This window comes from Juglans microcarpa x Juglans regia, chromosome 4D (assembly GCF_004785595.1).
Source record: "Juglans microcarpa x Juglans regia isolate MS1-56 chromosome 4D, Jm3101_v1.0, whole genome shotgun sequence".
Classification (NCBI taxonomy): domain Eukaryota; kingdom Viridiplantae; phylum Streptophyta; class Magnoliopsida; order Fagales; family Juglandaceae; genus Juglans; species Juglans microcarpa x Juglans regia.
The window spans coordinates 3,107,782-3,178,259 of NC_054600.1; the positions used below are offsets into that span (position 1 = coordinate 3,107,782).

The 70,478-nt window shown below is 36.0% G+C and overlaps 7 protein-coding genes across 9 annotated transcripts; 4 read left to right on the forward strand and 3 right to left on the reverse strand.

The window, feature by feature from the left end:
- The first annotated feature begins 8,951 nt into the window (after window positions 1-8,951).
- LOC121260330 (pre-mRNA-splicing factor 38) lies at window positions 8,952-14,438 on the forward strand. The gene is made up of 6 exons (XM_041162158.1): window positions 8,952-9,371; window positions 10,367-10,488; window positions 10,575-10,665; window positions 10,826-10,952; window positions 11,280-11,350; window positions 13,788-14,438. The coding sequence occupies exons 1-6, from the start codon at window positions 9,082-9,084 to the stop codon at window positions 14,269-14,271; spliced, it is 1,185 nt and encodes a 394-aa protein (XP_041018092.1). The 5' UTR covers window positions 8,952-9,081; the 3' UTR covers window positions 14,272-14,438.
- Window positions 14,439-15,577: 1,139 nt separating this feature from the next.
- Window positions 15,578-24,783, forward strand: LOC121259802 (eukaryotic translation initiation factor 3 subunit A-like). Its single transcript, XM_041161561.1, has 14 exons — window positions 15,578-15,715; window positions 17,057-17,132; window positions 17,581-18,062; window positions 19,074-19,289; window positions 19,454-19,822; window positions 19,909-19,938; window positions 20,965-21,192; window positions 21,277-21,438; window positions 22,152-22,373; window positions 22,467-22,673; window positions 22,749-22,951; window positions 23,388-23,472; window positions 23,668-23,869; window positions 24,080-24,783. Exons 2-14 carry the CDS (start codon window positions 17,087-17,089, stop codon window positions 24,568-24,570), a joined length of 2,943 nt encoding a protein of 980 aa, XP_041017495.1. The 5' UTR covers window positions 15,578-15,715; window positions 17,057-17,086; the 3' UTR covers window positions 24,571-24,783.
- A 3,766-nt stretch (window positions 24,784-28,549) lies between these two features.
- Window positions 28,550-30,308, reverse strand: LOC121259082. Of its 2 annotated transcripts, XM_041160573.1 has the most exons (3): window positions 29,583-30,308; window positions 29,008-29,492; window positions 28,550-28,655 (listed from the first exon to the last, which is right to left on the reverse strand). In XM_041160573.1, exons 1-2 carry the CDS (start codon window positions 29,967-29,969, stop codon window positions 29,022-29,024), a joined length of 858 nt encoding a protein of 285 aa, XP_041016507.1. In that variant the 5' UTR covers window positions 29,970-30,308; the 3' UTR covers window positions 28,550-28,655; window positions 29,008-29,021. The 2 variants fall into 2 exon arrangements, with proteins under 2 accessions (XP_041016507.1, XP_041016506.1); XM_041160572.1 differs by having other exon boundaries at window positions 28,581-29,492.
- Window positions 30,309-33,472: 3,164 nt separating this feature from the next.
- On the forward strand, window positions 33,473-36,480 carry LOC121261700 (single-stranded DNA-binding protein, mitochondrial). The gene is made up of 6 exons (XM_041164186.1): window positions 33,473-33,665; window positions 34,200-34,384; window positions 35,054-35,262; window positions 35,337-35,437; window positions 35,923-35,982; window positions 36,182-36,480. The coding sequence occupies exons 1-6, from the start codon at window positions 33,593-33,595 to the stop codon at window positions 36,196-36,198; spliced, it is 645 nt and encodes a 214-aa protein (XP_041020120.1). The 5' UTR covers window positions 33,473-33,592; the 3' UTR covers window positions 36,199-36,480.
- A 4,273-nt stretch (window positions 36,481-40,753) lies between these two features.
- Window positions 40,754-41,667, forward strand: LOC121260648 (wall-associated receptor kinase-like 20). Its single transcript, XM_041162596.1, has one exon. The coding sequence runs from the start codon at window positions 40,815-40,817 to the stop codon at window positions 41,445-41,447; it is 633 nt and encodes a 210-aa protein (XP_041018530.1). The 5' UTR covers window positions 40,754-40,814; the 3' UTR covers window positions 41,448-41,667.
- Window positions 41,668-53,164: 11,497 nt separating this feature from the next.
- LOC121259915 (probable protein phosphatase 2C 5) lies at window positions 53,165-57,013 on the reverse strand. 2 transcript variants are annotated; one of them, XM_041161722.1, is made up of 9 exons: window positions 56,742-57,012; window positions 56,209-56,228; window positions 55,607-55,859; window positions 55,207-55,378; window positions 54,888-55,105; window positions 54,671-54,778; window positions 54,456-54,581; window positions 54,136-54,365; window positions 53,165-53,692 (listed from the first exon to the last, which is right to left on the reverse strand). In XM_041161722.1, the coding sequence occupies exons 3-9, from the start codon at window positions 55,814-55,816 to the stop codon at window positions 53,473-53,475; spliced, it is 1,284 nt and encodes a 427-aa protein (XP_041017656.1). In that variant the 5' UTR covers window positions 55,817-55,859; window positions 56,209-56,228; window positions 56,742-57,012; the 3' UTR covers window positions 53,165-53,472. The 2 variants fall into 2 exon arrangements, with proteins under 2 accessions (XP_041017656.1, XP_041017657.1); XM_041161723.1 differs by lacking the exon at window positions 56,209-56,228 and having other exon boundaries at window positions 56,742-57,013.
- Window positions 57,014-60,818: 3,805 nt separating this feature from the next.
- LOC121259914 (kinesin-like protein KIN-14I) lies at window positions 60,819-68,410 on the reverse strand. Its single transcript, XM_041161721.1, has 19 exons — window positions 67,970-68,410; window positions 67,163-67,329; window positions 66,929-67,072; window positions 66,404-66,667; window positions 66,253-66,324; window positions 65,871-65,939; window positions 65,555-65,632; window positions 65,326-65,457; window positions 65,161-65,242; window positions 64,993-65,088; window positions 64,722-64,898; window positions 64,516-64,622; window positions 64,204-64,382; window positions 63,954-64,115; window positions 63,500-63,753; window positions 63,238-63,401; window positions 62,793-62,984; window positions 61,421-61,899; window positions 60,819-61,264 (listed from the first exon to the last, which is right to left on the reverse strand). The coding sequence occupies exons 1-19, from the start codon at window positions 68,085-68,087 to the stop codon at window positions 61,132-61,134; spliced, it is 3,069 nt and encodes a 1,022-aa protein (XP_041017655.1). The 5' UTR covers window positions 68,088-68,410; the 3' UTR covers window positions 60,819-61,131.
- Between the last annotated feature and the right edge of the window lie 2,068 nt (window positions 68,411-70,478).

Consider the following 70,478-nt stretch of genomic DNA (forward strand, 5'->3'; position numbering starts at 1 on the left):
ATATTCTTGCTCCTTTATGCGAAGATTAGCATACTTTCTCATCCTCTTTGTGCCTTGTGCAAGTTATGGCATAGGATTTGTAGAATTTGCTCCTTGGTTCGAAGGATCACTTCAATAGCTTCTAGATGGGTAGTTCCAACGACATAGCTGATGAGCCTCGGTGGGGATACTCATAAAGAGCTTCAAATGGGGCAAGCTTGGTTGATTGTTGTATATTTGTATTTTGCCACCATCTTGCTAGAGAAACCCACATAGACCAGTCCTTAGACATATCTCCTATGAAACACCTTAGGTAGCTCTCGAGTGCTTTGTTGACAGATTCAGTTTGGCCATTTGTTTGGGGGCGATAGGCAATGCTCATGTCCATCTACACCCGCCTATAGATTAAAGATGTCTTGCCATAATTTACTTGTAAATGTACTGTATATATCTGATACGATTTAGTTGGGTAGGCCATGATGCCTGAAAATATACTTTAGGAACAAATCTGCTATTGTCTTGACAGTATAGGGATGAGTTAGGTAAAGTGACTATATTTAGTAAGTTTGTCAACAACCACCCACAGACAGTTAAACCTTTTTGAATGGGGAATCCCATCAATGAAGTTTGTGGTAAAGTGTGTCCATGGCTGGAGAGGTATAGCGAGGGGCTGTAACAACTCGCTGGGCAGGGTATTGTCTACCTTGACTCTTTGGCACAAGTCACATGCCCTTACAAATTGCTTAACATCTCTTTGAGGCCTGACCAATATAATTCCCTTCTAATCTTGTGGATACTTTTCTCATAGCCTGAGTGTCACCCCCAATGGCTGCAGTGCATCAGCTCAACTCAACTAGCCTGATCTTGAATGTCTCATGTGAAGGAATATAGAGCCTATTTTTTTAAAGCAATAGATCTCCCCTCATAGTGTATAAGGAAAACAAATTATTTGCTTTGTGTTGGGTGACGAGTTCCTGAATTTGTTCATCATTAGCATAGGCCAATTTTAATTCATCTATCCAATCCATGGTGGGGAAGGAGATAAGTGACAATGAACTTCCTTCCTCCCCATCCTTCCTATACAAGGTATTGGTCACATTGGTTTTAGCCACTTTCTTATACTCTACAATGAAGTCATAACCTAGAAGTTTAGTGATCCATTTCTGTTGGACTGGTGTGCTAACCTTTCGATCCAACAAATACTTCAAACTTTTTTTATATGTCTTGATGATAAAAGGCTACTCCAATAAGTATGGCCGCCACTTTAGGACTGTAGAAATTAAGGCAAACAACTCATCTTCTTATGTAGACATCTCATTGGCTCTCCCATTCAGTGTTTGGCTATAAAAAGCCTCAGGCCTTGCCTTTTGCATGAGCATTGTTCCTATAGCAGTTCTAGAAAAGTCACGTTCAATGGTAAAGGGGCTAAAAAAATCTGGGAAGGCTATAACTGGGGATTGGATCATGGTTTCCTTTAATTTCTGAAATGCAGATCTTGACTCCTCTGTCCACATGATTTTTTTTTTCTTGAGCACATATGTTAGTGGAGAAGCTATACCCTCATACCCTTTTATAAATCTTTTATAGTAATCAATTAGCCTTAAAAACCCTCTTAAGGCCTTCAATGTCTTGGGCAAAGGCCACTCCTACATGACTTTTAGCTTCTCAGGGTCAGCTCTTACCCCTTGGGCTAATATTAAGCGGCCCAAATATGCTACTTCACGACACCCAAACTTGCATTTGGTCTTTTGGCATATATCTAGTGTTATTTTAGTATCTCCAAAGTCATCCTTAAGTGATCCATGTGCTTCAGTTCAGTTTTACCATACACTAATATATCATTAAAAAAAAAGAAAACAAAAATGAACTTCCTTAATTATGGCTTCAAGACCTCATTTATGAGATTTTGAAATGTAGGAAGGGCTTTGGTTAGCCCATAGGATATTACCAAGAATTTGTAGTGCACTTTATGTGTTCTAAAAGCTGTTTCTGGGACATCTTCTGGTTTGACCAAAATCTGGTGGTAACCAGATCTTAAATCGAGCTTAGAAAACATCACTGCCCAATAACATTCATCCATCAACTCCTCAACCACGTGAATGAGAAATTTGTCTTTTATAGTGACATTGTTAAACCCCCTATAGTCCACACGAAGCCTCTAAGTCTCATTCACCTTGCTTACTAATAAAACTAGAGATGAATAGAGGCTATTGCTAGGCTGGATAACTCCTGAACTTAAGAGTTCTTTAACTATTTTCTTGTAACACCCACTTCTCATGGGTTGGAGATGTCACGTATTTTTATAAAAATAACTCGGCAATATATCTCATTTTTAATAAAATAAATATTTATTTCACTTAAGAATTATTTAATAAAAATATGTCTCCAAATAAAATTAAATGAAACACCTGAATAAAATTTATGTCATAAATATAATTATTCTAATAAGTCTGGAATTTAGGTCTCGTTTATTTTCACAATTATTCTCATCTCATCTAATCATTACAACTTTTCTAAATTTTCACACAAAATAAAATAAATAATTCAATTTTTTCAAATTTCAAAATAAAAATAATATTAAAAAAATATTCTAATAATATTTTATTCAGTTTTTAACTTTTATTTCAACTCATCTCATCTCATCTGCAAAAACAAACAAGGCTTAATCAACTGCTCCATCTAAGCCTAGCCCGTCTGCTCGTACTCATCACCATGCTTACTTGGGGTCCTGGGGTGGTTTAAAAACATAAAATATAGGGTTAATTACACTTTGCCTATTGAACTTTCACTCAATTCACAATATACCTCTGAAACTAATAATTGTATCAAAGTGGACAGTCTAACTTTCAAAACTTCTCAATCCCCCATTCTCCATCTACCAACAACGTTAAATCTAACGAAAATTCATTATAAGTACTGCTCATGTGCATAACATTCACTGTAAAGATATAATTTTTATCTAATTTATTATCATTGATCATATAAAATATAAAATAATATATACTATCAATTAATAATAAATCATTAATTATTAACTATATATAAAATTATTTTATACCTAAATTACAAGCAAATATGAATAATTTATGTACACAATGAAATTATTTGATATTTATTAACCATATATAAATTAATAAAAAAATTATTTAATGATTTATTATTAATTGATAGCATATAATATTTTATATTTTATATGATTAATGATAATAAATTAGATAAAAATTATATCTTTACAGTGAATTTTCGTTAGATTTAACACTGCTGGTAGACAGAATGGGAGATTGAAAAGTTTTAAAAGTCCAAGAGTCCACTTTGATGCAATTATTAGTTTCGGAGACACATTGTAAATTGAGTGAAAGTTCGATGGGGTAAATTGTAATTAACCCTAAAATAAACTAAAATGAGTAGGAGACTCAGTAAGAAATCCATCATAACGTAAATATACTTAACATAACGTTTTTCACAAAATATTTCATGCTAAGAACTTAAATTCATGATCATTCATATGTATCTTATATAATGTAAGATTTATCTTAAATTATCTTACTTATCATACTTATCTTACCAGCTCACACACTTAACTATATGTGCAAGGCTGTGCACAAGCCCCATATCCCACAAGGGGAGCTGCTAATAGTATTATAATACACTATGGTAGACTACACTTAGCTCCGTGACTTGCACATCTACGCATAACTCGCATTGGTACCATGCATCTGAATGATTATCTGATTAACTTTTCTGGACTTATCTTACACTTGATCTTGTGAAAGTTTATATGTCTTATGCAGCGTGAGATACATAATATATACAAAACTATAATATGCAAAATGAAACATAAAAAATGATGTGCTTGCAAGTATTATGACATGCGTGGTACATAAACATTGGTTTTAATAATAATATATATAACTAACCAACATATGCTAATCCTAAGTTATGATCAAACTACTTATCTTATAGTGCCGCTTTCGACTTTTTACTTCGTGACTCGTCACCTATATGCAATATCGTACATCACTAGATTTTCTAGAATAGCTTATCCTAAATTTTAATTAATTAAATTCATATTGCATAGAGCAATTTAATAATTATTCCGCCATATACTAAATCTAATAATTAGTAATTTTACTTAAAACTTATAATATATTTTATCTTGAAAAATACTCGATTCCTAAATAAACTTAATAATACTTAAAACTCTTGTAAACTACTAATATAATCTAATTTTTATTTTTTTATTTAATACTTGATAATATAAATTTTAACTTTCATAAAATATGTGTCATTTGTATAAAAATAAAGTTCAAATTGAACAAGTTCACGTAAAATCAAACTTCACTTAAAAGAACTCACATGTTCCCATGATTTAAAAGGAAGGGCAATAACATAATGACAACAATTTTTAAGTGACCTACACCTGCTTCACATAAAGTTAAAAAATTTACTTTATTAGAACTCGGTCAATAGATTTGGATTCAAAACTTAGTAAAAATCTAAATAGATAATTTAACTACATTTATTTCCAAACTCAAAATATTTTATACCCTAATTTGAGGATCCAAATGTTACATTTATCAATCTCATCCTTTTGGAAGTATGCGTATCAGTAGGTTAGGGCCTTATAGAAATGGGCTTAGTTCCAGGAACACGGTTGATTGCATGATCCTTAGACCTAGATGGGGGTAAGCCTTTACGCTATTGAAATACATTAGTATATAATGGCTTGAACTGCAATTGAGTTTTCCCCTTCCACCTTCTATTCAGTGCCATTCTCTTCCTCTAACATCTGGAGCATTATTAATTTTTTCTCAAATTTATTACACTGGTTCAGGTACCTTTCTTCGATGAGTTGGATTGTTGCTAGCCTTTTTAATTCCACTGGTCTCCCTTGATAATAAAACTTTATGGTCAACTCTTCCAAGTTTCACAAAACAGTTCTTAATTTTCTGAGCCACTCTATACCCAGGACTATGTCGCAACCAGCCAACAATAACACATGTACATTTAGGAGAAACATGTATTTTGTATTCTGACCCTCACTCCTTCACTCTTTCTTTCACTGGGAAGCAGCTCCCCATTAGCCACACCCACCTTCACCTTTCCTCCACAAGGTAAATTATTTATTTTAACTAGGATTGGGTCTAAGAAGTTATGTGTGAAACTTGTGTCAATTAGGACTGTAATCCATGTGGACCCTATGGTTTCCTTCACCCTAATAATTCTCAGGTTATGGGAGCTAGTCAAATCATGTAATGAAATTTATGGCCTTTCCTTGACACTGTTCAATTCCATTAACCCCATTTCTACTTCCTTCTCAGTGGTCACAAATTCTTGCTCATTTTCAATCATCTTCCCAGTTAACACTTCTTCTATAAGGAATAGCTTAGGGTTTTGCCTTTTGTGTCCAAGACTCCATTTTGCGTCACAATAATAGCATAATCCATTCTCCCTTATTTCCTTCATCTGGTTTTGATTTATTCCTTGGACATGTATAGTTGGTTTTGATTAGCTGGAATTTTTCAGTATTCTAGGTTCAGAGGGTAGGGTAATCTTGGAAACACACAAGGGCTTGCCCCTCCATGTCGAAGGAAGCCAATCTAATAATTTGATATGGTTGTGTATTGTAAAAAGTAAATAAATCGTGTACCTTATATAGCTAACATGTCGAGTCCCACCTTGGAACACTAGAAAATCTAATCTAGTAGATCTGGTATGGCATTCTCCTTGTGGATTGTTTCCCTCCTCATGATGTTTTACCCTAGAAGACGAGTCTCCTAAAGTCTCACCACTAATTTTCTTTTATAGCTCTAGGGCCAAGGCGGCAAACTGTTGCATAACAACATTATTTTGCCTTTTAAGGGCAAGCATTTATGTCTCAAGGTTTTGGTATTGAGTATTAGTGTTTCTTTTCAGAGCAATCAAGCCATCTTGGAGATGATTCAGGTGTGTTCCTTCTACCATGGTGATGGGTTATTTTCAGTACATTGAGACCCATGTATCTTTGATACCAAATGTAACAGATTTGATGGAAATGTAAAAGTGATAGTGAAATATCCCAATTCGAGTGTGAGAAAACCTCAAAAACAAAAAAAAAAAAGGGAAAATTGAAAGAAAAGTTCAATTACATTCTGGATAAAGAATATAGAGTGGCACTATTTAGTACAAATAGCTGACAATACCTAATGGTAATGCCCTTCCCGAACATGGGTTTGGTTGCACAACAACTCGCAAATTAACTAGTCTAATAACCTAGGCTCAACCCATTACAAACACTCATTCACTAAGAAACTAAAGTAAGACAGTAAGTTTATTTCACCCAACATGGGCCCATGAGCCCATTAGTCTGTAGTCAGAGGCTTCTCTTCTCAATGTACTTCGATACCTCAGTTTGAACACTTGCCTTAGTCCTCTGTCAATTTTGTTCTCTAGGGTTGTCATAGGGGACAAAATGAACATCCTTTGTGTTCTTTTTTTCTAAGTGGAGATAGCGATTTGGTAAAACAGTTTTGCTGCGCGTAGACTGATGTGTAAATACATAATTTGCTATGCAATCCATCATTGTTTTTTTTTTAAATAAAAATATTAGTATGCTTTGTAGCATAAGCTGGTAAATATAAAGTTAACTAGCATTGAGTTTGTAATTGAAAAAATACAAAGGAATGACAGAGACATCTACGAAAAATTTCTATAGATAATATTAATTTTTTGGGATTAACTACAAATCGGACGCGGTGAATAAGGGGCTTTTGCACCCTCCAATAAAATTTTGACATATATGCATTCCAATAGAGAAATAATGGGACCACACATGAGACTAGTAAATCTCATTTCCTCCGCACTCAAGATATTTTCGAGTGAACAACAACATATATCTAAAAAAAATCCATATTTTCTACAATATCATAAACGCTTCATTTAGAGAAAAGGGAAATGACCCATATTGTAAAAATTAAAGAAAATTCATGAGACTTTAAATCCAACTTGTCACACAACCAAATTTGTTGTGCTGCTGCTATTCTATTCAATGCATAAGTATATATAGATATACATTTCAATTTCTACATTCCAACAACATTTTTAAGTTCAAAAACTTCTAATAAGAGAGTTTCGAGGCTTCGATGGCTTGCGGGGAGAGAGGCTGAGGAGAGAGAGAGAGCACGACTAAGCAGATAGAGCGGGGGAGAAGGAGAGAGGGAGACAAGAGGGTGTGTGTTTGTATGGAATTTGTTAGTTGGTGTGTGGTTCCATTATTTCCCTCAGTCCTTCTATAGACAACCGCCCAGGGGAACCCCCGCGACATCGTGTCCAATGTGGCATATCAACGTCGTCGTTTGCATTTTGCTCGAAGACAAAAGGAGTCAGTTGGTCTCCTTTCCCATTTTGCCCATCCCCACGAAAACTGCTCTTTTCACCGTCTTCAAATCTTTCCCGTGCATCCCACAAGTCCAACGAAAATAAGTTTCAAGGTAGCACCACCACTCCTCCGTAGACCAGCAGTCTCGCCATTGCCCAGCTCATGCAGCACCTTGCACCAGACCACGTAAACAACCATGCAAGCACCACAACAATTCCACACTGCACATCCTCCACACGTACAACCTCCACCACCTTGCCGAAGCCAAGCCAAGCCTCACGTAAAACACGCAAACCGTAGGCCCACGTCCGCAGCATGCATGCTGCACCTCCACGTCGTCACCATTGGCAAGCTTCAAGCCGCAGCCCATGGAACCCCATGCACGGCAGCTCAGCCAGTCCCACCTCCAGGCTGCGTCCTCACCGCTGCATACGAACCCAGCAAATCGTGAACCAAGCACCTCCACGCCGTCACTCCTGCACCATCAACACACACATACGGCCTCCACCTCACGGCACAACAGCCAAGCAACGTGAAGAAACTTCCCTCACACGACAGAAGCCACCAATGCCACCCTCTGAAACTTCCCTCCCAAACTCATCACGGTGAGCCCCTGTTTCAGCCCCCAAAAAACAGAAGATTTTCGTGAGCCACAGCCAGCCAGCCACGGCGCCAGCTCTCTCTCTCCGTGTAGTCGTTACCTACCCAGAAAATGCCGGCCGTCGCACCCACTCCCTCAAGTTAGCTGCTGCCGTCGCACCCTACCTCCTCTCCCTCTATGTTACTCTCGGATTTTCTAGATTTTTATTCCTCTTTATTTCTTCCATTTGCTAATTTCTTCTCTAATTTTTGGGTATGAGCTATTCTCTGCTTTGTGGGTTCTGGAAAACAAAAGAACTCAAAAATGATTGGAAGAAATGGGGGGAATCGCAAAACTGTGACTTCGCAAAACCGTAGCACCGTGGCTTTGCGGAGAAGACGAATATAGTGACTTCACAGAACCATGGGTTCGTGGGTGGAGACCACTAAGATTGATTGTGGAGAAGACGAAGACTGGGCTGCGGAGGGCTTCAGCTTCATGGGGCGGCGACTTCGTGGAGGACGATGGGGCTTCGTGGATGTAGAAGAGAAAGATATGAAGACAGTGAAAAGCAGTTTTCGGACCTTCGCGAGGATGGGCAAAATGTGAAAGGAGGCCAATCGATCCCTTTTGTTTTCGAGGGAAATGCAAACGACGACGTTGCACATATGCCACATTGGACACGATGCCGCAGAGATTCCCCAAGGGCGGTTGTGAGTAGCACTTTTCTATTTCCCTCTCAAATACAATGGTTTTGAAATTTTTTTGAAGTGGGTAAAAGCATCTCTCGACAATTTTTTTTTATTAGTCCTTGTTTGGTTATAGATGAGATAAGATGATATAAGATGATATGAATGTTGAAAATTAAATAAAATATTATTAAAATATATTTTTTATTTTTTATTTTAAAATTTAAAAAGTTGAATTATTTATTATTAAAATAATTACAATAATTAAATAAAATGAATTAGAATAATTTGTTACCCAAACCAGCCCTACTCATTCTTCAGCGAAACGCAATGATTTAAACCACCGCGTTTTTGAAGTCGTATATCCTTAAAACTCGCCGTCTTCGTCACTTGCAGTCTCTCTCCCTCAGGGTTAGGGTTAGTGCGAGGGTTTGGGTCTGAGAATTCTTGTTCCTTTTTGGGTTTGAGATATCAAAATGGCGAATCGTACGGACCCAGCGGCGAAGAGCATAAGGGGGACAAACCCGCAGAACCTCGTGGAGAAGATTCTGCGGTCAAAGATCTACCAGAACACGTACTGGAAGGAGCAGTGCTTCGGTCTCACCGCAGAGACCTTGGTCGACAAGGCCATGGAGCTCGACCACCTCGGTGGGACCTTCGGCGGGAACCGTAAACCCACGCCCTTCATGTGCCTTGTCATGAAGATGCTCCAGATCCAGCCCGAGAAGGAGATCGTCATTGAGTTCATCAAGAACGACGATTACAAGTAACTCTCTTTCTCTTTCTAGTAGATATCTATTTTTATATTCTATGTGTTTTACGGAGTTTCTGGGGAAGAAGAGGGGATTGAGAATCTTTGGAGGCTCATAATTTTTTCTTTTGGAAAAACTTGACGAGGAACTGATGAATTGAGCTAAAATTAAGAGTTTAACGAAACATTTCTATTGTGTTGACGGAGGATGAAGATTAAGATGAAATTCAGTTGTATCCCACTTGGATTGTGTTTGGTTGTTCACAGAGTAGAGGACAGGACAGAAAGGGAAAATCTGTTGGCTTGTGGGAATTTTCATTGACTTCATCAACAGCGAGAATTTCCTATTTGCTTATTTTATTTTTAACTTTGCTGTCGTTGCTGAGGGAAGGTAGATAGACGGTTCGTACGGATGCTGAGATTTTATCCAATTCCATGGTTCCGAGCAGGGTATCAAAGAAAAGAAAAGAAAATCTTGTTATTGCTTATGGTTGCTTAGAGAGTAATGCTGACAGAAGGTGATGTCAATTAGAGCAATTTGTTTTGCCAGGCCTAAGTTTGATGTGGAGTTTATAAGAGTGTTTGTATGCTGAAATAGAGAGGAAAAAGTAAAACAATTTTTTTATTAGAACTTTTACTAGCTTTTGTTATGTATTATGGGCAGGATAGTTACTAACTTGTAATTTGATTTTTTTGGTCTTAAAAATGTGTTTTTATGTTTGGTTGAATATAATGTTTTCAAAAGAACCCCAGGGGTTGGGTCAAGTGGTAAGAGCCTTGGTCTTGGTGGTACGTTCTGTCCAGGTCTAAGGCTCGAATAATCAAACAATTTCTAGTGGCCATTAGACTGGGGGAACGTCCCTTTGAATTACCGGAGGTGCATCCGGTGCCAATAAAAAAAATGTTATCAAAAGTCTCTTTGCAGTTCTAATGGGTTTCACAACTCCTTAATTCTGCATTGGCTTTGTGCTATTTTCACGTTAACATGAATTTCAATTTTTTGTGTGCAGATACGTGCGAGTACTCGGTGCGTTTTATCTGCGTCTCACAGGAACTGATGTTGATGTCTACCGGTACCTAGAGCCTCTATACAACGATTATAGGAAGCTGAGGCAAAAACTTCCTGATGGACGTGAGATCCTTAACACACTTAACCTATTGCTCACTCTTATGTATACACTCACTTACCTGTTGTTTTTATAACTCTGATTGTATCAGAATTCTCCTTGACACATGTGGATGAAGTTATTGATGAACTTCTGACAAGGGATTATTCATGTGATATTGCTTTGCCACGTATCAAGAAAAGGTAATTTATTTTGTTTCGTTTTCTTTCTCAGCAATGATACTTTTATTTTTAACTTGTATCACCTGAGAATGTTGGGTTTCCATCTATTTGTGTGTAATTGGCCTCTATTGTAAGCTTCCTGTTCTTATTTTCTCTCTTTTGTTTATATGACTTTCTACAGATGGACTCTTGAATCACTTACTTCACTAGAACCTAGACAGAGTGTCTTGGAAGATGATTTTGAGGAAGAGGAAGAGAAAGAGGAGAATGAACAACTTGATGGTTTTGAAGATGGGGCCCACGAAAAGGTCACACATTTACCTCACTATCTAACCTCTATATTTGATAGAAAGATTTGCAGGGAAGGGGAAAGGATATGGAAGGAGAGAGTCAGAGACAAGTGTCATCTCTTGTTCAAGAATGAAATCGAGAGGGAAAGAATTTATATTATTCTATTTCTTTCTACATCCTGATGGAAGTCCTATAATTTTCTCTCCCCAATGATACGCCATATCATTTCCTCTCCTCTCCTTTCTAAACTCTCCAACATACTGGAAAATAAATGTATCTTGCTGTTTCTTTGGAGTCTTGTTGTGTTTCTCAATTTTATTTATTTATTTTTTTAATTTTATCAGGACTATTATCGTGGGCGAAGCCCTGCTAGAGAAAGAGATAGGGATAGAAGACGTGACCGTGACAGATACAGGTAGGATTCTTTGTAAATTTCTGGTTTTGAGTTTTCTTCTTTTTGTGCGACTCTTAAATGAATATTTAAATGTTGTAATTGGCCGTTGTTTAGTCTTTTCAGTAAGTAATAGAAATTTTGTTATAAATGCATAAGATTGAAGTACATTGAGATGGGTACCAGAAAGTTACCTAGCTAGAAATAGATAAATAAAAAGATGCAAGAAAATCATGAAAGCTGTCTAAAGGAGAAGAGGGTTGATAAAGAAAGGCTTGATCTATTCCATCTTCTCTTCATGGGCCTTGATATTTCTATCATTGATTTCCCTCCAAATACACCAAATAAGGCATGTAAGAACCATTTTCTACACTACTGAAATTTGTGGGCTACGACCTAATCCTCTCCATGAGTGAGAAAGATCAGCTATTATTCTAGGCATGACCAAAGTCAAACCAACTTGGCTAAAGAAATCGTTCTGCCGAGCACTAGCCACCTCTTAATGTGGTAGAAGGTGATCATACACTCCCCACTTCTCTTGCACATGCAACACCACTCCATCATTACAAGGTATATTTTATTTAGTGGATTTAGGGCTCGTTTGGATACTAAGAATATCTCATAATATTTGTGAATAGTAATGAAATAGTTTGAGAATATCTGAAAATACTTGAAAACAGTTGTGTTCCGAAATGGACCTTTAATCTGTTATGATAGACACTTATGTCTTCTAACAGAATGTTACGCTTTCTCCCTTAACACAGGACCCTTATTGTTTGTATTTCCATTCCTTATAAGTTTATATCTTGGTTCCATACTTGCTTAGGATTGTACAGAGCAGGCAAGGCTGAGTTTGTGCTTTTCACATTATCTCATTGCTTGCCTGCTTTTAAATGATATGACTTGAAGGGGCTTTTCAGTCAACATCGAGTCTCATTTTACACATGAAAGAGTTCTAGTAGCTTGGTTGGTTTCAACTCGGTCCCACCTGAGGTGGGTTTTCTGTTAACTTGGGCTTAACTGTATGCGTAAAACGGTAAAAGTCTTCCTACCTAGTATGTGGAAGTGATCTGGTTATCACATCTGGCACATTTTTGGTATTCTTCCTGTTGGCCCTTATTAAGTTATTCAATTCTGCTACGGTTTTGAGAATCATGAGCTTTACCTTACCGGAAGCTGTTGCCCTCTTGTTTGAGTATATGCAATTACCTGTGTTGTTCAGGTTCATGTTACTGCCATGGCATTTAAAGCCATTTGGTGGCTTAACTTTGCTTCCTACAGTGAACTTATATGATCCTGCCAGGTTTCTCTGTACTGACAGTGTGCAGTGAGAAGTATGATGGATCGTACATTACAATTGGATGCAATTATCATTCATGGTCTTTCTTGTCCCATGTCACTTAGAATTGGAATAAAAAGACCTATGCTGTCCTCAATGAATTAGCTAAATTCCAAAAAATTACTTCAAATAGCTATTAGGACATAAAAACTGATGGCATTGGATTAGGCTAATTCCAAAAAGAGACTTCAGCTACAAGAAATCTAAACTTTTGGTCATATTTGGATGTGCATTGTAGCACTACCAAACAATTGTTTACTATTATTTCATCTCTCTCCTCTGGCTTTTCTCTTTCTACTGAAATCTATGAAGGAAAAAAAAGGTCTAAATAAAATTAAATAAATTAGGCAATTAAAATTAAATAAATAGGTAGAATGGTAAAATATGATAAAATTAAATAAATTAATAATTAAAAAAATAAAAATAATATTATTTTATTACTATATAATGAATAAATGGATAATCCAATGTGGAGATTTGATGTGAATGGAATAACTAAAGTCAAATTCATCTCATATTATTTTATTATTATATAATGAATAAATGAATAATCCAATGTGGAGATTTGATGTGAATGGAATAGCTAAAGCCAAATTCATCTCATATTAGCTAAAACTTGGGCTTAGCTTTGGCTATTCCAATGAGAGTATGGCCAATGTGAAAGCTGATATTTATGGGTTTAATGGAAGCTGTTTGTGCAAAAACATATGTAAATTGAGGCATAGACATGCGCGCTCACTTCTGAAAGGTGGTTACCATAAATACTTTGCTCTTATCAAAAGTGATGCGGTTAAAGCCACAAGTGGTTTTGAAGCAGCTTCCTGTTGTGCTACATCTCTTGAATATGCCAGATTTCATTTTTCTGTTAATGTGCTGAAAAAAGAATCACGGATCACTCTTTACCTATCAAAAAAAGAAAAAAAGAATGATGGATCAACTCTTGTATAGCTGTATATTTGTTTCATGTGCCATCAGTTTTCTTCAATTAGCATCTAAGAAAATCTCATTGCACTTCTTTTTATTTGGAACTGATGAATCAAACTATATTTTCAAACCTTTTGTTTGTTTTAGAGTTTCTAATTTTTTGATTTTACAGTTGTTTTGTTTTTTCCAATTTTGCAGGGATCGAGACTATGACAGAGACTATGATAGGGAACGTGGGCGTGGGAGAGAAAGAGAGAGAGACAGGGAGAGGGAGAGGGATAGGGACAGGGACAGGGACAGGGACAGGGACAGGGACAGGGATCGTTACCGCCTGAGAGACGAGAAGGACTATGGTCGTGATAGAGAGCGAGAAAGGGAGTGGGAAGGTAGAGAGAGGGAGAGGCGAGACAGGGACCGTGGCAGGAGGAGGAGTCACTCAAGAAGCCGAAGTAGAAGTAGGGATCGCAAGGATCATGAGGGTGGGGAACACCGGAAGAGACATGCACGCAGCAGTGCCAGTCCAAAAAGGCGAGATGGACCCGATGACAGCATCACTCGGGAAGAGCCAAAGAAGAAGAAAGAAAGAAAGGAGAAGAAGGATGATGGGACAGACCACCCAGACCCTGAGATAGCTGCAGCTAACAAGCTTCGGGCATCCCTTGGGTTGAAACCGTTGAAGTAGGTGCTAGGATCGTTTGTGAAATGGTGGTTTCTGTTAACATCGATGGATATATGAAGTTTGTGGACCATTACTTGTAGCAGCTGGGATTGCCAGTATTGGATGTATAACAGATCATACATATGTATGTCAATATTATATGAGTTGTCTCCAATATTTTTTTGTGAGAATTACGAGTTTTGCTGCTTGCATTCTCGCTTAATTAATTGTACGGTATTGATGCAGAGGACAAGATAACGTGGCGGCTTTGACTGAAATCAAACAGAACGGACAGTCTCTAGTGCTAGATTAAGCTTTAGAGAAGTTACTAATGTATATGCAAGGCTTTCCCGAGACAAGGAACCTTTGTCATTATCGGTTAAAGGCACAACCCTAGGTTCATTCTCTCGTTTAGTTCGACAAATGTTATATTTTTCATCCCATATCAGAACTTTTTGAGATTTCTGGAATCTGTATAATTAATTTGTTGGCTCGATTTTGGCAAGTGGTGGGCTCAGAGAAATTTTGGAAGAGAATAATCTTTCAGGTGTTTTTTTTTTTTTAATTATTATTATTTACTTCTTTTAGAATTCTAGACCGGTTTTGCGATTGGATAGTGAGGTATTATTCTCAAGTATTTTGTTAATAGTAATTAAAAAGTAATTATAAAATATTAAATAGTAGTGAATAATTAAATAGTAGTGAGGTATTCTGAAAATAATTAAAGTATGTTTAGTACTCAAATTAGGTTGCCACTTAATATGGGACACGCCAATCAAAAGTAATTATTTTTTTATATTAATTGAAGTGACATTTTTATTTTAATAATATGTTTGGCGCGTCTATAATCTATATAGTCTTTTTGGAAATATATATTTTGGGGAAAATACATTTGTAAACATTTTTTTGGAATTTGTGAACTCAAATTTAATATTATTATTTTTTCTCTCAAAAATCAAAATCATTTTTAGAGCTTTCATCATATTTGTATGGAAAATGAATTTGAGTGCTATATATACTTATAATTTTATTTATAAGATTTAATTTATTAATTTTATTTTAAAATTTGAATTGTTTCATAATTTTCAACATATAACAATAACTGACATTAAATACTTTTTAATGAATTTTTGTAAGTATATTTAGTATTTTCTAATGAATTTTTGTTTTATCTAGGGAAAGAACTTTTGCGATCCAAACATGTCCGGCCTAGTTTAGTAATATATTCGTTCTAAACCCGGAATTAAGCAGTCCAAACCGCAACGGAGGATAGGCGTATAAAGCCCGATCCAATTCTCTTAAGTCGGCGCTATCTCAGCTGCAGTCCGATTGGCCCACATAAAACTTCATGCCCCATCCGAAGAAGAAACAAAACCAAACAAAACAAACCGCTAAAACCCTAAATGCTATCGTCTTTTCTCTCTGTTTCACGTAGCGAAGAAGGCGGCCACTGAAACTACCATCTCTCAGGTAACTCTATGTCTCTCCCAATGTATCTAGTAGTATGCAGAGAATGAGGAAATACATTACAAAGAATTTTTCTTCGAAACGTATTATTCATGAAATTTCAATATGTACGTCGGTTAGGAAGCTCGATAAAATATTTTATTATCTTAGGCTCGTATAGAGTGGTGATTGACATGGCCTACGTGCATTTGATGTTGAAGGAAAAAAAAAAAATCCTGACATATTTGGGTGTAAGCGTCTCTGACTTCGTTGTGTGAATATATTTTTTATTTTTTATTTTTTACTGGAATATCGATGGCGACTTGGAATCAGGTTATTCTGTAACGTGAGTGGTGTTGTTGTGTTGACTGCGAATTATATGAGAATAAAGGAATTTTTTTTTTTTTTTAAGTAGTAAGAAAAGAATGTAGGAAGTACTTTTTATGCTTTTGGTCGAAATTTGTTATTTTTTCTTTGATAAGTAATAAAAGATTTTATTCCCAAGAAATAGGCATAAGCCCAAGTACACAGGACGAAATATCTACTACTTCCAAAAACAAAAGGAAAACTAAAACAGATTCGGGAAATTATCTTCCATTACAAACGCTATAGCCCACAAACTCAAAGTACTAAAGAAAAAATCCCTAAGTTCTCCCAATGATTGTTCTTTGTCTTCGAAGCATCTCCCATTCCTTTCAAGCCATAGGCACCACATGACACAAGAAGGAATCATCTTCCAAACCTGAACAGCATTCTTGCTACCCTTCAAACCCTTCCACCCTACCAATAAATCCACCACTTCCTTGGGCATTACCCAAAGTAAACCAGTCCAATTCAAAACCTCATTCCACAAAAATCTGGCCACCTCACAATGAAGAAATAGGTGACGAAATTTGTTATTTTTAAAAATAGAAAACACCCATTTTGCAACAAAACTACACGCACACACACACCCATGAATGTATAAATATGAATGTATATACGTGGGCAAATATGCATGTATGTATTGGTAGTGGATTATTGTGCAACTCGGTGCGATGTAGAGGATCTGGACCCGAGATTTAAGTATGCTTGTATATTCAGTTTTTGCTGTGATATCATGCTTTGCACATGACAATAATCTTGGGTCCACTGGTAGATAAAGAAATTTTTATCCCTTTTAGAATCTACATCGGTGCGATGTAGAGGATCTGGACCCGAGATTTAAGTATGCTTGTATATTCAGTTTTTGCTGTGATATCATGCTTTGCACGTGACAATAACCTTGGGTCCACTGGTAGATAAAGAAATTTAGAATTTGATTTACTTTTATCCCTTTTTGTTGGGCTGGAAAACTGCATTTATGTAATAATGGTCATTTGTTTCAGGCTATTGGTGATTTCATTGTGTCAATATGTCAGCTTTTGCCAAACCAGAGAATGCTTTAAAGCGAGCTGAAGGTGAGTGGAAGTTTATACCTCTTTTGCTAAGTGTTAATATCATTTTTCCTACTTCTAAAATGGATTCTATCTTGATTTGCACATGTTGTATGTCTCTACCTGAAACTTCGATTGGGTAAAACGTTTCTTCTTTTTTTATTTAATTACTTCAGTTCTTTTTTATTGTTTCTCTTTTATTTTCAGTGTTGTGGGTGTGGATGTTGCTTACTTTGATGTTGCTAGTTAACAACTATAGACATACTTTTGTCAGTTCTGTCTTGTCTTGTGGGAGATAGGTTAATGGTGTCAACTTTCATGATTTCCTTGTATCCGTTTCTAGTTCCTAACTAGGTGTCATCTCTTGTGTACTTCCTGTGTACTTGGGCTATGCCTATTTGAATATCAATATAAAATATCTTGTTACTTATCAAAAGATAGTACAATTGACTTTTTTAATGCTTGGATGCAGAGCTGATAAATGTTGGTCAGAAGCAAGATGCCTTGCAAGCTCTTCACGATATTATAACCTCTAGGAGACATCGAGCATGGCAAAAGACACTCGAAAGGATTATGTTCAAGTATGTAGAACTTTGTGTTGACATGCGGAGGGGCAGGTTTGCAAAGGATGGTTTGATTCAATACCGAATTGTCTGTCAGCAAGTGAACGTTACTTCTTTGGAGGAGGTGATTAAGCACTTTATGCATCTGTCCACTGAGAAAGCTGAGCAAGCTTGTAATCAGGCACAAGCACTGGAAGAAGCTCTTGATGTTGATGACCTGGAAGCAGATAAAAGGCCAGAAGATCTAATGCTAAGTTATGTAAGTGGAGAGAAGGAGAAGGATAGGTCTGATCGTGAACTTGTTACCCCTTGGTTCAAGTTCTTGTGGGAGACTTATAGAACGGTGCTTGAAATCTTACGTAACAATTCAAAGTTAGAGGCACTTTATGCGGTAGGTCCTCTCTCGAACTCCTTTATTTTTCACGTGATTTTGTTTTTCATTCCTACACATATTATGTGAATTTTGTCATGGTAGTGTCATCGTTTAACTTAATTATGTAAATTGGTTATCAGAATTTAACTAATAGCATTTTCCTTTTGGGGTAGAAGATTTGAGTTGCTTGTAGTTCTTCTATAGGCTTAATCTTATCTAAATGAATGAGTGGATGGGAGTGTGTCTAGATGAATTAGAAAACTTGATCTTGCATGAATTGGCCAAAATGAGAGTAATATGTTTTGATCAGTGGGTACTTGATAAGGTTTTTTGAAGTGATTAAAATGCTCTATATGATGAGCTGGGTTAGACGATGCAGTATTTGACCCACATTGTCAGTGGTGTTAAAAACATGCTACATGTGCTTAAAGCATGACGCCCCATATATGAGGGAGAAGCATTTTTTGAGGGTTTTCTCTACAATTAGAAATATCTGTTGATTGTTACACTTCTACCTTACTACATGTTTTTCAGTTTTTATTTATTTATTTGGTATACAAAATGCACCATGTGGCTTGAACCCATATTTTCACTTTCACCCTATTTTTCCTAGCAAGATTGATGTGGTTGGGTGCCATCTGGAAAACCGAGAAGACTTTTTAGGTTTGTACCTTTATTTGTAAATGGGCAGTATTCGGGCTGTAACTTGCAGACAATATGCTGTTGCTTTTATATGCCTCTCAATTTGTGTACTCATCAAAAATAAAAAATAAAAAAGTGTGCTTCTCAATTTATGTTATTTTAATTTTTTATACCAGGTCTTCCCTCATATTATCAATGGATGGTGGCGCGCCCATCATCACTTAAACTACCATGAGTTTTCTTTTGTGTTTATGCCATCTTTATGACCATGAAGGATCATAATTATAATCATGGTTGAGAATGCTTTTTTACATTTGTGACGGTGTGGTTAGTAATCACCTTGTCAAAAAAAGGATGTTACTGTAGTGTTTTCAATGTCATGTGTAGATGACAGCACACCGGGCCTTCCAGTTCTGCAAGCAATACAAACGAACTACGGAGTTTCGTAGGTTGTGTGAAATTATCCGGAATCATCTTAGTAATCTTAACAAATATAGAGACCAAAGGGATCGACCTGACCTGTCTGCACCTGAGAGCTTGCAGCTGTATCTTGATACAAGATTTGAACAGCTGAAGATTGCTACTGAACTTGAACTCTGGCAGGTATCAGTGATTATTGTTAACTTTTTTCTTTACTTATCAAAAAAAGGTATCAGTGATTATTATGTTTGCATTTATCTATTTGATTAGAGTGTAAATAATAATTGTATTTTTGTACTGGGCGCATGATTTCTATTTCTCGTCATTACTTTTCCTGTTTCCTGCAGGAAGCTTTCCGTTCTGTTGAAGACATTCATGGATTAATGTGCATGGTTAAGAAAACCCCCAAGCCATCCTTGATGGTGGTTTATTATGCCAAGTTAACTGAAATCTTCCGCACCTCAGACAGCCACCTTTATCATGCTTATGCATGGTTGAAGCTTTTCACCCTTCAGAAAAGCTTCAATAAGAATTTAAGCCAGAAGGATTTGCAATTCATAGCATCATCTGTTGTATTGGCTGCACTTTCAGTGCCCCCCTACAAGCATAAGCGTAGTGCGTCACATTTGCAACTTGAAAATGAGAAAGAGCGCAACTTGAGAATGGCTAATCTTATAAGATTCAATCTTGACCATAAACTCGACAATGGAGAAGTGGTAATGTGATTTGTTCCATTGGATTTGCTTTCATGTTGTATCTACAATCAATATAATCTCATGCTGACAATATGTACTTTCTGCAGCTTTCGCGGTCAAACCTTCTCTCAGAATTGGTAAGCTTGTAATGGTCACTTTATTGATACTCGGTTGCTGGGGAGGGCGGATTTTTTTTCTCGTCATCTAGAATATGGTCTATTTATGATCAATATTTGAATTTTTGGTTGTACTTATCCATGACCTTTGGGTTTTGACTAGGGGTGATAATATGTGACACGACCCGTGAACCCAACATGAACACGACACGAAATTACCGGGTTTGGGTCCAAACGGGTTGACCCGTTAATAGACGATTTATAAACGGGTCAATAACGGGTCAACCTACTTAACACGAAATTATCCCATTTTGACCCGTTTAGAATTTATTTCAAAATTAAAATTTTATTATTGTTAAGTTGTAATATTGTTATAGTCGAATGTTCATGACTTGACACAACACGAACATAACCCGAAAACATGATTTGCCACCCCTAGTTTTGACAATGTAGATTATCTACCTATTCCATATTATACTTCCGTATTTCCTAAATCTTTGCACCAAACTCCTAGGAATTGGCTCAAATTGTAAGGGCCTTGGTCTTGGGGTATACTCGCCTCCTGCCCAAGGTTCAAACCTTGGGTGCAAACAATATCTAGGGGCTACGTCTCATTGTGGAAAGTCGGGGAAAGGCCGATGATCCTCATCTATGTGATGTGGGCACACTACACAAGTTCAGGATTTTGCTGGATAAAATACATGTTGCATCTGCATGGTCTTTGGGATTCCTTGCTACCAAAAAAAAATCTGTGCAATGTATCTTATCTGACATAAAGAACTCGTCTGCATTTCAATTTTTTAGAGAAAAATGATGTCAGGATTGTGCATAGCAGGCATGCGTCAATTTTTATTTTTATTTTTAGTTTCTGGTTGTCATTAGTTTTCAAAAGAAATGGGTATTAACGTATTTCCTTTCATGATTAGAATGTTAAGTATTCATACGCATCTACTTATTTGTATATATATAGAAAAAGTATTTATACACAATTGAATATTTGTTAATGCTGGTTTGCTCTCAACTCTTCTGATTTTCTGTCATTTTCAGGCGTTGAAAGGTGTATTGAGCTGTGCAACACAGGAAGTAAAAGATCTTTACCACCTTCTAGAGCATGATTTTCTTCCTATGGATCTTGCATCAAAGATACAGCCCTTCTTGACCAAAATTTCTTACCTTGGGGGTAAGCTTTCTTCAGCTCCCTCTCTTCCTGAAGTTCAACTGTCAAAATATGTTCCCGCCCTGGAAAAGCTTGCTACTCTGAGGTTGCTTCAGCAGGTGAACTTGTGAACTTCATTGTACCACCCTTTTGTTCAAAGATAAATTGTTTTGCATCTCTTACTTTATATTATGTTTTTTCAGGTGTCTCAGGTGTATCAGACACTGAAAATTGAGAGTTTATCTCAGATGATCCCCTTTTTCGAATTTCCTGTGGTTGAGAGGATTTCTGCAGATGCTGTTAAATATAATTTCATAGCTATGAAAGTTGACCATATGAAGGGTGTTGTATTGTTTGGTAATTCAGTAAGTGAAATTCACACTTCCTCTGCTTATTTCTTTTCCTGACAAAGGGAGGCTACAATTAGTTGCTGATTAGCTATTTATCCTTAGAAATAATATTCTGGTAAAACTCAAATTTCAGTTGTTCTGGGTATTAGATTGTGATTCTGATGATGCATCTTTTAATATATTTACTTGGTGTGTTCATCATGGATAAAATATGCCATCAATATTCCTCATTCATCTTGGTTCTTGAGGTTCTGCCATTCGATCAGTTTTTATGTTTCACATGTTTTTAATGCATTTTGAGTTATCCAAAAAAATGTAGTAGGAAATGTTTCTTTGATGTTCTCAATCTCCCTTATAAAAATAAAATAAAGAAGAAGAGTTTTCAAACTCCCTTGTCCTTGATTTGCAAAAAACCCTTTTTTTCACCTTTCACCTTATCCATACAAAGAGAGTGGAGACCTACATCTCTCTCTCTCTCCCCCCTCTCTCAATGTTTTTATGTTCTTGCTTTCTGAGTCTGAGCTCTTGATCCCAATGGACCTTGCACTAATTCTGGACCTTTTTGTATGTTTTTTTTTTTTTTTTTTGGCTGAATTGAATGTGTACCAGATGTTTGGGAAATATTCCATCCATTCTTGCTGCCAATGGGATTGTAAAATTGTTTTGATTTTTATATTTCTCATTTTGGAGTAAGAATTCGATTGATCTCTTCGGGCTCACTCTTACAGGGCCTTGACTCTGAAGGCTTCCAGGATCACTTGGTTATCCTTGCTGAATCCTTAAATAAAGCAAGAGCCAAGATTCATACACCTGCAAAGAGAGCACCAAAACTAGGAGAAAGGTTGCCCAGTTTAGCGGATCTTGTGGAGAAGGAGCACAAGAGACTTCTTGCTCGAAAGTCAATCATTGAGAACAGGAAGGAAGCACAAGAACTCCTGCTTTTGGAAGTGGTATGTCAAGCCTGCTTGCTGAGGAGGTGGCTTTATTTATTTTTTATTTACTTTAGTCTGAATGGAATGCAATTTTCTTTCTGTGCTTCCAAGGAACGTAATGCAGAGATGAGAAGGAAAAAGCAACAGCTGATTGCTGAAGAGGAAGAGAAAAGGAGGCTTGCATCTGAGATTGAGAAGAGGAAGAATCAAATGATCCTTGATGAAATACACGACAAGGAGATTGCACAAGCAAAAGCTTTACTTGAGGATGTTGGAAAGCACCGTAAGAAGAAGTTAAGGAAGTCTGTTTTAGATGGAGTAAGTGAAAATTTGGTCTCATTTAGTCTTTATGTGCGTGTATGGGCCAAGTTTAACAATTTTCTGTTTAAACAGGAAAATGTGACGAAACAAACTATAATGGAGATGGCCCTGAATGAGCAGCTGAGGGAGAGACAGGAAATGGAGAAGAAACTACAAAAACTAGCTAAAACAATGGATTATTTAGAAAGAGCGAAAAGAGAAGAGGCGGCTCCCTTGATTGAAGCTGCATTTGAACATCGTTTAGTTGAAGAGAAGTTGCTTCATGAACGTGAGCAAGAGGTATGTTTATATGTTATCTGTGTGCTATCTGCACACACACACACACTTGTACTTTTAGATGATGTTGCTTTTATTTCAAGTTTTATCATGCTTCATTTGAGTTTAAATCGACCTTCACTTTCTAGTCCTTTTGCTCTCCCTTCTCTTACATTTGTACACACGCATACATGTGCTTGTGCGCTCATATACATGCGCATGCACAGATGCTTGTAGATGGTATTGCTTTTATATCAAGCTTTATCAGCCTTTATTTGAGTTTAAATCTCCCTCCAATTTCCAGTCCTTTTTTTCCTCTCTTCTTCTACATTTGTGCATAGATGAAGCTGTTGTTTATTTTCATTTGTTTTGATTCTTTCATGTTCAAGTGTTGCAATATAGATTTGATGTCCCCCAAATGTACCATCTTTACTCTTTAGTTCTCTTTGATGCGTTGCAGCTAGAAGTTGAGCTAAGCAGACAGCGGCATGATGGGGACCTCAGGGAGAAGAATAGATTGACACGGATGTTGGACAATAAGGTCAGCTGGTTTTTGACTGATCTTTCAACGTTATTACCAGTGGAAAATCGCTTTTTATCTGTTTTGTGCATGTGCATACCTGGGCTTCTGTGATGGGATGCCATCTGTCCACTTATGACTTGTGTACAATGATATTTCACAGCGTTAGTGACTTTCATGCTCTTACAAATTTGCTTTGTATTCTTTCTTGCACAGATAATATTCCAGGAAAGAGTGACGAGCCTTCGGCAAGTGGAGTATGACAGACGTAAGGTGGAGAGAGAGGACCAAATTCAGCAAATGCTTCATACTCGGAAACGGGAGAGGGAAGCTATGAGAAAGACAATGTATTTCGTGCAGAATGAAGAGGAGAAACAGAGGAAGATGGAGGAGGAGGAGGAAGCTCGCAAGCGGGAAGGTATATTTCTTTTCAGGAATGATGATATGATCATGTTAGTTGATCTTTCTGAGAGGTGGTTTAATTCTGCCTTTATTAAGGCTTTTGAGTGCAATTTTGTGTACAAGAATTTCTGAAGTTGCATATCATTCACGGATGCTTTCCCTTATTTTATTCCAGAAATCTTTCACTAATTTTCTTATTGTTAATTGGCATCATGAACAATGCCAGAGGCTGAGAGGCAAAGGAAGATAGACGAGGAACGCAGGGCAAAATTGGACGAGATTGCTGAGAAGCAGAGGCAAAGAGAGCGAGAATTAGAAGAAAAAGAAAGGAAGAGGAGAGAATCTCTTTTGGGGAGATCGAGTAATGGGTTTTCTGAGCCTACTGTTGGTTCCCACCCATTGGAGCCTGGAGCTGTGGCTCCTGCTGCTGCCGCAACCACTGCATCTGCTGCTGCTGCTGCTGCAACCACTGCATCGGATGCTGCTGCCACTGCTGGAAAATACGTGCCTAAGTTCCGGCGAGAGAGAACTGAAGACTCTGGGCAGGCTCCACCTCCTGAACCAGATCGATGGGGTAGCAGCAGGCAGGATGATCCCACGTCCCAACCCAGTGATAGGTGGCGGATGGAAGATCGCCGGCCCTCCTTTGGTGGCAGCAGCTCGAGGTCTACTTGGTCCTCATCCAGAATACCTCCACGTGGTGGATCAGGACGCTGATTGTAGATGATCTTGGTTGAATTACATGAACAAAAATCCAGTTTTGATTCCATCAATGCTTGAAAGCTTTTAGCAAACCTAAGAAAATGATCTTAATCCATTTCTGAGCACCTTAGAAGTCTCTAGTTATCTCTCTTTTTTGTCATTACATGGCAAATTCAAGCCGCATGTTGTAATCGTAAAGCTTCATATCATCTGTTATTATTGTTATTATTTTCTACCTTTCTCCTCCGCCGTATTGGGTTCATACTGTTTTCATTATCTTTTTGCTGCATTGCAAGATTGACTACTTTTAATCTAAATGATTTATAAAAGTTTAGGATGAGCAACTCTCTTGTAAGCCTATAAAAGGAAAAGAGATTTACTTGAAAAGGCTAATTTTTTTTATAGTGGATTTTATTTTTTTTAAATATTTGCGAGGGGCTTGCGCTCGAGCTTGTATCTAACAATATTCATTTTATGGAAACATGTTATTCATTGTAATATTGTAGAACATGTTATTAACAATTTATACTTGCATTCATTGTTAATTATATGAATTATATGGTAAGATGAGTGCATCACATTCTATACTTTAGAAGTAACTAACAATTTCTCTGTACGAGAAAAGGAGTTTCTCAGCACTTTGATGGATCAAAGTTTTCCTCGCTTTATTAATCCTACTTTCTTTGTTTTTTGGCAGAATATTGAATTTGTATTGGTTTTGCAGTCATCCGATATTTTTCTGCACTGATTTACTGCTTTGTCCAACCATTTCTCCATGCTGTCTCAATCTCAATTAGAGAGTATTTATTGACTCTCAACTTATTTGTCTTTTATAATTCATTGTTTTATGAGACTTGCTACAATTATAAATAGATTATACAAAAGTAAACTCATAAACTGACGTGATTTTATGTAATCTGTTGGATTTACTTTACAATAAAAATAGCTTTATAATTTAACACGCTACATCAAACTACATCAGTTTGTGAATTTACTTTTGTGTAATCATTTTATGGCTAAAGTATTTCTCTTGATTTATTTGGTGATTATTTTTGAAGTACTTTATGTAGTTGGTTAAACTTATTAGTTTAGATTAATGCTATATGTATTTACAGTTTTACTTATAAGACTTATTCTATTAGTTTTCTCTCATAGAATTTAGCAAAAATATTCAGTTTATTATTATTATTATTTTTTATCAAAGTAAATGATGCATGATCTGTGGTGAATTAGATGATATTTGAGTTCCTTATGAGGGTGGTATTTTTAGAACATTAGGAATTTAAGAAATATAATACATGACTATATTTGATTTAGTTGTTTAGAAAGGTTTTCTTCTCATTATCATTAATTTCGTTTTTTGTCTATTTTTATATATGGTCATGGCATATGGTGATTTTATGAACCAGAATATGCAACTTAAATTACTGGTTCCTCTTTTCGCTATACTCGCCATGCAACCCCCTTTTATGTAGAAATCAAGTTGTTGTCTATATGAAGGGGGAGGTGGTAGATTCACTAGCCCAATGTTCTAATCTCCTGCCTGCTCATCTAAAATATCACAAACCATGTATATAATCATAACACTCCAGCAAAGCTGGCATTTCAAGAGTAAACATTGAGCAATAATGGTGGTATCTTTTGTAGAGAGATAGTGAGAGAGAATGCGCGTTCTCAAAATAACTAAATCAACACAAGGTACATGATTACAACTAGAAGCTAATTATCTTTGGATATTAGAACTAACATAGAGGCCAATGAGCTGTAATTCAAACTGGTAGAAACATGGCAGAGTGTGTGGTTGCATGTTCAAGACCCATATCAATCCAAAGAGAGAGACACTGTGAGAAGCTCTTTCAAAGCATTACTTACCATAAGCATTTCCGATTATAGTTGTGTCTCGAAATCCAATTGTTATGGCAAGAGTAAGGACCATGAGTATCCAGTTTATTTCTGGGATGTAGATCTGCCCATATATGTGTTTTGAGGTGTGCACAACTTTGACTCGGGGAAAGCAACCTGGGGCATGACATTGCTTGATGATGGAGAAAGTAGCAGTAAAAACAGCCTGACTCCCAACAATTGCTGCAAGGGTGGCAATAACAAAGAGGCCAGAATACAGGTTCTGCAGTACAGGCAAGGATAAAAAACAAGTAAGACCAAGTTGAGATTATGAACAAAACTTTGGAACTGGTATCATTCAACTTCAGAATAGAATAACCAGGAATTGAGTCATAAAAACTTTTAGGAATGGATTTCGGATTTTTTGAAATGAAAGCAGCTTGACCCATGTATTACACTACTAAACAAGGGTATATAACAAATGCAAATGCAAATGCGAGCTGCACAGAGGAAAAAAATAAAAATTGCCAACTTATAGAAATCTATATGAAGAGAGGCCTTTTAAAATCTAAAATTGAGACCATGTAGACCTATTTCATTACTGAGTTTTTGCAGAATCAGCTTCAACAAATAATCTATGAACCTCATTTAGAACTCAATAAAGAGAGCTGCCAAATGGGAAAAGCACGTGAGTCCCTCACTCATGTAAGTAACCCATAGCAGTTAGTTGTGCATTAAAAATAGTGACATCCCCCGTTCTGGTCATATGCTAAGGTAGCAAGAACTTTTTGTCTCCAATAAACAAAACTTCTACAAAGATGAGTTGCACCATCTTATGTTACAACCAAGTAAAAATATCATGCAAGCCAGATAATATTCTAACAATTTCCAGATGCAACATACCGGTTATTGAAAGAAGAATCCCTCCAAGAGAAATCCAGCCATCTTCACCATTCTCACTAAAAAACTTGATAATATAATGTGGGGAAAATGCATGCACAGTCTTTGGATTCCAATGTAGAGTGTTGTACAGCCCAATGGAAAAAATTGATACCAACCATATAAGAAGCCTTTTAAAAATTAAAAAACATATAATAAACATAAATCATTTAAAAATTTAAAAAAAATGCATATGAATCCAAACCTTAAAAATGAGTGTTAAAGAAAAAAAAGAATTTAAATACCAATAAAAAATTTTGTTAATAAAAAAAAACCAAACTATTTTTTTTTTTTTTGATCGGTAAAAAAAACCAAACTATTAAAATTTTAAAAAATTGAGAAACAAAAAGACCAAGGGTGGTTGTGCAGCCACACCAATTTAGCAGGCACAGACTGCACAACAAAGAAGAACTGCAACTCATCAGCATATTCAAGAAAGTATTTGAACATTAACTTGCATTGCATCATGTGGAGGCTCACCATAAAACTTTTTCGTATATTATGGAGCCGCAAGAAACGCACGAACGAAGGAATTTTAGGCTTCGATGTTTTGGCTGCTTGGATTGTTCTCTCTTCCTCTGCAAATCCTGAGTCTTTCTTTCTAGGATGTGTCAGAAACTGATCTTTCCCAGTCAAATGTTTCTGCATGTGATCTTCATGTTTTATGGAAAACACAACTTTGTTTGACATTTCAAAAACTGAGATCAATAGATCAGTGTGTTATGTACAAACCTTGAGAACAGATGGAGAACTGTTACGCCTAGTAACTCAATGTCCTAATAATAAAGTGAACATAATAAAAAAAAAAAGAAAAAAAAAAAGAGTCATCCTAGTACGGTTGAAAACCATATATATGATCTATGACAGAATCTTCAATTACAACATCAATACCTTGCTACAAATCTCAAATAGAAAAAATTACTAATAAGAGAACGAGAAGCAAAACAAAGTGTTTTACAAAACATTTGAACGTCTTACCTTTGTATGATGAGATTCCCAGAGGCAACCCTCAAAGTCCAGATATTCGAAACCCTTTCACCATTCCAGAATTTGCTGCAACAACTATTATAAAATTCCAGAATTAGTGCTGCAACTACTATTATAAAATACAACATAGAAGTTCTATCAACAGCACTAGGAGACCAAACGAGCATAATATATATTCAGACAAAGACAGTGCATATAAAAGATTATAATATACCAAAATTACACGCTTATACTAAATGAAGTGCAACTCAACCATCACCTAATTGTACCATTTAACGTGTGGCAGCTTAGAAATAAATCTTTTGGTGCATAAAGAAGAGCAACAACAGCACCTACAAAATGGAAAACTCATGTTAAAAATCATCCAATGATACAAATTATTATACTAGCTCACTCAGAATAACAGAAAAGATAAACATACCTGGTAGTAATAGCATAACAGACTAAACACATAGATTCAATGTTAATTTTACACATTAATAAAGGATACACCAAAGAAATACACATTGATCAGCTCTGTACCTCAAAAGACCAACAGAATAGAAGTAAAACACCCCAGAATTTTCAGATACCAGTCATAAAAAAACAACCAACAGTCCAAATATAAATCACATAAACAAGTAAAAATAGAGAACAACAGAAAAACAAGAAACGGGTGTTTTCAAATAAAAACATAGAACTGACAGAAATTATAAAAGTCAACAACGCATGGCCCACAGCCGCCGATGCTCGCCATCCATATGTAAAAAGCCCCGCTGCTCAGCGGATGATTCACGTAGCACGTCATAGGCACGGAAAAAATTATCCACCGGCAACTTGGGCTCAATCTTCTGCAGCAAAGTGACACAACGCGCAAAGGGACGAAAGGTATCATCGCTGTCCATAGACCCTTTGCTCCGCTTTGATGTGGAAGCCTTAGCCCAGCCCTCGTAGCACTTGCGGCGTGCGACGGACGTGTTCTTCACCTCCTCGAGGTATCTGCATAAGTCTTCTTGATATGGGTTGGCCTGTCCCTTTTGTTCACTAGGGCGACGGGATATGTCAATGGAATTTGAAAAATCATGCACTCTCGATTGTGTGCCGGTGGCGACTGATGAGCCAAAGATCATGCATAGCTCGACGTACAATGGGCAACTCGCATTCCGGAAATACTTCCAGTCACTTTTCACCTAGTTCAAATAATGACACAGTTTGGTATAAGATATTGGATAAGAAGCTGTAAAAAATGAAGGAAACATGTATTGGTTAAATTAGCTTACTCCGATGGCATTTGCCCAATGCTCGTCACTGCCTATCACAGTTTTGGTGTAAGGGTCCCATCTCATACCCGTTTGTCCCATCAAATTGGTGAACATGCGCTGCTTCTTCTTCAACCGCTTGATTTTCTCCTTCACTTGTTCGTCGTTAAATAGCTTTGAACCCAAAGTACTAAGGTGTTGAGCATACAACACGTGATTTCCACGGCTGAACTTTCCCGCCCGTACTTTCCCACTAATAACATCCTCATGCATCATCTCAATAAGAGTATCCTCTAACCCATTGCCCCATAACTTCCGATCAGTGTGATGATTGTCCGGATCATCCATGTAAAAAAATAAAAAAGAGTTGATCAACGATATTACGATGATTTTGGTATGTGAAAGCATGAAGAATTAATGCAAAGGATAAATATAGACATTCAGATATGAATTTCAACAAGGATTATGAACTAATGAATATGATGAGATGAAAAAAGCATAATTTATAAACAAAAAAGATGTTGGCCATTCCTATTGACGGTGACTTATGTGACAAGAGCGTAGATGGTAATGCTAGCAAAAAAAAAAAAAAAAAAACAATGGAGTTTATAATTTCCATTGAATACACTATTGATTAATAAAGAGGGATGTATGCAACAAGCTCGAGTTTAAACATCATCTCTATAACGAGTCCAAACACAATAACAAGTCCTCAGGGAACCTGAGAAACAACTAACTACCCAATATTCTGTGACGCCTCGATTCCCACATACGAAAATGCGAGAATTGTGACATCGGGATGATGACAATACGGGTCACGCATCCCATCGATAAGTGTTAAGTGTGTGTACATGCAGAAAGTGTACAACAAAAACACAATGGATAAATTAAATAAGTCAACTAAGTATAAGAATTTTAAATACAAGACTACCAAAATAAAAGTACTACCGAAAATTATATAGTTATCCGTGAAAATAAAGTAAAAAGCCAAATACATAGACAAAAGGGAAACAAATCCCATAGTCTAAAAAGCAACCACATGTCACTCCTTCGGGGGAGTCGATCCCTTAGGCTCAACGTTTTCATTTGCATTAAAATCTAAGGTTCCGTAAAACGGAACCACAGGGTGTTGAATACCGTGAGATTGTGAATCTCAGTAAGTAATCACCCAAACAAACCGAGAGATAAAAATACATTAATGCATCCAACAAACATGTGTGCACATGAAGAAACACGAATGTGACCCAAAACCCTCATTTTCCTCGAAAATGATTATTTTTCAATACACGTAAAAAATCCCATTTGACCCAAAACACACCATAAATAATATCCGTCATTTTTCCAGAAAATGACCCAAACATAAACCAACCATTTTGCCAGAAAATGGTGCTTGTAACCATTAAATCATAAATCGTCATTTTCTCGGAAAATGACCCAACATAATCATTTATCGGATACTGTAGGTGGGAATCACAAGCGGGACTCTACCACCATCCCTACCTCGTGCACAGTAGGCGAGAATCACAGGCGAGACTACCACCATCCCTACTTACCAGTATCTCTACAACTTGGGCTGCAAGCAGGACTACCACCGTCCCTGCTTACCACTATTTCTACCACGTGTACCGTAGGCGGGAATCACAGTCGAGACTCTACCACCATCCCTGCTTACCACCATTCCTACAGTTCCTTTCCACATAAGGGATACCTATCAAAGCATTGTAGGCGGGACTCTACCACTATCCCTACTTACCACCATATCTACCGCATGCACCGTAGGCGAGAATCACAAGCAGGACTACTACCATCCCTGCTTATCACCATCCCTACAACTCCCACTGTAGGCGGGAATTGCAAGCGGGACTACCACTATCTATACAGCGTGTACCATCCCTGTTTACCACCATTCCGACCGCATGCACCATAGGTAGGAATCACAGGTGGGACTACCACCATCCCTACAGCTCCCACTGTTAGCCGGAATTGCAGGCGGGACTACCACCATTCCTGCTTACCATCATCCCTACTACGTGCACCGTAGGCAGGAATGACAGGCGAAACTTTACCACTGTCTCTGCTTACCACCATCCCTAAAGCTCATTTTTGCTCTCTCAATCCTTTCCAATCATTTATCACAAATCTATCCAAAATTCTTTCTCACATGAAAACTCGGTTTTCATTTACAACACATGAATATGCATGCCATAATGCAATAAAAATCATAATACCAAACACAACATAATACATCCAACCATAATTCATCTCAATAAACAAACACTTCCTCAAATCCAACCCGACCCCCATACTCCTCAGACTCAAAGTTTGGCACAACCAATAAATTGTAGAAAATTTGTTAGTGCAAAAATATAATTAAATCTTAAGAAATTCTTTAGAAAATTACTTACAGTGCTAAAATATAATTTTCGAAGGATCAAGGAGGTGCAAGAGGTGGCGGCACAATAACATGACAATGTATTTTGGATTATGGTCATGGGTCTCAAAAACCTAATTTCTGAATGGGGACAAACGAAGACTTGGGATGGCTAGGGAAGGGCTTAAGGGTGTTGTGAAGCTACTGCTGGTGGTGGTTGGCCGTGGGTGGCGGCGTGGCAGCGGTTGAAGACCAAAACACCCAAATCAGAAATGAGGATGGAGGGGCTTCAAGGGTGGCGGATCAGAGCTGAGGAAGAGTAGATTAGGTAGCTGGAGAGCCGATGGTGGTATGGTGAAAAGATGGTGGCCAATGGTGGCACTATGGCGGCGCTAGAACACAAAGACCGCGCGGCTTGAAGCCGTGCGTGGAGGCTAACGGCGGTGCGAGAGAGGTTGAGATTGGAAGGGGAGGGTCGCCGGTCGGTGGGGAAGAAGATGGGAGGGTCGGTGTCACTCACAAACGATGCATGGCGACGCACTGGGAGGACGAAGAAATGGACGGGGAGAGGGGAAGGGGTTGTCGTGCCCGGGAGGAGAAAGAAGCAGAGGAAAGGCAAGAGAAAAAGCAAAAAGAAGAAACAACAATGAAGAGGAGAAATAAAAAAAGAGAAAAAAAAGGGAAGTGAGTATAAGAAATGAGATTTAATTTTCACAATTTTGGATCGTAAAATTAATTTAATAAAAAGAATTTTAAAACAACAAATTGAATAAAATAATTTAAACGTAAAGATTAGTTAAAATAAAATAATAATAAAAATTCAACAATATAATAATTTTAAAATCTAACATTAAACTAATTTAAAGTAAATAGTAATTTAAATGCAAAATAATAAGTAATATTAAGAAAGCATATCATAATAAATTTCACAACTTAAAAACCATAAAATAAATCCAACAAAAAATTCGATAAATTTAAATCAAGAGAACCAATATTTAAATTAATAAAAATAATCTTTTAATTAAAATACACTAAAATATATGGTAAGTTTTTTACTTCTCAACGTATCAATAACTTATGTAGAGAAGTAAATTTTTTTAAAAAATTTCTTAATTACATTTAGCATTTTCCTTTAAAGAAAATGATAGGGATCCTGTTGGGAAATCCCGCTCCAATGTCCCGCTCCAATATTTTATTTTTTTTTAGTTTTTTTGACTTAGTGATTGAGAAAGTATTGTTTAATAATATTATGAATTTTTTTTAAAAATATTTTCTTACATATTTTTTTAATACTTTTAAATATTTAAAAAAAATTTACAATATCATTAAATAATATTTTTTTAATGACTAAGTAATTTTTTTTTGAGCGGGATCCCGTTGCATTATCCATTCCTTTAGTAAACAATAAAAGACACGTTCAACTTCTGCATACAATTTTAGGCCCAGAACGTGGGCCGAAGAAGGATAGTCCAAATTCATCTGGATCCAAGCCGCATACTGCTCATTAAAACGCAATCCGGGTGTGGATACAACTATTATACCCGAAGCTCAACGGGCAAATCATGGTCCGGACTTAGGCGCCTCTCCCCTCTAAAGCCCTCCTTCTACCCCTTGAGCTCCCTTTGCACTTCTGCTTATCATTGAGCTCTTCGTTGCCACAATGAGTTCACTCGCCTTGCAATTCGCGAAGTTTCTGAGACTCTCTAATTCTACCTCACTTACTTCTTCTCTTGGTTCTCCCTTTATCTCTTCGTCTCTTTCTCTGAAATGCATTTGTATACAAATGGTTGTATGTATATTAATGTACGAAAACATGTATATGGCTCTGGTTTAGTCATTTAGGTGATATATGTTGATCACAGACCATTTCTATATATGGGTTTATCTGGGTTTTCATTCCAAGACCTTGTCGCATACCCTGTTCGACAGGCGCGCGCACACATAAACGTGTAGACTTGAATGGATTTGCTTATTAATTGTCTGGTTATAAGTTGGAATTCATGTACTTTCATCCATGGCTTTTTTTTTTTTTTCTTGTTCAATTTTCCTTTTGAATAGCATCTCTGGTAGCGTTGGACATAATCATCACGTTTATTCTTAGAGGATTTTTCACAAATACCTTATTTTCATAAAGAAGATTAAAGATTTCAGGGTTATATTTTCTTTATTATAACAAAAATTGGTTAATAAAAGTGCTTTTTTGAGTAAAGTATTGGAAATGGTAATGTTAGGTGGACATTGTGTGCTGATTTTTTGTATGGTTTTAGTGGTTTGTGTGCAAAGAAGCTCAAAGCCGCGGTACTCAACTATGTCATTCAATAGTAACAATAGTGATGGAAAGAATGATGATGTCGAAGAAGATTTTGATACCTTTCTTGGTGACAAGGCAGTGGAGCTACAACCCCAAGGTGTGGATCCTAGAAGGGGTTGGGGTTTTCGGGGCGTCCACAAGGTATATTTGATTTTAATTTTCAGTTGAGGTGTACAACGTGTTTCTTTGGTTTTTTTACTAGTTGTACTATATTTATAAGTTTGACCAAGATACGTCCTATTTCATAATTCATGATTCAGAACTCTTTTAGTTCATTCTATTTTATTGGCTCCATTGATCCAAAACATATCTTGCTTTTGAGAAACGAACCGAATCCCTAATTGGAATGAATTGTATTGATCATAGCCTCGAAGGATGTTGTGAGACAAATATTAATTTACATGGCTTACCTAATTTTTATTTTATTTTATTTAAATTATTTTCGTTTTGCATCATTGTTTGTGACAGGGGCACCTGGTTTGTGATTGTCCCACTTTTAAATTGGATCTGTAGCGAAACACAAGGCATGAAGAATGACTCTGTTTTTCTGAGTCATTGAAAGATGTCTCTGTTGTTTTGGTTTTTGGTTTCTAAGAAAATTTATGAAAAGATAAGACATTGAATAACATGAAATTTCCTTCATTTGGTTCTTTTACGTATTTGAGGTATTGGGACACCATAAATGCATAATACCTTAGATTCAATATATTATTCCTTTATGTTTCCTCACGTTTGACACTGAATTTGATTCTGCTCTCATGCATTTAATCCAGTGAATAATTTGACCCACCTTTTAGTATTTTTATACAGGCAATTATATGTGGAAAAGTTGGGCAAGCACCTTTGCAGAAGATCTTAAGAAATGGTCGAATGGTAACCATCTTTACGGTTGGGACTGGGGGCATGTTTGACCAAAGAAATCTAGGAGCGAAAGACTTGCCAAAACCTGCTCAGTGGCATCGAATTGCTGTGCATAATGAACTGCTTGGAGCTTATGCAGTACAACAACTCATTAAAAAGTGCGTATCCATTCTTTTGAGAACTCCATTAATCTTTTTAATATCTCTATCTAATGCTTGAAGATTTATTGCAGCTCTTCTGTTTATGTTGAGGGAGACATTGAAACAAGAGTTTACAATGATAGCATTAATGGTGAAGTTAAAAATATACCAGAGATATGTGTTCGTCGTGATGGTATGTTATCCTTTAAAAAGAGACAATGTTACTGTTCTCAGTTTTCTTCGGTGCAATTTGATGTTTCTTGCACCTCTTCACATACGCATGCATCCATTACCCTTGAGTTCATTTTTCGTGGATCTTTGAAGCGTGTGTGTCATTTTTCAACCTGTTTGATAGATAAATATAACAAGGAGAAAAAGATGACTTTCAGTGTCCTACATGGGTTCTGAAGTGTCGAGATACAATAGCAAAATGGTGAAGAAAACAACCTTATTTAATGTAGTTTAGCATGCAAGCTCAAACACACAAAAAGGAATAAGATGAAGTGTTAAGAGTGTATTTGGTATGTCCCGGGATTAGTCGGGATTCTGTTTCTGGATATCCGGTGCCAATAAAAAAAAAAAAAAAAAAAGAAGTGGATTTGGTATGTAGAATAGAATTTCATTTCATTTACTTGGAAGCCTGAGTTTGATTACTTTTTGTGTGGCTTAACCTTGCAGGGAAAATCCACCTTATAAAGACTGGAGAAAGTATTAGCAGTATATCCTTCGATGATCTTCGTAAGTATTCTTGTTACCAAATGTTCAAGTGAATGGTACTCGAGTATAGTAGTGTTGAATTCACACTACTATGAGAGCCACTGGGAAATAAACATTATATTAGAAGACTTCATTACTTTTCACCCAGTGGTGGTTGTTGACTGGTGCAAGTTTATCTGTTAGTATGTAATTATTTGTTGCATATATCTATTATTGGCAGGGGAAGGATTGTCTTAGCAGAGAGTCAAATGAAATGGTCTGGAAGTGGCACTTACGGAAAAAGTGAGCTGTTGAAGCCTCACTTTTGTCAGGAATATCCTGTTCAATTAACTGGACTGTAGCCAGGCTCTGTCAATGATGTCACGATTTATACTTTGGGGGCTGTAAATGTAAATTTATGGAAAAATTGATATAATTGATGGGATCTGCTATGAACTCGTGAGACTGATGTTCACTTTTTTTCTACAAATGTACTCTTTTTTTGGCTTGTTGAAAGGTAATACAGTTGTATCGTTATTGAAATGTTCAGTTTGATAGATTTAGTTGATGTCTCGACTTGTAAGATTCGAATACTTGCTGTAATGCGTGGTAAAGAAAGTTGGGAGTGAAAATTCTTGTTCAAGTTAATAAAAACCTCGTGCACTTGGAAAGAACATTGGATTCTGGCTGCGGAATAATTGCCAAAGAAACAGAGTTCTGCATCTTTTTTCTTATATGCTTGTGGGTAGCCTCATTTGTAGGTATTCTGGAACAATTTTATAAGTCTTTCTTTTCACTCCCCTTCAGTATTTCCAAGAACCAAAAGAAGGGTTGCGAAATAGGAACAACTTCAAAGCATAACCTTTAAACAATTATGCTGCATACAATCACTTTTGCATACTCTTTTCGCATTCCATTGATGTGGTGGAACTCAATTTATATTTTATATTAAAAAAAAATGACGCAGCCAATCATATCAGCAGAATGCTCAAGAAATACGTAAAAGTGACTGTACATAGAGTTTTTATTGTTTAGATAGACGCCTTTTGTTATTGAACATATGATATATAATCCTCATTGAGTAATTATAGACATACGGACATTTTTTGTAATTTTTTAAAATTCCATTTTAAATGTGAGTATTTTTGTAAAATAGTTATAAGAGCCTTATTATTTAACGAAAACAATCTCAATTTAAAATTGAGTTTTAAAAGAGTTGTAAAATGGTTGTTTCTCATTCTGTCCTTTCCAGTCTCATTTTTTCTAAGAGTAATGCTAGGTACAATTCTCATTTATGGACTGCAATGCAAGTCTAGACAATTTTATCTTTAAAATTTTTTAAAATTGTAAAACTATCCCGCTTAAAATGATTTTTTTTCTTATTTAATAAAGGGTCTGTACATACAGTCCTCAAGTGGGAACTGCAAATAGAATTTCTCTTTTTCTAATAATTGTCCATCTTGATGTACTTCTTTATGACAGTATTGCCTAGGATAAACATTAATGTTGGTTCTCCTATATCCGTATCCGTTTAATTTGTCAGCTAAATTCTTTGAAGACATTTCTTTACTTTGCCTTATAAAAATCAGTCCCTCTTATGGACGGATAAGCCGTTCTCAGACCCTCAAAAACAACAAATGAAAAGCCGACACGTCAGCAATCTTCATTTAAATCCTATGAGCCACATTATAAGATAACAAAATCAAATCCACTGCAAAATTTCTTTCGGAGGCTTAAACCACTCCCGAGTCTCCACTACCCACACCGTCGCAACTTGCAACCTCTTTTGCACTCCACACCACCACACCTCCCTAGCCAGTCGAATCTTTCTAGCCCGTTGCACCCTTTAGCTCATTGCACACTTCAACCCATCGCAACCCTTCAGCTCGTCGCACATGGTTTGCATTTTCAGATCCTATTAAATTTTGTTTTGACTTCCTCATGTATTTAAGCTCGTTGGTACATGCATTGTTATGTTCAATGCATTAATAGGATTGGAACTGTAAAGAAAATGAAAACGACTACATCAAACCCTGAACAATATACTTGGAGCAAACATTTCATGGAAACATAAACAACTCACGAAAATTGGTTCTTTAGCAATCCACTCATCCCAAGAAAATCAGTTTTGGAATGGATTTTCCTCGAAGAGAAAGAGGACAGAGAGAGGGAGGGAGGCAGCGGTGGGGCTTGGGCTTGACGGGAGGGAAGGAGGGGGTGGGGCTTGGGCTCGAGGCAATGGTTCCTGAGAGAGAGAGGAGAGAGATCGAGAGGGAGGGAGATGGAAAATGGAATCCTCAATCCTCCGCCATGCGGCCACACAGCTGATAAATAGAGTGTCTATGTGTCACATTCCCATTGGATGCCTTTTTTAGGGGAGAGTGGTGGAGCCGGAAAGTTATTCTCTATAAAAATATTAAATTTCCATTGTGATTAGGCACTGATGTCTAATAAAAAGAATGGAAAAGTACGTTTTACACCCTCAAACTACCAAAGCCGGCACATTGTATCCTCAAACTATCAAAGACTAACGTTTTGCACTCCAATTGAATTATAGTAGTTGAGATGAAAGAAAAATAGGTCACATTGCACATTATTAACTGTCAGGTCTTCATGAATGTTGCAAAATATCAGTTTTCAATAGCTCCAGGGTGCAATATGTCAGTCAGCTTGATAGATGCAAAACTCTTGACAGTTTGATGATGCAAAATATATTTTTTCCTCAAAAGGAATGGGTGATCACAATGACATGAGTCACGGCATTTGGCGAAGTTGTCCATGGGGCTGAAATATTGTTCTTTAAGACAGACATACATACATACATACATACATACATACATACATATATATATTATATAAATTGAAACCTAGAGCTCGAAAGGTAGCTGAATGCAATCTAGATCAAATCGTATTCATAGATCAATGAAATTGAAACCTACATACACACATGCATACATACATACAGTACTCTCCAGTCAGGTCTGTTTTTTATAACATATATATTCATATATAGATCAAATCGTCAAGTTAGTGTTCTTAATTACTGTATCCTTTTTTCAAACTTTCCTTTCAAACTAATAAGCAACATGGAATACCGAAACTCTCCTGTAGCATGCATCTTTGCTAGCTCATCTTGGTCTGTATCTCATTGGTGCATATATTTATTCTTCCAGCACTGCAGAAAGGTACTGTACGATTCTATGTATTGATGAATATTCATGTTGATTTATTGCATAATTAAGGTGGTGGTCGCAGGCTCATCCGGTCCTGCATGTTTTTAAGGTTCATCAATGCTTTCGGATGATTATAATGACTGGTTTGGGTTGGTTTTGGTGGGGTCAAATTAGAATATTACACCTTTAATTCTAAAAGCAAAAATACATCTATTTGTACGTTATTTCGATCGTTTGAATACTCATGCCAATGCATGCAAATTACTAACAAAATAACTGAGTACCATTGATATTAGGGTTAATGCGAGATTAAATATCATGGTTGGTCACATGCATTCAGCAAACTCCTACCAAAATAGCTGCAAGTTTCAGCTAATAAAAACCCTAATATATTATATGAAAAATGATGGACAATCGATCGAATTGATCACCTTATTTTTTGCATGTAGATCATACCTACAGTGCAGTATATATGAATCGACCAAGGCATTCTAATTAAGTAAATGATTATATTGTTTATTACCTGCATGCACTATCAAAGTTCAGTTAACCTAGCTAGGAATATATATGTCCGGCCTATCTACACATATATGGCCAAAAAAATGCTAATATATATATATATATATATATATATATATATATAGCCCTTGTACTCTTTAATGGCCAAATGACGTCATTGACCTGCGCAGCATGCCCCATGCACCAGCATTATTATAAATATATAACGCAGACCACTTTAGGAAATGGGGAGCCCTTTATAGGGCAGGTGGCACCCAAAAACTCTATTCAAGGAAAGTGGGATCGGTGTCTGGTTTTATTTTAAATGATCCCATTGTCCCCTACAGCACGTGTTGGCTTTAATTAATTATCATCTGAGAACCATAAACAGGAACCCATAACAAATGAAGAACGACTATGGTGGAGATCATCACTGATTCATGATCACCAGCTTTCTTATTCCCCTTGTACGTACTATAGAGCATTTTTGCTTAACTTACTCATCACCGGCCTCCTGCAAAAGTTGTGATCAAGGAAGCAGATATCTATTTATATATGCCTAATCATTCTTCTGTCACAAGATTTCTGTAATGTCAATGTCGAAATCATGCACGGTTCATTTTGCTGGATATATGCTGATAAGAGCATTAATATTCTTTCTAAGCAGTTTTATTAGACAAAAATATATTTATAAGCGACACACCAAACAGACTGTCATGTCAGCACTTTTTATGAACCATATCTCAGCTCGATCTTTCTCCATGTAAGTTATGCCTACTAATTACTGGCTCTAGTTCAATGACAGGTGGACCATAATTCATCATTACTTACTGGCTCTAGGTTGTAATGGTAGGTATATATTGTGAGCAGACCACCTTAAACTAAATACTTAGATTCAGAACTATTAAGCCTGGACATTATTTTATCATCTCTGTGAGTGGGAATACAGCGGTACTGGCTCTTAATCTCTCCAATAAAGCCGAGACACGGGCACGCATCTTGTCTTTGATTCGATGATGATGCACTAAAAGAACTTCCACTTTGATGGGGTTTCCAAATTTAAGGGTTTCCACAGATTGTAGACAGATATCATTATATAATTTCAATGGTTCCAAGTTTCGAGATTTGCTGTATATATAGACACCTTGCTCTACGCATTTCTTGCTTCCATCTAGTCTTTTTCCCTAGTCCTAAGTTCTAACAATGACCAATTCAGTGAGGATGGTTCTGATGTTTCTTGTTCTCATTCTAGTAACCAATGTCTCAGCTGCATACAATGCTTGCCCTAAATGTGGAAGTGTTGAAGTTCCATACCCACTTAGCACTGATGATAACTGTGGAGACTCTAGGTATAGAGTCTACTGCAACAATGGCATTCTCGAGTTCTTATCTGCACGAGGGTTTTACTACAAGATCCTCAGCATCAACCCTAGTGCTTATAAACTCATTATAAGCCCACCCTCAATACAGGAAAACACATGTTATTCTTCTGATTTCACTTCAGAAGGCTTAAGACTTGACGATAACTTGCCCTTCAACATCTCTACTCACAACACTGTGATGCTGCTGAACTGCACTGCAGCCCTGCTCAGGTCTCCTCTCAACTGTTCCTCAAACAGCATTTGTAGGCAGTTTGAGGAGAAGGTGGAGGAGGGAAGTGGGTGTATAAATACCCTTTGCTGCCATTTCTTGAAAGATTCTTCCATGACCTCACATATGATTAGGGTCAGGGCTGGAGGGTGTACTGCTTATACCTCTGTAGTGGATATGAAGCCTGGAGCTTCTTTTGATTCTTGGAACTATGGCATTGAGCTGCAATGGATACCCGCCAACTGATATGGTTGAAGATCATAATGGTATGAACTATGAAGAGAGTGATAAATGGCTTTGTAATTTGCCTGATAAAATAACAGTGTTCTGGTAATTTTAATATTTGTTGCTTTTATGGTAGAAGTGGGCCAGTGTTCTATTGTTAGATTTTGTGCATCATGATTGGCCACAAGCCACATCGAAGCAGAAAATCTACCGTTGGAGAATTAAAAACCTATAGCTAGTATGTATTTTGCTTTTTGCAGATCTGTCTTGTGCCACATCCACGTGTGTTCTGCATTGCTTGTTTCCACGAGCTTTCTATGGCCGGCCTTCTTGTTTGGCTTTTATATGTTGGTAGTTCAGTGAAATATAAACTACTCCATCCATCAATTTTCATTTATTTTCAATTATGGAGGGAGTCCTCTCATGTCCTTTCCCTGAACTCTTGTTTTTTTTTCCTGATATAGGTCGGATTTAATTTCAGGTCCCTTGTTCAGACACCTGATCCCTAGTCTCTCACCACCCTTTCATTTGAAAGATGCTCTAGAACTATTGCTCTTTAACATCTTCACAACATCAAATACATTATAATATAAACCTTAAGCCCCATCAAGCTTCGTGAGTTTGCATTTAGAGAGGTATTTCATTTGCAAAAGCATAGGCTTATGAAAGTGCAGTAATCAGCAGCACGTTAAGGTCATTAGGTGAGAAGGGACAACTTCCATAGAGATTGCCACAGAAAATATGTACCAAGTTTTCCTTTAAATTGAGTTGGTGCCAATGTTTTGTGTATTGTACCGTATAGGTTGGAGTCGCCAGAATTTACTTTGCCGGAACAGTAACCACGAGAGATAAGTGTTTCGTACCGAATCAAATATCAACTATTTCGATGCGTTTCGGTCAATATCAACAATTTTTTGTGTTTGGTCAGGTATGGAAATTTCGGTCTGAGATTGTTCTGAAAAAGGGGAATGGTGATTTTGTAATTGAGGTGAAAGACAAGCTTTTCCATAAGAGAGCTGCTACAGGGAAGCCCATTTTACTACACGAAATGCTCGACTTTGTTGAGGTGGATAAGTAATGGAAAGATAAAATAAAAAATATAATAAAATAACAAAAAGTCAAATCAGAAGCTTCTTTTTACTTTTTTGCTTTTTCTCCCTCCTATGTATTGTCTCTCATCCTCCCGCCCAATTCATGAAACGTCGAAAACTAAATATTTTTCTCCTGCACTGATGAATCATTCATCCTTTGTAGCATTTCAAGCGTCGAAGAGAAGGTAATCACCTCTCTCTCCCTGGTCTGTGTAATATGTGTGTAAGGGAAGGAATTTGTAAATATACTTTTCTTGGTAAAATACGAGTGTAAATTATTTGTAACTTTTTGGACAATCTGAGATTACTCTCTTTGCATTTTATTTTCGTCTGTATGTGTACTTAGTGATTTTTAACTAAATTAATAGCATCCATTTTATCTTTATTTGTATGTGTTACTTTAGGCCTACTACAACTTAAAAATTTTGAAAAAAAAAATTTGCAAGCAACCATGGCCAAGATTTGTAGTGTTTTTTTTCTTGAAGAAATCAATTTTATGTACATCCTCAAATTTTAAAGTTGACTTGATGGTTTCTAGTTGTGGATTTGATGTGAAATTGGAAGGAATGGTAAAAACCAGATCTTAGACCAATAGATTAGATAAAAACATATATGATTTTAGTTTGATTTTGGATAGAGAAAATGTGTTTTATGGATTGGGCTCTGGCTTGTAGCGTTGTTGGTAATCTAATTGTATGAAATAATTGACTAGATTAGTGAGGAGGAGTATTTTTGGTTGAATAGCTTGATGGGCAAAGAGGATGACCTGTCAAATATACCCTTGACGGCTTGTTCAAGCTCTATGAAGGTGATGGTTTAGTTTAGATTTATTTAATGAGCCTTATTTTTGTTATTGTTGGAAAACTAAAACTACTATTTTTTCTTGTACTTTTTATTTAGGCTTATTATGATGTCATGTCAACATAATTTGTTCCACCATTTGTTAGGACACAACCTCCATATGCTCCACCAACCCCTAATGCCCATCCAAATCGCTATCCTTCCCCTCCATGTGCTACTCCTACAATGCATAATGCTCATTCCATAAGCACACATTACCCCTATATATGGGGTTGTCAAGTGAATATAATACCTTCTTTTATATCATACATTATGTATAATGTTAATTAACTTATTATAATACCTTCTTTTATATCCGCCCATTTTGTAGCCCCCAATTATCCAACCATTTGGGTCATATAGCACGGGTGCATCAAGAGAAGTTGAGGAAATTACTAAAAGTGGGCATGATGAGACTTCAAAAAAATTAATGAAAGTGTGACTGTAGAGCTCCCTACAAATAAAAAATGTACAAGTTTGCACTCAAACGAGTATGATATTGAGCAAGTGGATTGCACTATTCAAATTGGTGAGTTAAATGTTTGAATTCAGATTTTAAAAATTGTGGATTGAATGTTTGGTTGTTTAACTATATGTAATTGTTATGTAATGACGGAAGAAGATTGTGAGATGAAGGCTAAGAGGGGTATTGATGAGGATGGTAGTGCGATAAATCATGAATATGCACCTGTTGATGAACCCAAGTCTGGGATGACTTTCAAGAATGAAGTCGCACTAAGTGCATATTACAAGCGATATGCAAAACAAGAGGGATTTGGAGTGAGGACACAAAGGACTAAACGAGAGTCAAATGGGACAGTGGAAGTATATTACACTTGGTTGTTCAAAGGGTGCAAAGCATACAAGAAGTAGTAGTAATGTATCAAAGCCACGTCCAACAAAAAAGACAGAATGTAAGGCTAAAATCAATGATTGGCTCGATAATGGTGAGTGGTGTCTGACTAGTGTAGAACTTACCCACAATCATGGATTGAACCCACTGGTGTCTAGATATTTTAGATGCCATCAGAACATAGACTCACTTGCTAAATGGAAGATAGAATTGAATGGCAGAGCTGGGATAAGGATGAATAAGAACTATTATTCATTTGTTGTTGAAGCAGGAGGCTTTGATAACCTACAGTTCACAGAAAAAGATTTCAGAAATTTCATTGACAAGGCAAAACACCTTCGCCTTGGAAAAGGAGGTGGTGTGGCATTCCTAGAATATTTTGAGAGGATGCGTGATATGAATCATGACTTTTACTCCACTATGGACTTGGATGAGGAGGAATCTAGATTAAGAAATGTATTTTGGGCTGATGCACGTAGTAGAGCATCGTACCTATATTTTGGGGATGTCATTACATTTGATACAACTTATTTGACTAATTGGTACGGGATGTCATTTGCACCTTTTGTTGGTGTAAATCATCATGGTCAATCCATACTTCTAGGTGCAGGGTTGATATCTAGTGAAGACACACATACGTTTGTATGGTTGTTTCGAGCATGGTTAAAGTGTATGGATGGCCGAGCACCAGTTGAAATCATAACAAATCAGGACCGTGCAATGAAGAGTGCGATAACAATTGTCTTCCCAGAAACAAGACATAGATATTGTCTATGGTACATACTAAAAAAACTTTCAGAAAAGCTTGGCTCACATTCGATGTACAATTGTGGTCTAAAATCCTCCATTCTGGGATATGTGTATGATTCTCAAACATGTATTCAATTTGAGAAAAGTTGGGAGAAGCTATTGGATGCATACCAACTTCATGATAATGCATGGCTGAGTGGGTTATATGAGGAGCGTACATTTTAGGTGCTAGTTTATTTGAAAAATGTATTTTGGGCTGGGATGAACACTACCCAATGGAGCGAAAGCATGAACGCTTTCTTTGATGGATTCGTACATTCGGGTACCACACTTAAAGAGTTTGTTAATCAATTCCACAATGCCCTTAGGAAAAAAGTTGAGAATGAGCAATCTGCCAACTTTAACTCCTTTAATGCCACAATACCATATGTTTCAATTTGCAAAATAGAGAAGCAGTTCCAAAATGTGTACACTAATGAGAAATTTAAGGAGGTGCAAAGGGAGAAAATGGGAATGATTTGTTGTAACTGCTCACTTATAAAAAAATGAGGGTGCAATCTCAACCTATGAGGTATTTGACACTGTGCAAATTGAAAACTTCACCAAAGACGTGAAGTTTGGGACAAAAAAGTGGCTGACACTATCTTCAAATAATTGTTGGGACAAAAATTTGGGTACGCAGTAGGGATGGGGCACATGGTCATTCCGGACCCCTCTCCTACCATGAAGAAGAGTAGAGCATTTATTCGTCTATTGAAGGAGAATCAACGGAACAAGAGTGATGCGGAAATGTAAAAGAGCCAACTAGACAAGATGATGGGTGATATTGAAGCATTGCGAAAAGATTTTTCTGAGCATGAGAAAGTCTTGCAATACTATCGGATGTCTGAGCTTGAGGGAGGTGGTGAGTCTCATAGAGAGACTCATCAAGATGCTTAGGCATCTCACTTTCTTTACTATTTTGTGGAGGGTTTTTTGTGGGGTTTTTTTGTGGATTGTTTATTGGATATGTAACAATCCAATGTCCATAGACTTATGTCCCTCAATACACATTTTGGTAGTTGCATATTATAGTTAGGGTGGATATCTATAAACCAGTAGTGGAAAATTCAGATGCAAAATTGACTTTTTTGTGTTGGTAGTCTCTCTTGAATTGTTGGGAGAAAATATATCACTTTTGGTTGAGTAGCTTGATAGGGACAAAATAGATCCTAATGAAAGAGTAAGTTCTCTTACAGTTACATATACTGCTTTAATTGATTCCTTTTGCTTTTGCATAAGGCTGAAAACTAATTAAGTAGGCTAATATCACCAGTATTGGAAACTTATAGGTTTGAGCAAGTCTCAGCTCAGCCATATGGATCATGGAATGTAGAGCAGGAGTTGGTGGAGATGAAGAGCAGTTTCAGATAAATGGTATTAGCTGGGGCTGTATTTTCTTCAATCTTGTAAAAATTATTAGTTGTAGCTGTTTTTTTTCAAGTCATGTTTTCAAAATTTCAGTTCTATTCAATATCACACACACCCTCAATTGTAACCCATAAGATTCAGATTTTAATAAATCATTTGGTCTTTTGGTTAGTTTATATGCTAAGATAACCTACAAACTAAGTAGCAAAAGTAGGTTAAACCCACACTGAAATACTTAGGATATGTGCAAATCAGAAAACTCCTAATGGTGCTTGGTCAATACCAATTCTGATATTATTAATACTAACCTAGAATATTTTCGGCTTGGTTGCAAATATTGAACCCAGTTTATTATCTCACAATAGCCAATCCATTGCTATGGTAGATGGGAAGTCACTGGTAGAATTTGAACATTAGATTTGACTGAATAGTATGTTTTATGAATTAAGATTGGATCACAGATTTTGGGATATATAGAACTGATGTCCTGCAATAGCATGGATGAGGCTATAGCAAACTGTATTCTTAGAATATGCAACTAGTGTACTTGCAACTAACCATAAAATAAATGGTGGTAGGTATATAGTGATAATTCCATCGGAATAACAACAGTGATGATTGATATTGGCATTTTCCAAATTCATCTTTAGAGTTAAGATTTTTACTCTAAAAATCTTAATATACTACATGGGCAAGAGTTAATTAATTAAAATGCATGTTCAGGATATAGATACACAATTACTATAGAAGCTTCCCACCCCTGTTGTCATGTGCTTATAACAATTAAGTATCGTAGCTTGACATTGTGCTTTTTGCAGAATTTCAGGAAACATTTAGCACCATGCTTTTGTGGAGCAAGATTGGTAAATCTGAATGTCTGGAGGACAAGCTAAAGCAACATCTATTACCCTTAGTAATTTGTAGTTATATCAATAGCACTTATCATAGATGCTGTTGGAGAGAGAATTTATAATTCCCTCATGTACTTGAGTTTTCAGTTGCAACCATGATCATGTTTGTAAATGGCCTTGAACTAATTGGTTTCAATGAATGTTGGCATATTTGTCTATATGATGGTGTAACAACAGTGTTGGCAGATTTTTATATATGATGGTGGTTGTATTTGTTTCCTATTGACAGGTTAATCTGCTGCATGAATTTCGGTTGTTTTATTTTGGATGTGTTATCTTCACCAATATTTCTGAATTGTTTGGTGGGATAACTTGGGAGTTTAAAAGGTTTAATTTCTCCATGTTCTCATTGGCTCAAAGACACCTTTATAAAGTGTCTAGATGGGTGAGGATATAGATTTTGAGCATAATCATATATATTACTGTCCAGTTGTTTTCGTGGAAAAACAACAACTGCCACATAATTGAGTCGTGGGAAAAGAATTAGACCAAAAAGGGAAATGGACTCCATCGAACTATAGACGACAGAACTTCTCATGGAAAAAAGTATCTTCCCACAATGTGATGTAGTGGATATATACTTCTCCAGGTTGAGTTAATTTTCCCACCAATGCCACTGATGCTAAATGACATGGTTGCAATCATATAAGTTCACAAGAAATAATAGTTTCCCACCAGTTAATTTCATGGGAGTGACTAATTTCCACCACTTATGTCATCAGCTTAAAGGAAATTGTCATAACTATATACATGCATTTATTCATTGTTTTTGTCATGGATAGCCGTAATGGATAAATGTTTCGACCGAAGACTCCATGGATAAATAGAGTATTTGCCACCACAATCGTATGGTTGGCAACATATTTTCTTACGGATAAAAATAGGTATTGCCGCAAGATGTTATCGTGGGAAAAAGATAGCTTTTGCCATGAAATGAGACTTTGGTAGGTAATATATTATTGGCCATGAATTATATGCCACGAGCGAGCCACAAGAAGAATTGGTGGGAAAAATTTTTTCCAGATAAAAAAAAACTTTTTGAGACCATTGTCCTTGGTGGCAAAAACTGCAATCTGTTGTAGTGCGTTTATTTCAATATGAGGAGTTTGAGCTGAAATGTACTTTTGCTTTGTTCAAAACTCGAGGCATTTTATGTAGGCATGCATTTTTTGTGTTTAGAGCCCAATGCGGTGACACATCATTACCGTCTAAGTATATCTTAGACCGTTGGAGGAAGGAGTTGGCTTGCAACTACACACTTATTAAGAGTAGTTATGACGATTGACATGCCACTCCTGATACACAGAGGCATGATCATCTAAAGAGTTTGTTTTCTGAGGTAGCAAAACTAATATCGAGAAATGAGGAGCGTTACTCGAACATGGTGGACCATTTACTCGATGTCAAAGACCAATGTAGTGACTTAATGTGTGAACCAAGGCCTTCAGAGCAAATAGTTCCAACTAATAGAAGTGCATAAAAGGGTAAAAAAGTCCTCAGTCCGAATGTTGTGAGAGGTAAAGAAAGGCCGTCGACACGAGAGAAAGTTTCCACGGTTGAAAAGTCTGTAAAAAAGAAGAAAAAGAACAGTAAAAAACAAAAGGTCTGAAGCTCTCTTTATAGTTTTTAATTCACTTTGCCACTAGTGTATAGATTTTGTTATATTGACACTTTTAATTTCTACCAGCCCATCCAATTAAGTGGATCAAATGAAATACAACCAACCCCTCCAACTCAAGTTAGCACAGTTTCTATGATATGATTTTCTATTATGTTTTTCTATGTTTCTGTAATCCTTACTAATAAATTTTTTATTTCAATTGTGCTGAAAGAATGTTCAACACCCACTGGTGCCTAGTGGAGTAGGTTCTATATTTTTTCCTTCAATTTGTAGAAAATGCTTCTTTTTCACAAGTTGTGCTGGATTTTGAGTTCATAAACTGAGCACAGAATTGCATGGATTGTTCTACATTGTTGACTTGAAATTTTTTTTTTTTTTTTTTAGGTTGTGCCTACCTCTAAGGGTCAAGCTCTTGCTGATGAGTATGTCATCAAGTTTTTGAAATTGTATGTGGGCAACAGGCTATCAAGATATGGAGGAGGTTTTCTTCTCAATAGCAAGTGGTATTTTTTTCATCACTTGGATGGTTTTTGGTTGTTCCACTAGAATTTCTATTGAACAATAAAAAACTTGTTATTTGATGTGTTTTAAGAACTGAAATTTCTATTGAACAATTATATAAGCTTGGCACTAATTGTTATTTGATGTCCCCGAATAGCGCATGCTGAGACCCTAATAGACGCTGTGACAAAGACCCCAGATGGGGAGTGACATTTTTTCAACTGCTCGATAATATGCTTAACCAATTCTGTTTTTCCGGTCCCTGCCGAGCCCGTGATGAACACGGAACTACCCGCAGAAATTGCAGATATGATTTTTTTTTGTTGGTCAATCCACTTGATTCTAGTCCTAGGGTTTCTGGGTTTGTTTTTACTCCTGTACCAACTTTGAGTAGATTTTGTATTTTTCCCAAAACTTTTGGTGCTGAAGTTTCTGTAAGCAACTATTGCAGTGGCGATAAACGTCTTCACACCCATAGTTCTTATTCGTTTCTCACAATTCCCGTTCTGGGTCTACTAAATGTTGCCAAATTAAGATTCTTTCTCAAGATAAGTGACAGTAACAGTCATGAAATGCAGCACATTGAGCATCGAAAATAAAGTTTCAAAACTTGGCACTAAATTGGGATTATTCCGTATAGGAGCAAAGATAGGCACAACGAGAGCAATGAATGTAAAGTAACTAAAGAAGCAGGAGGTCCTCTTCTAAATGAAAAATGAGTTGACTAAAGGTTTTGTTTTAAAGAAGGATAAATTGGACATTTCCTATTTCGTGCCTTTTGTGTTTTACAATTGTCATGCGATATAGCATTTTTGTTTCCATAAAGTTAAACTCAATAACTTTTTCGGTTTTTCAAAGTCTTAACTCTACACCCAGTCAACTTTGCAGTCAGCCTCACCCCACGGCGATTTCAGAATTCAGATTTAAAAAATTAAATGCGTTTCAGTATACTCAGTCAACTTTGCAGTCACACTCGGTCAACAAGTTTTAAGATTTATAATGTTGTTATTTTGGAACATAGTTTATATATATATAATTTATTTATTTATATATAGACTATTCTAAAACAATAATTATACAAACATATTTCATTCCAATATCTTAACCGAAACGATCACCAGAATAGTATTCAAAACTTTTGTTTGTGGGGGCATCCTAATCGATCTATTAAGTTGCTAGGTATCCGTTGAGTGTTGAGAACTTGAGATAGAGAGAATAATTTGGGATTTTGGGTCTTGTTTTAAACATTAGGGCCAGCACTTCTCTAAGGACTGATTTGGTTATATAAAATTAAACTATTTCATCCTATATAATTATTAGTAATTATAATTTTTTCAAACTCTCATACAAAAAATAATAAACAATTCAACTTTTTCAAATATCAAAATAAAAATTATATTATAACAATAGTTTATTCAACTTTTAACAAAATATCTAATCTCTTCTCATCTGAACTGCGTAACCAAATGAGACAACTCTTAGCCACAGCACATTTAAGTACTATATTAAAAGATTGCAAGTGTATTTGACATAAAAGAGAGGTTTGAGCCAAGGCATCCCCATCTATGCAACGGTTTCCCTAAAGGGAATCTTGGGTGCTTTAAAATTTAGAGTTGGGCAAAAAGTTGAATGGGAAGACAATGAATTCTAGTGGTGTATGCCCAAGTATGCTGTTTTTTCTTTCTTCTTTTTCTTCTTCATTTGTTTCTCTTGATATTCATAACGAGGGTCTCAGACTCTCAACAGCTTGCTAAAATGGAAAATAAAAATATTCACATTAGAAACATAAGTGTATTTATATATAACAACAAAAATCATTAAGTATCTTGCAAAATACATATTTGGCAAAACACATGCTTTTCATTCTTTATTTATTCCCATTCATTCGTCAGGGAGACATCATTTGGGAAGAATAAATTTTGCTACATTCTAGAACCTTACAACATCTCTTTTATGGGATTTGTCACAAATCTCGTAATCCAAGGGTAACCAAAACTCATGTTACAATTTTATTTCATGCAGGCAACCTATCAAAGTGTAACTTTAAGAACAAAAGTAAAAAACAATCCATGATTTGTTGACCAAAAGAAGATATCCTTAGAGAAATCGGTGCAAGCTCCACACCTAGAACAAATGTTTTAAATTTCGTACTATGCCGGGGTTTTAAATTTCGTACTATGCCAGGTAGTGACCGGTATAAGAAAGATAAGTGTTTCGTACAGGATCAAATATCAGTCATATCGGTGCGTTTCAGTCAATACCAACCAGTTTTTGTTGTACTGGCCAGTTTTGGTGTACCGGTTGAAATTATTATTTTTTTTTTTGTAATTAATGTAAAAATTCTAACTTTTTCATAATTTTCACTCAAATTCTCACATCTGAAGGCTATTGTCTTAACTTTTTTAATCTCATTTTCTCGAGATTGAAAATCAAATCACTACTTCCCTTTTCGTGATGAAGTTGAATAATTATTTTTTTAACTAATTAGATTAAGAACTTAGAAGTATTATTAAATTTTATAAATATGTATTTTAACTTTTTAAGATTCACATTAATGTTATTTTAAAATATAATTTATATATATATATATATAATTAATTTAAAAAAATGCTAAGAGTCCTATTTGAGCTCCTGTTTTTTCCCCTCTTACGTGGGAAGGCCAGTTGGCCTTTCGGTTTTATTTTTTATTCTTTTTTCCTCAAATTTCTCCCCTGCCCGTGTTGGTCTCTTCACCGAAAGCAAAGTAACCCAGAGATCCAAAAGATCCATACAATAGAGAAATGAAAGCCATACACAATCCCAAGACCTTCCCAAACTTCTCCTTTTCTTTAGCCTCCGACGCCAACGGTAAGATCATTCCAATCCCTTCATACGCGTAAACAGCCACACCCAGACTATAAAAGAAAACGGAAAGCCAAAAGCTTGCAAAGCGGGTCTTTGCTGAAGAAAAATCATCACGTCCTCCACCATCACCACTACGCCCATAGCACCCAAATCAACCACATCGGCGAAAATACTGAAGGGAGCCAAAATGGTCAGTGAAAAAAATCACATTTTTTTGACATTGATAACAAAAGGTGGCTGAATACACAGAGTCGGTTTTTCCAAAGTTCTCTTAGTTTTGACGACATGGTATCAAAAGCAGGTTCCTAAGGTTCTTCTCTCGCTTGATTTTTTTTTTTTTTTTTTCTTCTCTCGATTTCGTGTTTCGGCATGTTCTGTACTGTTCTCGGTGAACTTTTTTTTGGAAAAACCGACTGTGTGTGTACTCAGCCACCTTTGGAAATGGGAGGGGTAACACGGGGCAAGGGAGAAATGTGAGGGGGAAGAAGAAGAAAAAAATAAAAAAATAAAATAAAATAGACAACTGGTATTTTTTATTAATTTATTATATATAGATTATTCTGAAACGATACCGATACCAAAATATTTCATTTAAGTATGTTAACCAAAACGGTATTTAAAACTTTGCCTAGAACAACCAGTAACCACGAACAATCATAAAAGAATACAAACCACCATGCTAAAACAACCAGGAAGTAGAGTTCAAAATCATACCGTTACACAATGATAACTACGAGAAGAGTGCACCAACTATCAATCCTCGCGTGTAATGAACAGAAGGAATTTTATTGAACCTTATTTAATGTAGGGCAGGAAGTAGTAGTCTGATAAAATATCGCACAGAAAGCAAATCAAAAGTAAAAGCACATCCTCCATGACTTTCTAAAAAAAAAAAAAAAAAAAAAGAAAGAAAGACGTGCTGCAACATAAATTATCATTAGGCAATCATCATTTACTTACAAATTCAAGCCGTTAGTGTTTAGTAGCCAAACTACCACAAACATATCTAATAGATAGCATGTTTGTCCTCTGTCAGTCGATCCAACAGCTGAGCACAAACAGAAATGAGACACTTTTTAACAACCTCCAGAAGACCTATTCTCTGTATCTCTCTACCTCATTTCTTACACACATCTATAGAAACAATTTCCGAAGAGGAAAAACAAGCATGCTCACACTGCCAGAGAAAAAAATATCAATATTTACTAATTTAATAGTGAAATTACTATGACGTCACTGTGGGTTGACTTGGCCTTTTCCCTTCCATGGCATCTTTCTTCTTCCGACAGTTAGCACAAAGGAAGGGACCTTCCCATGGTTTTGATGCTGGTGAGAATAAAGGCCCTGAATTTACTGATAAGCCATCAGATGGAGGTTGATCAACTTGGCAGACTGCACACCGGAAAAGCCCAGAGTTTGTGCTCAAAGAACAATCCTTACCCAGCCTGCATTTCCATTGAGAAGAGAAACTAAGGACCATACCCAAAGTAAAAAAACCTGAGACCTCTTGCCACTTGTTTTTTATAATAAATCCAGTAAAAGATAGAGTAATCAACAGTGCTGAACTAGCAGAAATAATGGATGAATGGATATGGAGGGAACATTTCATTTTTGTAGGTTGGTCTGGTATATTAATCTTTCCTTGACCCTGAATTGCAATATGAAGTCTATTAAGCCAATTGCTAAGGTGGCCATATGTTTTAGTCTGGAGAAAATTTGCATCTGACCATTTACAAGTTTTGGATTCTAAACAAAATTAATATTTGGACCAGCAGCAGCCAATAATTAGATGGCTCAACATCCTGCTCTATAAACTTTCATAAAATAATGAATTATATAACCATAATCGTAGCATGAAAAGTAAAAAAAGGAACACTCTAAAATGTACCTTTCTGCGAGCATTGCAGAACCCTCTTCAAACAACTCCTCCACAACCCCAACAGCAGAAAGCTTATTCGTTAATTTGTTCATAGAATTCTGAGATTTCTTCCCGAATATTGAGTTGAGAACATTCTGTCTCTTCCTTGGTGTTGGTGGTAGAATGGAATGGTCACATGGGATAATATCAACAACAAGGCAGGTTGTATCATCCTTCAGGCCCCTTGACCTCAGAGCCTCCTAAACAATTGATCAAGAAAGATTACGTCACACAAAGTTCATCCAAGTATAATCTTGAAGTTGAAAGAAGAATCACATTCCAGACATCACCTTCACAACCAGCTTTGCGGCAATCTCTGCAGGTAAACCTCGACAAGACTTGGCAGCCATATCAGAAGATAAAGCATCCCAGATACCATCAGAAGCAATTATAAGTCTTCCACCAGCAGTTGAAAGCTGAAAAACCAAAACAAAGGTTTTCAACTTCAGAATATGATACAAAAAATGTAAATAAAACCATCCCCACTAAGAAATCAGAAACTCACCTTCACTTGCTTAACATGTGGTATTGGGACAATGAATTCTCCAACATCTGTGTCACCAATTGACCGAGAGAGGCATAATCCACCAGGCCAGCAGCGAAGGGGGCCAACCTATGAATAGCATACAGATATGGAACCAATAAGATAGCGCTACAGTAGATAATGCCTAAAAGCTTCTTGCCACTGTGGGCAGCATTCAGAAATAATAATCAACCCATACCTCATTTCCTCCAAATACATTGAGCCTTCCTACTTCACCCCCACTAGCAGTGACACGCTCTCTCTCTTCTGCATTCTCTTCCAGCCTGTGATCAACAGTCAAGAGAGAAACCACACCCCCTTGGGTGTCCAATATGCATCGCGAATCCCCCACAGATGCAACAGTGACAGTCCAACCATCGATCACAACAAACGTCACCGTTGTCCCAGAAGTTTCTCCTGTCATTAAGATCCAAATGTCAAACATAAGAACGCAAAACAGAAATGACAAAAATGAAAAAAAAGAAGAAGTAAATGTCATTAAAAAAATCAGTGCTTGCCTTTCTGCTGAAATTCTATGTCAGTTTTCACAAAACCTGCAACTAGAGCCCGAGGAAGCGCTTGAAGCCACTCTTCCCTACTGATTCCTTGAGGAATCGCACTCAAAACATTCGCCAGTAAATTCTCCTTCGCATAGATAGCAGCTGATATACCATTATGCCCGTCGAAAATCTGCCAAGTAAGAATTCCAGTGAGAATTATAACCATTAGGTAATTATATTAATGCTCCACTTGAACGCTGAGAGAAGGATGGAAAAGATTAGAAACAGAATTTGAATTAAATTGATATTTCCCACAGTTGAGACAATTCAAAACCAAGACCGCCATCCAAAAGAACCAGTTCAACTATTTCTTACAGCAGGTCATTAGAGTGTTAATAACATGGGAAGGAAATAATACCGCAAAGACAGAGAATGATGTCGACTGATTCCCAGGAACCCGCTGGCAATCTGGCTTTATTAGGAAGTAATCCTCTCCTTTCTTTGCCAAAGCCGCCTGTCCATACTTCACAAAAGGTTTCTCAACCTTCTCATTCCTAAGCTCGCGACCAATCAGAGTTGCAAGGGGAACGAGAGGAGGCTTCATCCTCGACACTTCTACCTGACTCATCTTAGTCTATGTTTCAGCATTTCCAAGACATGAATACCAAACCCTGATCACCCGAAAAAAAATCATTTAAATTTTCCTCAAAACTTTACCACTTTTATTATGAAAAATAAACAAAATTACGCATATCCAACCCAATCATCTAAATCTTCCGTGTAACTAAGTTACTGCCATATTTTACGTTATGCATCATATAAAACTTCAAGTGATCGGTCAATCAAAATTCTGTCACAATCTCTCTAATCCAAGCCGAAAATACAAGTTAATTACCTGCTAATCTAAATTTCCTATAACATAAATTCGGTAATCAGCAACACTTTCAAGAAAGCAGGAATCAAATAACCTTCAAAATGTTCAAAAGAACAACTGAGACTACCAAAGTTGATATTTCTAACCTGGATTTCAAAACGTCAACCTGTAAAACACAATCACCCGAAATCAGGCATTCCAACCCAACACCAAAAGAAAAGCCACACTGCTTTATATATATATATAAATAAAAATAAAAATAAAAATAGAAATAAAGAGAAGAAGAAGAAGAAGAAGAAAAAGAAGAAGAAGAAAGAAATAAAGAAAGAAAAGCCACACAAATATCCACTAACTGATCTAACTTCCTGACACACCAAGTGCATAAATAATTTGTAACATTCATAAACAATTGAGATAATGCATATCAAATAATTACCAAAACATCTAATCCATCAAAACCAACCCATTCAGTCTATTTCACACAATTTCAATTAATTAATTCTTACACAAATCTCCATGAAGCAGTGTCAAACTCTTCTTTTTCTATACACCGACTTTGTACAGAGACCCCTTCGTTCGTTAAAATCGAACTAGAGGGGGATTAAAAACAATGTGCAAAAATAGTTTTATAAATGGGAAAATAAAAATAAATAAATAAATAAAAGAGCCCCAAACTCACCGTTTCAGCAGTAGATCGAGCGTAGAGGAGCGGGCACTGAACAGAGCTGCGTACCCATCTACAATACCTGCATTTTTTAGCTCAAACAGGAGTTCAAAACCCTAAAAAGTTGAGAGACACAGAGAGGCTCACAGGTTTTTCTACGATTTGATTTTGAGAGAAGAGAGAGAGAGCCGGGGATGAGTTTGTTTTTTGGAGAGAGAAAACGCGGTAACGGCGGTGATTTTTTTGGGCAAAGTCTCTTTTTATAATGACATCGATGTCGACGGACGAAAGGGGTCCGGCTTCTCCTCTCATAAAACGACGGAAAAGGGACTTCCCATCTCACGACCAAAAAAATTAAAATTAAAATAAATAATGTTATTTTTCTCCTTTGTATTTGATTTCTTTCGATGACATCAATTTATATATTTGACAAATATTAGATATAATTTTAACTTATATAAATCACATGTATCTTTTTTTTTTAAAAAAATATAATATATATTTTTAAAAAAAAATTTTGCGAGATTTATATATCTTAAAAATATAAATATTATTTCTATATCTATATAAAATATATATTTATCTAATGTATCCTATTTTAAATGATTAATTTTTCATAAGACATGGATATTTTATTAAAATTCACAAACTTGCGAGAGGTGAAGAAAAATCTCATATATTAAAATAATCTCCCATAAATAAATAACAAAAAAATATAATTATAATAAAGGATTTTCAACTGGACAATTAAATTGGATATATGCAATAGAACAAAAGGAGATTACGAAGAAATAAAGTTGAATACAGTAGTCGAGAAAGTAAGAAGGAAAGTATACAGTTAGAGAGACAAGACACAAGGATTACGCGACACTCATTTGAAAGAGAGAATGACACAAGTTGCGAAAGACATGAACTCAAAGAGCAGTGAAGTTAAGAGTTGATTTAAACTGAGAGATGAGTTGATTTATTATCATTCGTAAATTTTAACTTATAAATTTTATTATTATTTATAAATTATTTCAATACATATCATCTCCCAATCTAAACTCGAGTCATGGATTAATTAAATTAATACTAGATATAGTTATAGATTGCACAAATATTTTATATATTTTTTTTTAAAAGAGAGAAATTTATTATTAAATATAAATTTCATTTTTATTTATTTTTTTAAAAAATGAGTGTACCGCACTTGCTTAAAATATTATCTATGTTTTAATTAATACAATTGAGAATGACACATTTGCAAGAAAACTGGAACAATGTTGTTGTTTCCTAGATAGGATTATATTTTGGTTTAGTATTGATTAAGCGTTGGATTTGAACTCCCCAACCAAGAATAATATCATTTTATTTTATTTTATTTTTTGGGTAGTAATAGTAATACAGTGTTTAATTTCAAATTTGGGATGGTTAGAAAGGTCATTTTACAGGATGTTGACTTTGAGGCATCACAAAAACAGTGGGGTGTGAGTGCGCGCGCTGGTTGGCAAATATTAGGTGGATTAAGACAGCATATGGTTTTGGTGAAACAGGACAAACAGATTGGTAACCAACCTAGACTATAAAATAATGCAACCCAACAATGTTTCTTCTCTTTTACTTTAATTTCTTTTTCTTATCCATATCATATTTTATTATTACAATTTTCTTCTCTTTTACTTTAATTTCTTTTTCTTATCCATATCTTATTTTATTATTATAATTTTTTCATATTTTTAAATAAAATATAATAAATTATTTAATTTTTTGAAGTTTTTAAATAATAAAAATATTAAAAAATAATATTATAATAATATTTTATATTTATTTAAAATTATCTCATCTCAACGTTGAAATGAGAGATGAAAAGAAAGTGTCAAAGGAAGTGTTGACAAATGAAAAAAATGCAACCACCTCATACTTGACAACCTGTGTCTTTTATTTCTTTCTGTGGACTGTGGATTCTCTGAAGCTGCTTTTTTTTTTTTTTTTTTTTTCAATTCCTCAAGTCAAGACAAACCCCAAAGTTAATTTTGATGCAAAATTAAATAATAATAATAATAATAAAAACAAAAGGTCAATACAAATAGTGGCAAATGAGATTGTATTGGGAAAACAAAAGAGGGTTGAATATTTGAATGATTTCTTTGTCCTTTTTAGTTTTTAATAATTTTTTATTTTTAGAAATCGTACAAAATAAATTAATTCACACATAAATTGTTATTAATTTTCCTTTTGTTTTTGAGTTGCGTTTCCATTCGATTTATATACATTGAAAGAAGAGCCATCGTTGCTCATTAAATTATTATAGTATTTTTGCAATTTCTCTCTTTTAATTAAAGTGAATTATAATTTCTTAAAATTTTGGTGAACAATTATCGTATAATCATATGCTTAATTAGTTAATAATTAGTTGACACTACTACGACAGTAGTTCGGCGTTGGGAATCAAAGGTGGCCCTCACAAGCCTAAACCCTTGTGCTGAGCTGGGGCTTGATTCCCGAATTTTACGTCGTCTATAAAGCCCTAAATTAAAGTTATTATTTTCTTGTAGTATACTCCAATTAATCAAATAATCAGATCATATTGTGCATATATCTCATAATCTTTAAATTTTGGGTATTGATACGTTTGATAATCAGTCAATATATCTAAAACCTAATCATAAATTCAAACGAGAGAATTATCGAAAAAACTTCAAATTATTTTTATTTTTATTCTTGGTGGCTCTATAGTCACTGTTGAGAGCTCCCGCTTCTTATAGTGTATAGTGTATTTTATTTGTGTTTTTTTTTTTTTACATCTATTTTTAATACTTTTAAAATATTTTAAAAAATAATTATAATATTATTAAAAAATAATTTTTTAATTATTAAATAAAAGAAAAATTCAACAAAAACCCTCCAAACGAGAAAATACCATCTTCTTAAAGGGTAAGGAGGTGGAGACCTCTTGGGAGATATTCTCACATCAAAAGCGCGTGCTGGCGTGGCCATGTGGATTTGGGACCCACATAACATTTCCACTCATTTGAAGGGGGTCCGGACCGAGCTGGAAAGGTATTGTTTTTGATGCCTCCCACAAGTGGGATGTCTGTTGGCCAAAAGAAACATTGGTTTCCTAAAAACACAGGTTGGTGCAGCTAAAGAAGTATACTCTCTATGTCCCGGAGAGACAGCTGTTGAAGGGAGAAAAGATATTTATATAAGAGTCAGATTATTTTGCCGTCCACTTCACTTTACAGCTAGTTGAATTTCAACTTTTTTATTTATTTATATTTTTTTAATAAGTTTAAATATTTTTAAAAAATAAAAAATATATCAATATATTTAAAATTACTTCCTTAATTATTAAATAATAAATAAATAAAATTTTACTAAACGGTACATTTGAGCGGTTAGTTTCGGACGATATATTAGCCATTTCCTTTATATAATGACTGAAGAAGGCAAGAGGCATGTGCTTTAATGAGATCTGCTTTTAAGAGCTAATTGTAAGTACTCTTTTGTCCCCATAATTGATACCTAACCATAACAACGACATTAAAGGCCGGAAAATCTTGTTTCTAACGTGTGTTTGTTACGACTTTTTTTTTTTTTTTTAAGAAAAAGTTTTTAGAATATAGTATTAGAATATATGATTAAAAATTAAGCTTGGTTTTTATTAAAATTAGGTCTGGGCCCTAAAAGTTAATCAAAGTCTGTTTATTTCCGTGACTCAAGTGTAGTGGTTGGTATTTCTGTCTCTCTTCTTCTTTTCCACTTATTGATCCCAAAGTTTCATGGACTTTGAGGATTATTCTATTGTAGAGCTCATAGAATATTTCTTGCTATTGACTTTGGAAAGACAATACTTTTCTTTAAAATTTAGAATTTTCTATTAAAATTTTTTAAATCAAGCAGGCGGATGATCAGAGTGGGCTTGAAAAACATGCACAACCCACCCGCCTAACTCGTTTGGGCGAGTGCGTTGCCCTTGAATCCATTATATGGATGAGTGGGCCGCGGGTCACCTAGGGCGGGCTGGGCGGGGCCCCTATGATCCCTATCCCAAACTCTTGGAGACAAGCAACTAAAATTCAAACAAATGGGAGTACATTTTTTCTTTTTACTAGTCATATATTTCTTTCTTTCATTTTTTTTGTTTTAATAGTACTTGAAAAGAATAAAGATTTCTTCAGCACTCTTATAAACAAATGAAAATTGCTAGGTGAGGGGATCTCATGATCACCACCAGAGAAACTCAGCCAACTGGAACTATTGCCACTTCAATAGAGAAAACCTGATCTCTCCCTCTCAGTACTCTCTCTTTTTATACAACTATATATATATATATATATATATATATATATAATAAATGCACGAAAAAGAGGGAATAAAAGACTCATGAGCAACTTCACCAATATTCCCCATGACACTTATCTCACTTGGCATTCCCACTCTTCCATTTTCCTTCGGCTAGAACAGCCTGTCTTCCGGGCTTGTTCGAAGGCTGACTAACTCCATTGGGTGCTTTGATCCGTGATGGTGAAGGAATCCGCATTGGAATTAAACTCCTGCTTATAGACACAGAAAAGGATGGTAAAAACCAAATCAAATGTCGAGTTGAAGAGGGATTGTTGTGAGTTTGCTTGTATGTAAAAGAAAAAGAGGATGTAAAGCACCAACAACACAGCTTAAGAACATAGGAAAACTTGATAAAGAAGACAGACCTCGGTTCTGAGCTCTTTGCTGATTTGGGATTTGTTTTCTTTGTTTTTGAAGCCATCCCATTTGGAATCATGGTAGCTTTATGAAGATTTAGTTGCCAAAGCATGTCTGGCTCTGACGAATCACTAGTTTCAGCCTCGAGTTCATCTGAGTCGTCAGTGGCAACTTCACACCGACTGTTAGGCGCATCATAATCCTGGCCGTCCTTTTTATTGAAAGCTTGTTCAGGGTATATTTTTGAAATAGCAGAGGGATAAGTCCGACCAAACATCTCAGGCAACTGTCTGTTGTCTACGTCCCAACGTCCGGCTAGTTTGTTCGGCATTACCTTATCAATCCAATCGCCAGAAACCGAATCCTTGTCATCCTCCTTTCCATCCAACCCAGGACTGCCAACAGGATGCCAAGAAGGTGAATTCCTCATCATATCTTGAAGATCTAAGCTATGTCTTTTTGGCTTGGCTGCAGAGTTTTTCCGAACCTGCAAGCCAATACACGACCATGAACCATGTTTTTAAAAGCTATTAAGTAAAAGTTGAGGTAATTCATTGGATTTTAAGCACCACAGTAAAGTAGTTGTAGAAATGAGTCAATTTTCAGGCTTAGTCATCACCTTTGATACGAGTTATTTCACTGGTGTACTTACATCACTTAATGATTTCAACAGATACTGTAGCTTAAATCCTTTATTTGAATCGTTTGGTGATGACTATGTTCTGAATTGATTCCTTTCATTGGATTTAATCCCATTTATGTTTGGTGATTGAATTCAAATAAAAAAAAAAAAAAAAAAAACAGAACTATTCATTCTCAAGTAATGCTACATACAAGTGTACAAGTCATTTGAAAAAAAGTCGAACCCATCAGGAAAACCCTACCTTTTTTTCTAGTGAGTCCCACTTTTTTCAAGGGTTGCATGCACAGTGTTTGTTCAAATAAATTTCCCTTCTTCTCAGAAATTCAGAATGCTTCCAAATATTTCAATAATATTTTTCTAAAACCACCAGGACGCCTCATTTAAGTTCAAATAAACTCCAAGTGGAGTCCTCCAAAACCAAATAACTGACCAAAGGAATAGTGAAACTTAGATGAAGGATGTAGCAACCAAGGGACCTAAGCCCATTTTTCTAGCATTTTAGTTGCTCATTCCCTTTTTCTACATTAATTATAACATTTTAAATGGAAAACAAATGTATGTTTTGTCTATAGAGACAATAATTAGAGCACTAAAAGTAATGGGCATGTCCAATATGCAATATATATTCAACTCAGACTTTGATGCAGGTGGAATACATGAGATGATCTTAGCGCTCAAACAATTTACATAGGTAACATGAAAACATGGCCCTACTAGTTGTGATACTCAGTTCATACCTTCAAGTTACCAACATCCTCCATTAATTGCATATGACCCCGAGATAGATCTCCAACACTTCTCCAACTAGGATGGGAAGGAGAAGATCCACATGATTTTATTTTTGGTCTTTCTGGACTGCTAGATACAGTACGTTGAAGACTCTCCATTCCTCCCTCCTTCATTGCTAAGGCTGCTTTAAGGCCGGCTATCTAAAAAGAGACAGTAAACAAGACACCTTTATTTTCCCCAAAGATTACCAAATGCATGAAAGACATGTGGGTCAAAGCTTCTTAAATTCATTATCCAGATACAGAAGACAAAGATAGAACTAATGTATAGCCTCATAAGCCATGATAAGCCATCTGAAAGAAAAACTGAACACAAAATTTTTTATATTGGGAATAAATAAAAAAGCATAGGCACTTCTCAAACTTATCATGAACAAACAAATGGAGTAAAAACCTGCTCCTTAAGCTCTTTTACATCTGCACTATCTTTGTTAACCCGAGCAGCACCAAGCTCAATAGTGGAAACCCTTTCAGCAAATTTGAGTGTACTAATTGTTTCTCCCAGAGCTTCAGGCTCTGGACTTATGTGAACAAACATGAGCGTCTTCGCTTGCCCTCCTGATAGATACAAAGACCAACATCTTCATGACAAGGGAAAATACAGTGGAAAAAAGGAAGAACATCTTTTTATGATTAGAGGAAATTGATAACCTTACCAAGTGAGTCTTGGAGCAGTTGTGTGAGCTTGCTGTTCCTATAAGGAACATGAGAATTCTTTTGTGCAAGAGAGGAGATAACATCTCCTAAAGCAGAAAGAGATTTGTTAATATGTTGTGCCTCCTTTAATCTATCTCCTGTCACCTCAGATTTATCAACCCTTTCACTTCCTGCCAGGTCAACCAGATGCATACAGCCACGAAGAATAGATCCAGATGTCAGGTCTCTTCCTTGAACATGAACTGTAAGGCAGCTGGAAATCGATACCATATGGAAGTAAATGTTCATATATTATACAATAGTACTAAAATCAATGTTCTTAAAATCACAATATGATAAATACATAGATACAATATTATAATTTTCTATTCGTGCACGAATAATAACTAAAATGAAGATTTAGAAAAGAAAAGCGGCTCTATTAAGAAATTTATAAGACAAAATTAGCTATACCTATGAGAACGACTACTCCTATCATTCATGGCTGTAGCACTCACTGCTCGATTCTTTTGGCCAAGGTTCATCAAAGTTATAACATCAGATGTTGATGATACAGGTACAAGGTTTGCCTCAGGTACATTGATCCCATTTTGAGAGCTGTTACGAATTTCTAATGTACTAGGGAGTTAAGAACACATATGAGTAAGAGGTGCATTGCACAAGCTATGATAATATAAAGGAATAAACAAGTGCCTAAGGATATCTTTTCTGGTGACCATCAGTCACAAGCAGATCCCTAACTTGTTCATTGTAAATTTCAAGCATCTGAACAGAAATCTCATAGCACATGGTGCCTTTCCTCTGTTCTGAGAGAAGAAATAGGTCACCCAATGCTCTGTAATTAACACCTTTGGCCTCCTCTGTAAGCTCTTGGGGTCCAGTCTGGATTGATAGATGAATATATTAATACAAATAACATAAATGACAAAACACTTATGGGCAAAAAACAAACCAAAGCCTTGTGGTGAAAGAATCAACAATCTGATTGCAATAAAAAATGTGTTGAGTTTCTTACCATGGTATAAGTTTTCCCTGATCCTGTTTGGCCATAAGCAAATATACACACGTTGAAACCATCAAGAACAGACCGTATCAGAGGTTGGGTGTCTGAAAATACCTCCCCTGCAAAAGAAAGGAAAGCAGTGGTATACAATGAAAGTTGATCAGAAGGAAAAATACAAAGAGGGAGAGAGAGAGAGAGAGAGAGAGAGAGAGGGTAACCTTGGGTTGCAGAAGGACCGAATGCTTTGTTGAAAGTGAACGACTTTCGTCCCTCTTTGCTATATTTTGAAGGGGCATTAATCGTAATATTTCCTTCCTCTATGTGATCCACAATATTCAAACCATTTGGTTGCCCTGGCAGGAAAGGCCTAACTCGGCAGTATACCCTAATGTTCCCTAATTAGACATAACACATACTCAACATCTAGATCTTGCTGAGAACAAAAAAATTTACCAATTGAAGTGGAGCTTAAACCAGTCGGAATGTCACCTTTCAAGTCCTGCACTTGATTGTATAACCTTCGGTTCTCTTCAAGAATTCTCTGGTATCCAGAAGCAGCATGAGCTAGACCATGCAGGTGCTTACCTATCAAGGGGATCTAGTGATATCACTCCTTTAAAAACCTCAAAACAATAGAATATTTCATTTAAAATGTACCTAAATTGTTGAACTCCTCCTGGTACTTATTCTGCAAGAATTGCATGCCTGCTTTTGTACTATGAAGAATATGTTTCAGTGCCTGCAGTGTATCAACATCAAAGCCACTAATTATGTGACAAAAACAAATTTGATTCAACAAAGTTTGATGCAAGGAAAAATTACCAGAACATCTCTTTGTTGATGTTCTACCAACTTGTGTTGTTTCAAAAGCTGACTTTTTGATCCATCATCAAGATCACACTTCCAATCGTAACATTCCTCCTCTTTAACTAGTGTTGCAGGTTCTTCTTCCATCTTAATCATGGTAAAAGAAAAGGTCACTTGTTTGTGCACGATACACAAAAACAATTTCTAACTTGCATTTTAAACTTTCTATGATGAATGTATATACCTTTGTATCATCAGAAGCAGTTTTAGAAGGACAATTGTCAGAGACAAATACTGAGATATCTCTGGCAGTTGTTTTCATCTGTAAGATTACGAGAGAAATTAAGATCATTGAGAAATTAAGATCATTGATAGTGAGCTTTACAAAAATAAAAATCAAATATACTAATGATTATTATATGGCGGAACATGATGGTTGTACAATCATAGAGGAAAATGGGATCTTGATTCTTGACTCCTCACATCATACTCAAAAACAGTGAAGAACTTTGTTGCCTATGAGATGGTAATACCGTTGTTGGAAAAAAACAGATGCTTACCAGTTCATTTGGGCTTCCTAACCGGCGCCCAAACTCCTCCATGACTTTATTAAGCATGGATTCCACAACCTGTGACAGGCAAAAAAGTCATATACTCTGTAAAGTGACGATTAAGAATATGTATCTAATTAGTTACAACAAAGTTTCAAACTAGACAAGAAGACAAGAGAGGGAAAATGTAGACAAATATTATGAGACGCATTTCATGCGACAATTGATGAACTAAAACCATTAGCATCCGCCAATTGGGACAATATATGGTCAAGAATACATGCATCGCAGAAGTAAGTTATTGTTATAATTATTCGTCTGCTTACTTTGCAGGAACATAAGCAATCTTTTCAGAACTTAGAAAATCCCATAACAGCACAAGAGCCCTTACAATTGGAATTTCTTCTTGCTTCCTATCAGAAAGAACTTCACGGATTAGCACATTTAAGGAACGAGATGAACCCTGCAGATAGGAATACATATAAGATTCTTGACGTCATGCTACAATGACAACCCCCCCACCCCAAAAGAAAAACACTGACTGTTTCATTCAGGTCATGGCAGAGATCGAGATCACAGTATGAAGATAGATCAGAAGACAAACTCTCTAGAGACTTCTCCATCGATGATGTCCTCGACAAGGAATTCATGAATGGTTCCGAGTTTCTTCGTGCAAAGGGTTTCCCACAGGTTGGTGGTTTCATATTTCCACCAAGTTTCCATGATCCATTTCCACCTCCTTGTTTCCAGTCACTATATGATTTGAGTGCTAGAACACAGTTTACAATCCTGGCAGATTTCCCTCCCTGTGAAGTCGAGATTTAAAATAATGTTACAACAGATTGATAACTGTCACAAATCAATACATTTATTTTGCACCAAAATCGACCATCATCAACTATAAAAATATCTTGTTTCTGTGTAAGTTAGTCACATTCAAAGTTGAATTGGCATTATAGAGATTTTCCGTTAATCGAAGAGAAAGAAGATATGCGGATGAAGACCATCATACAGATTTTCCCTATAGATTTTTCTATTGATGTTAATAAAACTACAAATACACATACCTGTTCCAAATCAGATGCTTCGAAGGTTGGAAGCCCCAATTCTTTCACAGAATCTAGGAAATTTCTCACGTTTTCGAAGTACTGGAATGCAGATAGAGCTGCCCCATCAGGAGTAACAACAGAATCACAAGGGCCCTCAACCACCTAAATCAGTCAATGAACATCCTCAAAACCAACAAAATAAGTGGAAGCTAAAAGAGATTAAAAGAAATTAAAAACCTGGCTGAACCATACCTTTGACACAGCTCCTGGCTGAACCTTGTTAAGAGCATTGCAAAGGACTATCCCACTTCGCAATCCAAGCCTGAACTCTTCTTCGGAAGGCTGGGCTGGGAAGTCTTTAATCCCAACAACTCCAACCGTCTTTCTGAGCCATCCAGCTGCTTCATATCTTCTCAGGGCTGCAAAACGGCATAGCAACCGTCAGTTTCTTTTTCTTGATCGGCACATCTCAACCGAAACAAGAAAGTTCTAGTATTGGATTATAAAACCCTGATTTTTCTCCATCTTATCTAGAATCATTTCCAAATTCATTGGTCGAATGATAAGCTTTTCCAAGCTTATGGTCTTGAACTGGGACCTTCGATTAAAAATGTAATTCCAATCACACATTTCCATGCAACAAAATGTTAACTTTTTCTCCAGATTAAAATCTTCAAAATTCTGGGGAATGAGAAATTAAAGAAGAAAGCAGAAATAAGACGAAAATCATATAAAGAAGATTGATCCAATGAGACAGATGATACGGACAATGAGATTAAACGTGTTGCATCATTGTATCAATGCATCATCGTATCAATGTTGCATCATTGCCACTATAACAAACACATTTGGAAAAAAAAAAAAAAAAACACAAGTTTCCAGATTTTATATTTTCAAAACCCACGTACGCTAGATTGTAATAAATAAAACCCGCAACATGATTCCAAGACAACACCAGGAAACACTTCCTCCGATCATCAAAGAAACCAAAACTTAAAATTCAAGCAATTTCTTTGACCATAGAAAATCAAAAGTAATTCAACAAATGATTGATCATACAAGCTTCGTCGGCCTTCCTAGAAACCAAGCCCCGGTCGCTCAACCGGGTACCACGTTGTTGAAGAACATTCTCAACCATTGAAGCTATTGAGAAAGACAAAACTTGCTCTGTTGCCATATTTATCACATACACAACCGCAACGTACTTAGAAAAAGCCGAAGGTTTTAACCACCCCAAATTCACAAGTCAAATCCTACAAATTAATTCACAGGCGTCCAAACTCCAAACACAGTCCAACAAACTATATTGCGATTTAAAAAACAAAAAACAAAAATCAAAATGTTGGGTTAGATATAAAGAAAATCTAATTTGATTGAATTCCTTAGAAAGAGGATAGGAATGACGAAACAGAGAAAGTGAGAATGAATAGAGATTAAATTCTGTCTCTTTTTCTCTCTCTCCCTGTTTCTCTCTATGCTTTCTCGCTTCTGTTTTTCTTCTTTCCTGTGTCTAATATTGACGTGAAGACGGTAAGACGAAGCTGGTTCCGAACCTCTCGGTTGGACTTGACGGTTTTTATTTTCCGACAAAACATCAAATTTTAAATAGTTTTTTTTTTTTTTTTCTTCTTCCAACAGGAAATTTATAAATATATATTTATCTAATTAAACCATGTTTGTAGCCAATGATATCTTCTTTTTTTTTTTGGTTTATTAATTATATTTTTGGCCTCTATTTTGGCTATAAGTGGCTAAAAATTGTTGAATAGAAACGAAATTTTAGAAATGGGCTTGGACTAGATTCTTCTTTTACTTCCAAAATTATTAGGAAAATTTAGAAAACAGAGACCTATTCTTTTTCATTTTTTGACCATGGAACTCAAGTTTTTAACTTGACAGCTTTGGCTTCTGTTGTTTCAATTTATTAATTTTATCCGAATTTGGTTATTTGAGATGTTTTATTTTTTATTTTTTTAGAAATTGAACAATATCTTGGTTTTTTTTGTCATAAAAAACTTCTTAAGAGTTTAGAAACTCTATTAGATACTGGAAAGTTTGGATTTTGGACGATTTAGGCCTCATTTGTTTTCGTAGATGATATGAGATAAAAGTTAAAAGTTGAATAAAATATTGTTAGAATATATATTTTTAATATTATTTTTATTTTGAGATTTGAAAAAGTTGAATTATTTATTATATTTTGTGTAGAAATTTAAACAAATTGTAATAATTATATAAGATAGAAAAATAATATTTACCTTCGTGGAGTGTGCAATCCCTTTAAACTAAGTGAATAAATACGAGTCTCACATGAAAAAAATTAATTTTCTAATAATGGATCATTCTTTTTTTTCAAAACGATTGCATGGCGCTTGCGCACTTCACGACTGTATGTAGCATTACTCGATGAGATGAGATGAAAAGTTTTGTAAAAGTGAATGAGGCCGATGTTGGGAAAATTGGCATATCTTTCATTCATCTGATTTGAAACGTATGTTTATTTTGAGAATTGCTATTATACCGTTTCAGTTATACCGCTCACATTGTCCCCATTGATCTGGCACTGCTACTTGGTGCCACGTAGTTAATTTAGAAAATAAAAAATATATTCAAAATAAAATAGCGTCCGAAAATATAAAAAGATGATGACCGAAACTCTAGGTTCTCTCTCCCTCTCCCGCTTTTGAGTTTTGTGTTTGTATTTTTAATTTTTTTTAATAAGTCACGTGGCACCACATGATAGTATCACATCAATGGAATAAAGTAAGCGGTATAATTGAAACAGCAAAGTAGCATTTCTCTTTTATTTTTCACCTTCCAGCCACTAGGAGTTTTTTACTTTACACTCTCGAGTGGTAGAGATTTACACATCGATGAAACTACGATCCATAAACCTTGGTTTCTAAGTGTATAAATCAATGTCAAGTTAGTGTCTTTTGATTTGCATGATCGATGCAGAATGTCATGTGTCTTGGCAGTTGGCACAAGGGAATTGAAATCTTTGTATCCTCTGCAGATAATGCAGAAGTAATAAAATTTGAGGAACATTTTCTAGGTGGGTTTGACGTGAACTGTACACATTAATCTGACTCCATTGCTCACATATTATTCTGAAAGGGACACAAATTCAATAATGTCACCACAACTAAGTTTGAAAGCGATCCACGCAGAGTGAATTCTATGATCCAATTGAAAACACAACATGTTCAAGGAGCCCTGATAAAAATTGGTCATGGCATGATGCATTTATGTAAACAATGGCTGACATTCCCCCATCTGTTCTTTGTTAATGCCTTCATGATACCGCCTTTTTCTTCCAATATCATTTTGCCCATCCTTTTGCCTATGTGTAAAGGCTAGAGTTCCTTTTATATTCATCACCTTTTGGATGGCTTCATTGTATTTAATATGTTGTCAGTCATCAAATACACAAGTAAAGAATGATTTTTATTGACAGTTATCATATATTGACAGTTGCCATATTTTTCTCAAAGTCTTAAGACGGGAACTTTTTCATCATTTTGCACGCAAGTTGGGCATTACAAATCTTCATGCGCCAACTTGAGGG

Coding starts and splice junctions, on each gene's coding strand:
- LOC121259802 (XM_041161561.1), top strand. CDS start 17,087: ATGTCAGCTTTTGCCAAACCAGAGAATGCTTTAAAGCGAGCTGAAG. Junction 21,439..22,151: donor TTGTATTGTTTGGTAATTCA/GTAAGTGAAATT, acceptor TCACTCTTACAG/GGCCTTGACTCTGAAGGCTT. Junction 22,674..22,748: donor GGAAGTCTGTTTTAGATGGA/GTAAGTGAAAAT, acceptor CTGTTTAAACAG/GAAAATGTGACGAAACAAAC.
- LOC121259915 (XM_041161723.1), bottom strand. CDS start 55,816: ATGAGTCAGGTAGAAGTGTCGAGGATGAAGCCTCCTCTCGTTCCCCTT. Junction 55,379..55,606: donor CATCATTCTCTGTCTTTGCG/GTATTATTTCCT, acceptor CTTACTTGGCAG/ATTTTCGACGGGCATAATGG. Junction 53,693..54,135: donor TCTGCAATGCTCGCAGAAAG/GTACATTTTAGA, acceptor ATGGAAATGCAG/GCTGGGTAAGGATTGTTCTT.
- LOC121259914 (XM_041161721.1), bottom strand. CDS start 68,087: ATGGCAACAGAGCAAGTTTTGTCTTTCTCAATAGCTTCAATGGTTGAG. Junction 64,623..64,721: donor CGGTCCTTCTGCAACCCAAG/GTTACCCTCTCT, acceptor TTTCTTTTGCAG/GGGAGGTATTTTCAGACACC. Junction 63,402..63,499: donor ACTGCTCCAAGACTCACTTG/GTAAGGTTATCA, acceptor TGTATCTATCAG/GAGGGCAAGCGAAGACGCTC.
- LOC121261700 (XM_041164186.1), top strand. CDS start 33,593: ATGAGTTCACTCGCCTTGCAATTCGCGAAGTTTCTGAGACTCTCTAAT. Junction 34,385..35,053: donor GTTTTCGGGGCGTCCACAAG/GTATATTTGATT, acceptor ATTTTTATACAG/GCAATTATATGTGGAAAAGT. Junction 35,438..35,922: donor GATATGTGTTCGTCGTGATG/GTATGTTATCCT, acceptor TTAACCTTGCAG/GGAAAATCCACCTTATAAAG.
- LOC121260330 (XM_041162158.1), top strand. CDS start 9,082: ATGGCGAATCGTACGGACCCAGCGGCGAAGAGCATAAGGGGGACAAAC. Junction 10,489..10,574: donor GCAAAAACTTCCTGATGGAC/GTGAGATCCTTA, acceptor TGATTGTATCAG/AATTCTCCTTGACACATGTG. Junction 10,953..11,279: donor AAGATGGGGCCCACGAAAAG/GTCACACATTTA, acceptor TAATTTTATCAG/GACTATTATCGTGGGCGAAG.
- LOC121259082 (XM_041160573.1), bottom strand. CDS start 29,969: ATGCTTTCACATACCAAAATCATCGTAATATCGTTGATCAACTCTTTT. Junction 29,493..29,582: donor ATTGGGCAAATGCCATCGGA/GTAAGCTAATTT, acceptor TATTTGAACTAG/GTGAAAAGTGACTGGAAGTA.
- LOC121260648 (XM_041162596.1), top strand. CDS start 40,815: ATGACCAATTCAGTGAGGATGGTTCTGATGTTTCTTGTTCTCATTCTA.